Source organism: Gorilla gorilla, chromosome 3 (assembly GCF_029281585.2).
Source record: "Gorilla gorilla gorilla isolate KB3781 chromosome 3, NHGRI_mGorGor1-v2.1_pri, whole genome shotgun sequence".
NCBI lineage: Eukaryota > Metazoa > Chordata > Mammalia > Primates > Hominidae > Gorilla > Gorilla gorilla.
Window position 1 is genome coordinate 158,213,159 of NC_073227.2, and position 72,089 is coordinate 158,285,247.

At 37.8% G+C, this 72,089-nt stretch overlaps 1 protein-coding gene and 2 pseudogenes across 1 annotated transcript in view; 2 read left to right on the top strand and 1 right to left on the bottom strand.

The window, feature by feature from the left end:
- Nucleotides 1–17,159: 17,159 nt before the first annotated feature.
- On the bottom strand, nt 17,160–17,676 carry LOC101132166 (stathmin-like; annotated as a pseudogene).
- Nucleotides 17,677–39,839: 22,163 nt separating this feature from the next.
- On the top strand, nt 39,840–40,265 carry LOC101127352 (small ribosomal subunit protein uS12-like; annotated as a pseudogene).
- A 30,217-nt stretch (nt 40,266–70,482) lies between these two features.
- The window catches only part of LOC134758268 (endogenous retrovirus group 3 member 1 Env polyprotein), a 7,164-nt gene continuing 5,557 nt past the window's right edge, over nt 70,483–72,089 (top strand). Inside the window, exon 1 of the mRNA XM_063705138.1 lies at nt 70,483–70,828. The gene's annotated coding sequence lies outside the window, so the exon portion shown is untranslated. The remainder of the gene's footprint in view (nt 70,829–72,089) is intronic.

Below are 72,089 nucleotides of genomic sequence, written 5' to 3' on the forward strand. Positions count from 1 at the left end.
ACGTTTATAGAAAAGAGAATAAATGAGGCCAAAATATGTGTAAAAAAAAGACATGTAGATTGTATCAGGACACATAAAGATCTCATATTAATCTTACGTAAGGAAATAGGGTGAATATGTCAATTCTTTAGCAAAACAAAACAAAATTAACTTACAAAAATATCCCACGATGAAAACACACAAATACCACATTCACATTCTCTGCAGGACAGTCAAGCAAACAGAGTTGACCACTGCCTAAAAATGTTCCAGGTACACTAGATTTTATAATGTGTTTACTGACAGTGGAAAGGATATTAACAATAGGTAAAACTCATTCACTTGGAATTTAGAGTACATAAAGCATGTTAAGTTTGAGGAGTAAGGCAGGATGTCAAGAACCCCCATCACATAGGTGTTATATGAAAAGATCTGAGACAAAACCCACTTGCTGACAGCCAATTCTCCGTGGGTCTCATATTTCTTTACATTTTCTGAGACAGAGTACTGACTGCCTTTGTTCAAAACTGTCATTTTAAGAGTGTTTGTATAGCAAAAAACCCTGGAAATTAAAGGGAGTGTCTTCCTCTAGATCAAAGAGCAGGCATGCTTATTGTCTAGTATAAGATAATGACTTCCTTTGACAAAAGGATAGGCATGCCTATTCTCCCTTGTAAAAATTCTGGGTTCCCTAAGGTTAGGGTTCCTCTCTGTAATGCAGCCACCTGGGTTCATTTACATGTCTCTGTGGGACTTTGGACGAGTGAAATGTGCAAATATGCTGCTCTGCTGCTTACTGTGCCAGGAGAAGTAAAGTCCTTTATCTCTGACCCAGGATTCTCATCTCTTCCCCCTGACCTATGAAATTGTGCTAGGCTAACTTGTTAGCTTACAAATAGTGTAAAACCTCAGACGTTTCATAGTTCTTTACAATATTCATTAGAAGGATGAAATTACAGAGAATGCTTTTGGGAAAAAGGAAGATGAGGGCCTTTCGGGCCAAATAAGGGGATTCAATACAATTCAGGGGATTGATAGCAAATATATGATATTCTACAAAAGTATTCATCTACAATGGGTTATAAGTATTAGAGGGACAGAAAGATAGAGAAAGAGCAAAAGAGGAGGGAGAGACAGAAGTTAGGAACCAGGAGAGGGAGGGAGGGGCCCTTTCCCACATTTTTTTTTTTTTTTTTTTTTTTTTTCAGACAGAATCTCGCTCTGTCGCCAAGGCTGGAGTGCAGTGGCGCGCTCTCTGCTCACTGCAAGCTCTGCGCCCCAGGTTCACGCCATTTTTTTTTTTTTTTTTCCCAGACAGAGTCTCGCTCTGTCACCCAGGGTGGAGTGCAGTGGCGCGCTCTCTGCTCACTGCAAGCTCCATCCCGCGGGTTCACGCCATTTTCCTCCCTCAGCCTCCCGAGTAGCTGGGACTACAGGCACCCGCCACCACATCCGGCTAATTTTTTGCATTTTTAGTAGAGACGGGGTTTCACCGTGTTAGCAAGGATGGTCTCAATCTCCTGACCTCGTGATCCGCCCACCTCCACCTCCCAAAGTGCTGGCATGACAGGCGTGAGCCACTGCGCCTGGCCCCCACTGATTTTTAAAAGCACTGCTCTAGAAAATTATTCTAAATCTGAAAATTTATGTAGATTGTTGTAACAAAAAGATGCTCTTAGTTTGAGAAACTTAACACTATGGTACTGTTCTGGTTAATAAATGTTCTGATATACATAATGTATGTGGTTTATAACTGTGTTTGCTTAAAATGTTTTGACTGTACAAAGTGCTAGATCTGCAAATTTCAGCTCTAGGCTTTTCATTATTTCTCATTAACAAGATTGACTCAGATACCCTCTCCGACAAAATTTGACTTATCATTTTAATATTTGCTAACAAAGTCATTCAATCTCTTTGCATTTCCTTTTATAATACACATATATTATTTGTAGCAAAGTCATATTATGTGTATAATTCTATGATCTTTATTCCCCCTCTCTATAGGAAGAACCCAAATCCAGAGATTTACTTCAAGTTTGAAATAATTTTAAGTCAATGATGAAGAAATTCTGATTTACTTAAGTAACCAAAATATATTGAAAACTTGTTAAGGTAAGCAATATTACTATTATTTTGCAGACCTTTTGAGACTTTATTGATGAAAGGCTTGAAAATATCTTAAATGAGACATTTTAGTTCTTACAGTGTCAAAGGCCACATTTTTAAATTCTCAGGAAATTCTCTGAAAAAAAGTAAGAGATGATTGAGAAGAATAACGAACATATTCATGTGCTAAGTTTCATACTGAGTCTTTTCAAATTCTGTGGCTTACTTGAGCTTTCTTATTTTTTAAAGTATTCTTTGGTTAACACTCATTAACCATACCCTGCTGATAGCAAGAAATAAATTTAATAGGCAGCTGGGCGAGAGGGAATGTAGCAGAGCTAAAATTGCCCTAGACTAGTGATGCAAAGATTTATCTTTCTCCAAATCCACTGCTTATGAAATACATGTTACCAAATAAGATGTATATTAAAAAACTCTTTAAGTACTTTTGCATGTATTATTGAATACCAAAGGTGCACTCCAATAAGTATTGACCAGCTAACAAAATAGTTAAAAGCAATATAAATATATGCATGTGTATGTGCAAGAGAGAGAGAAAAAATATGTACATATGATAATATGTGTATATATAACTATACATCTACCTATACATACACATACACACATATAAAACACACATACATTTGTAACATTAATCTGCTGAACTCAACATTCAATCCATTGGGATCATTCTTTATCTTTGTAAAGAATTATATGATATGATGTTGCCAGAGTGGAAATGAGATGAGTCATTATCAAAAATTTCACTAATAAGATTTCATGAAGAGTTGTGATCATACTACAAAGAACCCAAGTTCTCTCTGCTTCTCAATTAGTGTTTAGACAGGCTTTTCAGCTGGCTGTCATCTTGCCCATGGCCAAAATATTACATAGGACTATCTCAATTAAAATATAATCCCGCTGAGTGTAGGTGTTATTGAAAACATAGACAATCTCCGTCCTATATGAAGGTTGTATTCTAAAATTTTCTTTTAATTCAGCCATTTGGAACTCAAATGATTTTTTCTATGTAAGTTGGATTGTGTAGTGTTCTCTATTTTTCCAGGAAGGCCACAAAAGGCAATTCTGTCCATAAAATGTCTAAATATGATGGCTAATTCTATTTTAATTGCACTTAATTATTGTTCTGTAACAGGTGTATTCAAAATAACATGTCTTCCCCTTCTGAAGGATGGGGCTCTCTATCTCCTATCAAAGTGTTGTTTAATCAGAAGGCTGGCTCTCTGGCAAAGAGTGTGAGTTGGCTTAGAGGTTTTCTGTATTCCAACAGATTGCCTATATTTTTGTAGAAATGGATAATTGTTTTTTGTAGTTGGAAAGATAAATCTCTAGCTTAAACACCGGCATTTATGCTCCCATTATGTCCTACACACTGTGGTAGGTACTGAAGAAAAAACATAGAGGTCAAAGACACTGGCTAGGCTTTAAGGGCATTAGAGAAGCAGGGAACTCAGTACTCACACTTATCTATTGCACAAAATACTCAGCATATAATAATAAATGAGGCTGAAGAAAATGTGAGCTGAGGATATTTCATATGGGTTCTTGCAAAATTTTTCAGACTAAAAATTTTACCCATTCATAGGTTTTATTAAGATGTCACTGAAAGCCCTGGACATACACTTTGAAAAGTTTAATTAAGAAGTTGTAGGTTTGAAAATTTGGAAGGGAGAATAACTATTAGAGGACCGGTTAGTTTATTGCAATGGTTCAATCTCTCTCCTTAAAGTTGGAGAACAATGATCAAATATCTCCAGTATAAAAATAAAATCCTATATAGACACAAAACTACTTAATGAAATTCATATATAATAGTTTCATTAGACATGGGTATTACTAATAAGACATCAATACTTACAGGAATTCCTGCATCGAAGTTATGCAAGAAAGCTCAAGTATTTCACTTTAGATAACTTTATACCCTTTATACTAGGCATCTAACAGCAAATAACTATCATTTGAGAAAATATCTCCTTTTCCTAGTCTGTCACAATGAAGTGTAATCAGTCTGTATGGAAATATGCACCATACAGGTAAAAATACTTTGAAAAATATGTGATTTCCTCTTTCTGTTATACAGAAAACATAGTAATTGCATAAAATATTATAGATATGTCAGCTTTGGAAGTCTGAAAATAGTGTTCCTGACTAATAAAAAATCAAGTTGCTAAGAAAATTAAAGTAAGACAGTGAAACCAATAGATGCTTAAAGAAATCATGATATTAAGCATATTGAGGCCAGCCTAATCAGCCTAATCTTTTGGATCACTGAGATCTCACTTTGCTGGATGCTTATAAGAAAATATTCAGCTCCATGAAGAAATGTGATAATTAAATAATTTAGTGGCAACTTCTATGTTATCACACTGGCATTTTTCTTTTCCATACTTATTCAAGCATGGTGGTTTATGACAATTTTCTTTTTCTAACACAAGAAGAAAAAATGATTGGTTTTTTATTCCTCCTACACATATATCACACACACACATACAGTTACAAAATGTAGTTCAAAAAGTCAAATATAGTTAAAAATTGAAGTTAAATTGAAAACTGTTAAATTGTTCAAAGGAAATTTTTTTTTTTTTTGAGACAGAGTCTCACTCTGTCACCCAGACTGGAGTGCAATGGCACGATCTCGGCTCACTGCAACCTCTGCCTCCTGGGTTCAAGTGATTCCCTGCCTCAGCCTCCCGAGTAGCTGGGATTACAGGCATCAGCCACCAGGCCCACCAAATTTTTGTATTTTTAGTAGAGACGGGTTTCACTATCTTTGCCAGACTGGTCTTGAACTCCTGACCTCGTGATCTGACCGTCTCAGCCTCCCAAAGTATTGGGATTACAGGAGTGAGCCACAGTGCCTGGCCGGAAATTTTTTTGACATAGAAAAAACACGAAATGTGATCAGCTTACTAGGTGCCACTTTCTTTGCAAGTTGAAAGCTATGTAATATTGGACACTGAATCTTTATAAAATATAATATTGAGATATCTGATCTCTGATTTTCTTTCCAGGCCCATAACGAGACAGTCAAGCCATTAGTCACTGCCAGAAATCTGCACACATTCCTACATTCAGCCACTTGACCTACTATACAAAATGAATGGTCAGTGATATAATTTGACTGTGTCCCCACACAAATCTCATCTTGAATTGTAGCTCCCATAATTCCCACATGTTGTGGGAGAGACCCAGTGGTAGGTAATTGATTCATGGAGGCAGGTCTTTCTCATGATAGTGAATAAATATCTGATAAATAATAGTGAATAGTATATGATGGTTTTATAAAGGGGAGTTCCACTGCGCACACTGTCTTGCCTGCCACCCTGCCACATAAGACATGACTTTCTCTTTCTTTGTCTTCCACCATGATTGTGAGGCCTTCCCAGCCATGTGGAACTGTGAGTCCATTAAACCTCTTTTTTTTTTTTTATTTATTACCCAGTCTCAGGTAAGTCTTTATTAGCAGCATGAGAACTAACTAATAGTTAGGCCTACTCCTCACAATTCTACTTATTGAGAAGCTATTTTTCTCACTGCCTTTTAAAACCACCCCTGTATGTGACTGTAATGTAGCTACAATCCATTCTTAGCTTCTTCTTTCATGTCAGTATGTCCCAATCATAAAGTAGAAATTGGGCATTTTCCTTCTCTGCTAGCTACTAGTATCATCCCCTATAGGTGACAACCAGGGAAGAGGTTCTGGTGCTACTATAGTGGGTAACCTGGGAGTCTGGGCTGCCTGCTCCTCAGCTTATCCATGCTTACTATTCTCTGCTCAGTCTCAGATGTACAATTTCCATTTTTGGATGAACTGCTATTTCAGCCCATTCAACTTTATGACTTGGAACAGCTGACATAACTCAGATCATAGGGACAGTTCTTTGATGCATACTCACTTGGTGGCCTATCATCAAATGTTTCATGTCTGTGAAAGCCCTGTAACATGCCAAGAGTTACTTCTAAAACGATACACGAATCTCTGTTGAGGATGGGTTGGCTTTTTTCCAGAATTCCAGGGGACTTTGTTGTAATTTTTTCACAGAGGTGACACAAATATATCATACCATATAGTTTGCAGTCACTGACACCATAGGGCTTGATGAATCACTGTGGTAGAACAGTTTGCCCCTCAGCCTAGACCTGCTGCAGAGGTATCAACAAATCTGCAGCCTTCTTTGTCACCCAGTATATTGGCCTGGAGCAGTATTGCTAAATCCAGGATATGTTGCCTCAAGAGCTCAATGAGGTCTACCAAGAGCTGTACTTTATTTATTATGGGTAGGAACTGACAGGCCATGAACCTTAAAAAGTTGACTAAAGTGTCAGGTCACTGAATCTTCAGAGTGTTTATTTTTCACCCTCCAGAGCATATGTGTGAGACACCAAAGCTCTAATGGTGTAGATTTAGCTACCTCTTGCTCATCCTGTCCAAGTAGGGTGATGTCATTGTTTTAATGGATCAGTGTGATATCCTGTGGAATATTCAGGTAGTACAAATATCTTCATAATATATTAAGGAAGAGGGTAGGAAAATTAGTATAGTACCAATGCAGAACTGTCAATGAATATTGTAATTCATCTGAGGTAAATGGAAACTGTCCGTCATCCTCTTGCCTAATCAAAATAGCTGCATTCCACATACCTAAGATCTTGTTAATCTACTCTAGCGACAATTTCACATCTCTTACAACAATGTGGTTGGAGCTACCACTGGTTGAATTTGCAGTGATCTCTCAGCCATTTTCTAAAATCCTTTCACTTTTTTTAGGAACCAAACTAGTGAATTAAATTAATTACAAAATAAGAAACCACATCCTTCCTTATTTTAGGTTTTTACAGGTAGAATATCTGCCATGTCCCCCTCTCCCCAGTATGTAACACTACTTTTGCTGTTCTGTTTTGAAGTCATTTTGTAAGGTTTCTACTTGGCTTTGCACAAAGGCCTCTCCCAAAGACCAAGTACTCAGTGTGAAATTTATCCCAACTGCCAATTATGTCCATTCCAATATCACAGTCAGGGACTGAGGAAATGACCACTAACAGGGTAATGGACCAAGGTAGCCAAGTGTGAGCTGAACGTCAACTAGGACTCCATTTACTACCTGGCTCCCACAGACCTCCTTTCTGAAAGTGGGACCATGATGACACTTTGACTCTTTAGTTACAAGTGCCAACTCAAACCTGGTGTTCAATAATTCTCAAAATGTGTATTACTTTCCTCAAAATGCCTGTGTAAATGGCCATAGGTTCCTCTGGGTGATGGTTTGGAGAAACCATTACCATATACATTCCTTGCAAGGTCACAGGCTTATTCATATTAGGAGCCTAGTGACCAGTTCAGTCAAATAGATTTCAAGTTTAAAAATTAGCTTAGGACTGGGACTTGAGAAAAAAAAAAAATCACAGAATTTTCAGAGGACACTTTTGGTATCTAGTTCCTCCCATGGTTGTCTTTTACTGACTGTAGATGTTAAATAACACAGTTTGGCTGCCATTCTGTTTTGTTCCTCAGAACACCATATTCTGTGAATCACTTCCATAGTTCCTTGTGGAGCAGTGCTTTTGTTCACCCCTCAAGCATTGCTTTAAGTAAATGTAGTTTCATGCCCTATTTTCTGGTTAAGTGATGTCATCTGGCTTCTATTATTTCAGAGCCCAATCATCTCAACGGACACTAAGGAACTCAGTTCTATTAGCAGTTACCTCTCCAACTCTTAAGTCTCTGTCTGCAGAAGAAATAAAATTCACATGGCGTTAGTGCTCCTTTTAACAGCTCATTTCTCATATATCCTCTGGTCCCTCATGCCCAGCTGATCTTCACATAATCTATGCATTACAAAATGTCCACCTTGCACAGCTACTTTATTCCTGGCTCCACTAAGCCAGGGAAACTCAATCATTTTCATATCACTCAGCACTGGCTGTTACTTTTTTTAGGCTTCTGAAAGCCCTAACAGTGAGTACATTCCACCTCCCAGTGTTTTGCCAGAGTTTATATTCTGTGTCCCAAGAAAGTGCCCCAAAGTGAATGAATTACTTCCTATCTTACTTATATTTGATTTTATTGGTAAAATTTCAGTCTTGAGGGTAGTTTGCTGACTCGTGTACATGGGAGCTCTTTGGGTATAAAACCTTCTTCCATCTCTATCACTTAGTTACTGACCAATTATCAGAAGAGGAGCTCCTTAAGAAGCTCCTCTCTCTGCCTTTCTGAGAGGAAAAATCTTTTTCAACATCTTTAGCATAGATGTAAGCTATGAAGGCTCAGGAGAGTAATACAGGGACAGCATCCTTGAGATAAAATAGAGATATTTTCATCTCATATTTCAGGGTCCCACATTCCTTCTAAGACCCTCACCTCGCATAATAGATCTTCTTTAAGGGCTGAGCATTTAAAGGTCTGCAAAGCTCTGCAGACTTCAGTTAGCTGCTCTGCTTTATTTGCTCTTCCATTGCAAGAAATGAAATTTTCTTTTTAGAATTAATAAGTGAGGATTCCCTTTTCCTTGAGTTTTTTTGAAGAGCTTCAGTATTACTGGTAATAGTTCTTCCAGGATACAAAATCAATGAACAAAAATCAGTTGCATTTCTATACACCAGTAATGACCAAGCTGAAAACCAAATCAAGAACTAAATACCACTTCCAACAGCTACCCAAAAAAGTGCGTAGGAGGCTGAGTGCGGTGGCTCACGTCTGTAATCCCAGCACTTTGGGAAGCCGAGGTGGGTGGACCTGAGGTCAGGAGTTTGAGACCAGCTTGACAAACATGGTGAAACCTTGTCTCTACCGAACATTCAAAAATTAGCCAGGCATGGTGGTGCACACCTGTAGTCACAGCTACTCAGGAGGCTGAGGCAGAAGAATCGCTTGAACCCAGGAGGCAGAGGTTGCAGTGAGCCAAGATTGTGCCACTACACTCCAGCCTGGGCGACAGAGTGAGACTCCATGCCAAAAAAAAAAAAAAAAAGTGCCTAGGAATACATTTAAGAAGATGAAAGATCTCTACATGAATAACTACAAAACACTGATAAAAGAAAATATAGATACAAAAAAAAAATGGAAGAACATCCCATGCTCATGGATTAGGAAAATCAATGTTATTAAAACAACATGACTCCCCCGAATAATCTAGAGTTTCAATGCAGTTCCTATCAAAATGCCAACTTCATTTCTCACAGAATTAGAAAAAAAAATCCTAAAATTCCTGGGGAATCAAAAAAGAACCCAAATAGCCAAAGCAATCCTAGGCAAAAGAAAAAAGCTAGAGGCATCACATTACCAGACTTCAAATTATACTACAAGGATATAGTAACCAAAATATTATGGTACTGGTATAAAAATAGACAGCTAGATCAATGGAATAGAATAGAGAACCTAGATATAAAGCCACATACTTACAACCAACTTGTCTTCAACAGAGTAGAGAAAAACATACGCTGGAGAAAGACACTCTGTTCCATAAATGGTGCTAGGGAAACTGGATAGCCATATGCAGAAGAATGAAACTGGATCCCTATGTCTCATCATGTAAAAAAATTAACTCAAGAAGGATTAAAGGCTTAAATATAACAGTTGAAACTATGAGAATTCTATAAGAAAACCTAGGGAAAAACTCTTTTCGATATTGGCCTTGGAAAAGAATTTATGACTAAGACCTCAAAAGCAATTGCAACAGAAACAAAAATAGACAAATGGAATTTAATTAAACCAAAAGGCTTTCACACAGCAAATGAAATAATCAACATGGCAAACAGACAACCTATAGAATTGGAGAAAATATTTTCAAACTATGCATCCTACAAAATGGATTCATTTATCTAGACTAGTATCTAGAGTCTATGAAATACTCAACAGGAAAAAAACACAAAATACCATTAAAAAGTAGGCAAAGCACATAAGCAGACGTTTTCAAAGGAAGACATACAAATGTCCAAGAAACATATGAATGTTCAACGTCTCTAAACATCAGAGAAATGCAAATTAAACCCATAATGAGATACCATATTACACTCATCAGAATGACTATTATTAAAAAGTTAAAAAAATAAAAACAAAAGTTGGTGAAAATGCAGAGAAAAGAGAACACGTTATACACTGGTGGTGGGAATGTAAATTAGTACAATCTTTATGGAAAACAGTACAGAGGTTCTCAAAGAACTAAAAAACGGAACTATCATTTGATCTAGCCACCCCACTACTGGGTATCTACTCAAAGAAAAAGAAATCATTATTTTACAAAGACACCATACTCATATGTTTAAAGCAGCACTCTTCACAACAGCAACAATATGGAATCAGTCTGTGTCCCTGAACAGATGACTGGAGAAAGAAAATGTGATGTATATGGAATAGTACTCAACCATAATAAACAATAAAATCATGCCTTTTTCAGCAATGTGGATGAAACTGGAGTTAATTATCTTAAGCAAAATAATTCAGAAACAGAAAAGCAAATACCACATGTTCTCATTTATAAGTGGGAGCTACATAATGTATATACATGGACTTAGAGAGTGGAATAATAGGCACTGGAGACTCAGAAAGGTGAGAGGGTGGGAGGAGATTGGGAGGAGGGTGACGGATGAGAAATTACCTAACAAATACAATGTACTCCATTTGTATGACAGTTACATGGAAAGCCCAGATTTCACCACTATGTAACATATACATGTAACAAAACTTGTGCCCTGAATCTTTTTGTTTGTTTTTAAGCTACCAAAAAGCCACTCTGACTCTTGTATCTAGCCTTTAATCACTAGTCCTCAGCTTCTCATTATCTCTCTGCAGGCCATCAAGACAACTTGACAGAAATCAGCCAACTTTGCTATTTTTGTAGGCTTTGTTCCTCTATGTCTTTCACATGCCTGAGGTTTTATTTATTTATTTTTTTACCTTCAAGAGCCTTCCTGCCACTGGGACAGTTTTTAAAGTTATTGGAGAAATATTTGTTAAGTGTACTACCAACTTTTTCTAGGTACTAAATGTGCCTCACAGACCATTCAAATAACCTCCATTTTGCCGAACAAGTAGTCTCTCTTGCACATTTCTTATGTTAATCTCACTACATCATACCAAGAAGATCTTACATTCTAGTTTGCCTGAGACAATCCTGATTTAACCTGTGGTCCTGGCGTTATTGTTAACACTGCCCTCTTTCCTTCTAAAGATTGTCTACATTGCATGATAAATTACTGATCATCCTAATTAGAATACACTCCCACTTCTCACATTTTACCCATAGCAAAGATTTATAATTCTTGACATTGGCGGTAATGTTATACTTTATAGGCCATTCTATGTCAGAGATACAGCTTATGTATATTATCACATTTAATACAATAAATTATTATTTCCCACTTCTAAAATGAGGAAATTGAGTATGAAAGGATTTAAATAATTTTCTAGATATTACCTAGCTGATAAAGGGAAGGAAACACAATGTAAAACCAAATCAGTCTGATTCCATAGGCTCTATATTATGACCCTTTGTATTCATTTCTGTTGCCACATTATTATAATAACTAACTGAAAATAGTTCCATTTCTGCCACCAATTTTTCTGGGCATTAGTTTCTCCCATGTAAATGTATATAGGTTGGCTACATAATTTACAATGTTTTCTTTAAATCTATAATTTTATTATCTAAATTAAGAAGCTGGCTTTATTACGAATGTTATCAAACTGCTTTTGAATTTTGTGAAACAGGGTAGAAATGTAACTGATTTAAAAATATAGTTGTACAAACATTCTTTAAAAGCAGCTGGCAAGGGACGGGCGCGGTAGCTCACGCCTGTAATCCCAGCACTTTGGAAGGCGGAGGCGGGCAGATCACAAGGTCAGGAGATTGAGATCATCCTGGCTAACACGGTGAAACCCCGTCTCTACTAAAAATACAAAAAATTAGCCATGAGTGGTGGCGGGAGACTGTAGTTCCAGCTACTCGGGCGGCTGAGGCAGGAAAATGGCGTGAACCTGGAAGGCAGAGCTTGCAGTGAGCCGAGATCGCGCCACTGCACTCCAGCCTGGGCGACAGAGTGAGACTCCATCTCAAAAAAAAAAAAAAAAGAAAAGAAAAAGAAAAAGAAAAAAAGAAAAGAAAAGTAAAAGAAAATACCCTAGCAATGAGCCGAGATCGTACCACTGCACTTCAGCCTGGGCGACAGGGCGAGGCTCCGTCTCAAAAAAAAAAAAAAAAAAACAGCTGGCAGAAAACTTCCTGCGAAGTTCAACTATTCTTTAAAAAATCAGAATGTTTCTGTAAGGGCAACATGGATAACATAATATTGTTTAGTGATACCGAATATTGAAGCACAGCCATTCATTTTCTTTAATTTTACTTCACATAGTTTCAACAATCAAAAGGATCTATAAAGCCTAGTGAGAGAAATAGCAGTCACATGCCCTCATCCCATTCTCTTAGCTCTTTTGTTAGGCATTTTTCTTCACATCTATAAAATATGTGCTTACCTTGCTACTGACAGATGACAGCATGCTGGCAGCCCTGGCAGCCCTCGCTCGCTCTCGGTGCCTCCTCGGCCTCAGCGCCCATTCTGGCCGCGCTTAAAAGGAGCCCTTCAGCCCGCTGCTGCACCATGGGATGCCTTCTCTGGGCTGGCCGAGGCCGGAGCCGGCTCCCTCGGCTTGCGGGGAGGTGTGGAAGGAGAGGCACGGGCGGGAACCGGGGCTGCGCGCCGCGCTTGCAGGCCAGCTAGAGTTCCGGGTGGGCGTGGGCTTGGCGGCCCCGCACTCTGAGCGGCCGGCCGGCCCCGCCTGCCCGGGGCAGTGAGGGGCTTAGCACCCGGGCCAGCAGCTGCGGAGTGTGCGCTGGGTCCCCCAGCAGTGCCGGCCCGCCGGCGCTGCGCTGGAATGCTCACTGGGCCTTAGCCGCCTCCCGGCGGGGCAGGGTCTCGGGACCTGCAGCCTGCCATGCCCAAGCCTGCCCCCACCGCCCTGGGCTCCTGCGTGTCCCCAGCGTCCCCGACGAGCACCGCCCCGGTTCAGTGGCGCCTGGTCCCACTGACTGTCCAAGGGCTGAGGAGTGCAGGCGCACAGCGCCGGACTGGCAGGCAGCTCCACCACCGGCCCGGTGCGGGATCCACTGGGTGAAGCCAGCTGGGCTCCTGAGTCTAGTGGGGACTTGGAGAACATTTATGTCTAGCTAAGGGATTGTGAATACGCCAATCAGCACTCTGTATCTAGCTTAAGGTTTGTAAATGCACCAATCAGCACTCTGTATCTAGCTCAGGGTTTGTAAATACACCAATCAGCCCTCTGTATCTAGCTAATCTACTAGGGACCTGGAGAACTTTTGTGTCTAGTTCAGGGATTGTAAACGCACCAATCAGCACCCTGTCAAAACGGACCAATCAGCTCTCTGTAAAACAGACCAATCGGCTCTCTGTAAACTGGACCAATCAGCAGGATGTGGGTTGGGCCAGATAACAGAATAAAAGCAGGCTGCCTGAGCGAGCAGTGGCAACCAGATTGTGTCTGCTTTCACGGTTGTTTTTTTTTTGTTCTTTGCAATGGCTGTTGCTGCTGATCATTCTTTGGGTCCACATTGCTTTTATGAGCTGTAATACTCATTGCGGAGGTCTGCTGCTTCACTATTGAGTCACTGAGACCACGAAGCCACCAGAAGGAAGAAATTCCGAACACATCCGAACGTCAGAAGGAAGAAATTCTGAAGACATCTCTGACCACATCTGAACGTCAGAAGGAATAAACTCCGGACATGCCGCGTTTAAGAACTGTTGACACTCACTGTGAGGGTATGTGGCTTTTTTTTCAAGTCAGTGAGACCAAGAACCCACCAATTCCGGACACACTACTTGATTTTTTTAAAGACGGTATCTATTGGCTTCCTACTACGAAAATTGAAGACTAAGCTCCCATCTGTTTCCCATGTTTTAAACCATATTTTCCTGTATTTCACACTTCTCAAGTCATTCTCAAAATATAATTTTGTTGTTTTATTAGTATTCAGGTTTTCATTATGAGTATATGTAGAGGGGTGAAGGCTAGTCACAGTTTAGTTTTGGTTTGTATCTACATAGAATTTAACTTCTGGCAAGACTTTAGTTTTGTTTCTTTTTTTTTTTTTTCTTTTTGCTCTTGTTGCCTGGGCTGGAGTGTGATGGCGCAATCCTGGCTCCCTGCCACCTCCGCTCCCTGGGTTCAAATGATTCTCCTGCCTCAGCCTCCCAAGTAGCTGGGATTACAAGTGTGCACCACCACGTCCAGCTAATCTTGTATTTTCAGTAGAGACAGCGTTTCATCATGTTGGTCAGGCTGGTCTCAAACTCATGACCTCAGCCTTGGTCTCCCAAAGTGCCTGGATTACAGGACTGAGCCACCACACCTGGCCAGAGCTTTAGTTTTCAGACCAATTTTCTCTTGTCTTATTTACTTAACTGTCTGGGAACATACCATTAATTTACTCCAAAATTCCTGCTGTTAGTGTCAATCTCCTCAGCACATTCAAGCACGTCAAATGTTTTACTGACTTAGTATATCACAGACATATTTTCTCATGAGCACTAAAAGTCACCAGCCTGGGCTGATTGCTCTTGAGGCTTGTGACTCAGCTGTCCTACTGGGAGGAACTTTCCCTTTCATCCTGGAGATTCGCTTCTCTTTGCCCATTGAATCTTCCTTCTAGGCCACATAGGTTTTTTTTTTTTTCTTGGTTTACTTCGTTTTAGTGGTATATTAGGATTCTGCAGAGAAACAATCTATAGGATATAAAGAGATTTATTCTAAGGAATTGATTCATATGGTTATGGAAGCTGAGAAGTCCCATAATCTACCACATAGAAGCTGATGAGGGCTTCTCTCAAACTAACGGTCGCTACTTTTTCATTAATTTATATGTTTAGGGCGTTTAAAAGAAGATGGGAAATTTCTGGGCATGGGTTCAACTTACGGAGGCCAGTCGTGTAAGTCAGTCTGGGTCTAAAGGCTTGAGAATCAAGGAAACAAAATGGTGTATATCCTGGTCCCAGGGCAAGAGAATAATTACATGCCAGCTAAAGGAGTGGGACAGACAAAGAGGTAAATCCTCCTTTCTTCCATGTTTTATTCTATTCATGCCTCGATTGAATGATGTCTACTCACATTGAAAAAGGCCACCTGTGTTACTGAGTCTAATGATCCAAATGTTAATTTCATATGAAAACATCCTTATAGACTTTCTCAGAAATAACGTTCAACCATGTATCTGGGCATCCGTGATCCAGTTCAGTTGATGCAAAACTTAAACATCACTGGTGGAGTACATCAGCTAGCAACTTACTGAGAAAAGAGGAATGGAGATAATTTTTGAGACTATGCATGTGTGAAGAAAATGTTTTTCTACCTTCATATTTGATTGATACTTGATAAAATATACAATTTTATTTTGGGAACAAGTCCCACCCAGGACTTTGAAAGTGCTTTTGCTTTGTTTTTGTTTTTGTTTTTTTCAACTGGTTGCCTGTACCACTACGGAGATCTCTGATGCGGTTGTGAGTCCTGATCCTTTTCATGTAACCTATATCTATATCTTCTCCCACTCTCAAAACCTTTAGGATACTCTCTTTGCCAAACTTCAGTTTTCTAAAATTTCAATGTGATATGCTTTAATACAAAGGTGCCAGAAACCGGGTAGTTTCTTTTCACCTGGGAAACATGCTCTACTGTGCTGGGAAAATCCCTTGAATGATTTCTTTGATATTTTATACCTCTCCTTTTCTCTATTTTTTATTTTTGGAAATATTTTTAGGTGATGGCATATTGATCCTCTAATTTTCTTTACCTGTCTCATTATTTCTCATGAATTCTTCTATTTTCTAACTTTTCAAGCTGCTTTCTAGATTTTTATCTTCTAATGTTTCAAATGCATATTTTCTAAAAATTTCTGAACACATGCATACAATTATTAGTACATTAATAATAAATTATACATTAATAATAAATTACTTGAATTTTTAATTACTAAAGTGTCTCTTTTCTCCAATTTCCTTTTTACTTTTTTCTGTTGTGTATTTTGGTATCCATCTCTCTCATTAGGGCTTCTCTCAAACTTAACAATCCCTACTTTTTCATTAATTTATATGTTTAGGGCACTTAAGATGGGAAATTTCTGGGCATGGGTTCAACTTATGGATCTATGGGCTGGTCAAAGCCTCAAGGAAGATTCTTTTGTCATCTATTATGAGGATTAAATTTGTCTGTAAAATTCGGAGGACCAAGAGAATCACAAATCTAGTTTAAAAACGTTCCTGTAATTCTCCATTTTTTTATTATTTATTTATTTATTTATTTATTTTGAGATGAAGTATTGCTGTATCACCTAGGCTGGAGTACAGTGGTATGATCTCGTCTCACTGTAACCTCTGTCTCCAAGGTTCAAGAAATTTTCCTGCCTTAGCTTTCCGAGTAGCTGGGACTACAGGCATCTGCCAGCACACCAGGCTAATTTTTGTATTTTTAGTAGGGGCAGGATTTCACCATGTTGGCTAGGCTGGTCTTGAACTTGACCTCAAGTGATTCTCCCGCCTCAGCTTTCCAAAGTCCTGGGATTACAGGTGTGAGCCACCACACCAGGCCTATCTTTTTATTTTTTTGAAGTCACTACCACCAATAGTACTGTGTAGTTTTATTAACCATTTAAATATCTTGTAAGGTACTTAACTATTTAAGCATCTGGTAAGATTGGGACACAATTGGGATTGAAAAGTGAACATATATTATTCAGCAATTAAGAGTTCTAAAGAAGCCACTACATACTCTTAACAATATGTTTTCACAGAGAAAAACAGTACTTGCCATTAGCCCAGCACACCAAGTGTACCGAAATAAAAAAGAGGCAACAAGAAAAATATCTACATTAGAAAGAACCACACTTTCAGTTTCTCCCCTTTATCACCTAAACCAACATATTACTCTATGGGTTTATCTATACAGCTGCCCATTAGCTTCTAGAGTATTGTCAGAAGGGAAAGAATAAATGACACTGGCCAGTAGTTTTTGGATATTTAGGAAAGAGGTGAAAGTCAGTTCTCAGAACAAATTAGTCAGCTTCAGTCTCATCAGCAGGACCTCTGGATTCTTTGTTCTTCTGCACTTGTTCAATGTGCTTATCCTTCTCTGGCAAACACTCCAGTTTGACAGCCATTTGTGCCTCTCTATTCTCTTCATTAGCTTTCATTTTGTGGGTGAGGTTCTTTTTGCCATTTTGCTGAAGTTAGTATTCTCTTCTATTGCTTTCTGAATGACTTATTTCTCCATCCTTTGCAAGCTGCTTCAAGATCTCAGCTTAGTAGGACTTGTGCCTTTTTTCTGCAGCTTCTCATATCTTCTGAGTTTCTTCTAAGGAAATTATCCTTCTTCTGTGGAAAGGGGAAAGGGAATTACAGAATTGATTCCTTTGACTGAGGGCTGAGAATTAGTTCAAAAGCCTGGCCTGAAGCACTCTTCTCCAGTTCTTTCACCTGGATATCAAAAGAAGCCGGGTAAATAGATGACAAGGGACAGGCAATGTGTTCTATAGGATCCACTGGGGTAATGAAAGGCCATGAGCCCACCATCCTTATCGTACCTCTGCTGGTGGGACAAGTCCTGGTAACAGGCTGAGTAGCTGAGAACCTCTTCCTCCTGTCATCCCTGACCCAAGCCTGTGCAACCCAAGCTGTCCGCACCCCACACCCCACAAAGAGCGTGGCCCGTCATCTGTCACCCACAAGGGTGATCACGGGGATCTAATTCTCTCTTTTAAATGGTAAATGTCCCTTTAAATGAAGGACAGAAAGAAAGGGAATTTTTCTTGTTTTCTCTTTTCAGAATTTAAATGATGTTCAAATCCTGAGGTGTTTCTGAAATCAAATAGTAGTATCTCTTAGATAAGTGTACTCAACATACAAATGAAAATATAAGAAAATACCCTACAATGGCCAGGCGCGGTGGCTCACGCCTATAATCCCGGCACTTTGGGAGGCCGAGGCTGGCGGATCACGAGGTCAGGAGATCAAGACCACCGTGAGACCACGGTGAAACCCCGTCTCTACTAAAAATACAAAAAAATTAGCCGGGCGCCGTGGTGGGCGCCTGTAGTCCCAGCTACTCGGGAGACTGAGGCAGGAGAATGGCATGAACCCGGGAGCCGGAGCTTGCATGAGCCGAGATCGCGCCACTGCAGTCCAGCCTGGGCAATAGAGTGAGACTCTGTCTCAAAAAGAAAAAGAAAAAAGAAAAAGAAAATACCCTAGAATTTGTAGATAAAGATATAAAGACGTATGATGCAGGGTATGCAATCATGTAGTTCATATTATACATTCATGTGGAACATACCAAGTCATATTTGACAGTGTTCAGGAGGTGTCAGGTTGAGCTCAAGACAATCATGGTTCTTCCAGGAATATTCTACCCATCATTCTGATCTGTAGAAAAAAGGCCGTTCTATGTCTTTAGTCTGATTCTGGGGAAGGATTATATCGTTCTTTTACAATATATTAATTTATATATAAACCCTATTCTGTATGGGAAACCATTGTTAATAATGTAGAAAGACTTCACTAAGAATTGGACAACCAATTATTTGCTTCTTTATTTTATAGTAAGGATATAATATGGAGACCTCTCTATATATACTCTTCTCTTTATTCTGTAGAATTAAGACCAAAGATGAATCCTTACATGAACAGATTCCCATCAATATAATCATTTTAAAATTGTTAGAGAATATTGCATTTTTAATTTGATTCTCTCATCGCCTTATAGAAAATCCACAGGTGCTATCATGGGATATATGGCGGGTGGTAGAAAGAAGATTAATTTTTAAAGGTGTTTCAATATAAGGATGAGTGGTTTACAATGTGTATAAATCTTTATAAAGAATTCTCCTTTGAGCCAGTTGTGGAATATGGCAGTGACCACTTCTATGTAGGTATCAAATATCATAAAATCAAATCTCATAAAAATCAGCAAGCCAAAAGTAGACTGATCTCTAAATCACAAGGAAATTGCATGCAATGAAGTGGTGGGAGCAATCTGTATACTAAGGAACATTTGCTTCATCAATCAGATGTGAATGTGCCATTCTAATACATGTTTTCTGATTCTAATAGCTTTAGTGGAGTACACCTGAGACATAAAAGTTTATACTTTTACCATAATACGGACAGTGGGGTTTCAGAAAGCGTTAGTGTGTATAACAGCCTGTCATGACTACTACATTTGGCAAAGAAAATCTTTCTCTAAATTTTTCCTACTGAGAAAACAAGAATTTGGCTTTCATTATGTTCAGTTACTCAGAGGAGAACTTATTATTCATCAAAAGACATACTCTTTAGTCTTCCTTTAAACTGGGCAGAGAGACTTTACTACATATAGAAAATAACCCAGCTTGGGCCGGGTGCGGTGGCTCATGCCTATAATCCCAGAAGTTTGGGTGCCCAAGGCAGGAGAATCACTTGAGGTCAGGTGTTTGAGACCAGCCTGGCCAACATGGTGAAACCCCATCTCACTAAAAATACAAAAATTAGCCAGTAGCAGTAGCATGTGCCTGTATTCCTAGCTACTCTGGAGGCTGGGGTGGGAGAATCCCTTGAGTCTGGGAGGCAGAGGTTGTAGTGAGTGAGCTGAGATACTGCCACTGCACTCCAGCCTGGGTGATGGGAGTGAAATCGTATCTAAAAAAAGAAAAAGAAAAAGAAAAGAGAAGAACCCAGCTTATTTTTCTGATCGGCTAATGTTTCTCAGCAAGGGGAATATCTAAGTAGTAGACAGAAAAGAGGAACACTCTAAATTCAGTCCCCAGATATCCCTGGTTAAACTGAGACTCTCCACTTGAAAACTTTGGACTGATTTCTACAACTGCATTTTTGGCTAGCCATCCTCGATACATTTTACCTCTTAATATGAGAAATTAAACTGTATTTCTACTACATGTCTCATACTAATGTACATATCATTTTAAAATCCACCTTTGTGGTTCAGGGAGAAGTCTATTGAAACCCATAACTACATGTAAAACACCAACATTAGCAACAACAAAACATGAAAAGAAAACGTTATTTTCTCTTCAGTCATTATCCACAAATCTTGTCAGCAGTGTACCTGAAAAAATAAGTGAAAATGCTCCTTATTTTGATTCATATTGCAGTGGTTCAGGCAATACTACTTAACTAAACTGAAAAATTGTATACTTGGTTTATTAGTGCTGATTTTGATACTTTCAGACAGGCTATAAAATATTATGCACTTTGGCAACAACCTTTCCTGATAGAGGAGTAGAGTGACAAGGTATCTATAAACAAATAAAAGACTGCATAAATAAGCCAATGCAGTCTACTGTCATGTAAATTGTCTGCAAGAGTTAAGCTTAGAGGAAAAAAAAGTTTTTGTCCAGTTTCTGTGATCCTTTGCATCATATGTTTGCTACTAATATTTTTTCTTAAATTTATAAAAGACAATTTTAGCAATGGGAACAGTAGTTGGAATAGGTTATTTTCTGTTTACTTTGATACTTAAAGGCCATCAGAAGAATGGACTTTTTCCTTTAATTCCCTTCCTGCCTTCTTTTTTACGTATAGTAAATTTCCAGAAGAAAATAAAAGGATTCAATTTATTTATCCTATGTGAAAATACATTTTGGAATCTATAATAGACTTTACTGAGAAATACTCTAATTATGCTCATCAATTTTACCTAGACAAAGCTGTACTTGTTAAAATATAAATAAGTTTATTTCAGTTACTTTTTTACCACTTAACCATTATCATCATCAGAAAGCATGTATTAAAAATATATTTCCACTTAACCTAATTGTGGTTGCTATACATAAAATTGGATTAGATATAATTACTGGCTATGATTAGATTGTACAGAAAAATCAGAAGTTTTGCACTGCAGTTTTCCAGTGACTTAGCAATATAGGCAGATAATTTAGACCAAATTACTCATCCTCACATATTTCAGCCAAATTTAAGTGATAACAATTATTGTTACTATTATTATTTTCAGAGACAGGGTCCCACTCTGTCACCCAGACTGGAATGCAACAGAAAGATCACAGGTCACAGTAACTTTGAACTCCTGGGTCCAAGCAATCCTTCCACCTTAGCCTCCCATGTAGACAGAAACACATGCACTCACAACCAGGCCAGAGCAGTGTTTTAGTTTTTAGCAGAGACAGGATCTCACTATGTTGCCCCGGCTGGTCTCAAACTCTTGGGCTCAAGTGATCCTCCTGCCTCAGCCCCCCAAAACACTGGGACTACAGGTGTGAGCCATTGCACATGGCCATTCTTTTTAAATCTTAAAATCTGATATAGTTTGGATATTTATCTCCATCCATATCTCATGTTGAAATGTAATCCCCGATGCTGGAGGTGAGGCCTGGTGGGGGGTATCTGGATCATGGGGGCAGATCCTTCATGAATGGCTTGAGCCATACCCTTGGTGATAAGTGAGCTTTTGGTCTGAGTTCACATGAGATCTGGTCATTTTAAAGTGTGTGGCTCCTCCTCACCAACTCTTGCTTGCTCCTGTTTTTGTCATGTGAAGTGTCTGCTCCTGCTTTGCCTTTTGTTGTGAGTAAAATATTCCTGAGGCCTCACCAGAGGCAGATGCCAGCACTATGCTTCCTGTACAGCCTGTGGAATCATGAGCCACTTAAATGTCTTTTCGTATAAATTACCCAGTCTCAGATATTTCCTTATAGCAACACGAGAATGCCTAATAAAGAAAGTTGGTACCAGGTGCTGGGTATTGTTATAAATATACCTGAAAATGTGGAAACAACTTTGAAACTGGGTAACAGGCAGAGGGTTGGAAGAATTTGGAGGGCTCAGAGGAAGACAGGAAGATGAGAGAAAGTTTGAAATTTCATAGAGACTGGTTGAATGGTTGTGACCAAAATGCTGATAGTGATACGAATAGTGAAGTTGAGGCTGCCAAGGTCTCATATGAGTATGCAGAACTTATAAGGAGCTGGAGCAAAGCTCACACGTCATTCCTTATCAAAGAGCTTGGCTGTATTCTGCCCATGCCCTAGGCATCTCTGGGAGTTTAAACTGAAGAGTGACAGTCTAAGGTATCTGGTAGAGGAACTATCTAACTAGCAAAGTATTCAAGATGGGGTCTGGCTGCTTCTAACAACCTATGCTCAGTTGCAGGAGCAAAGAAATAACGAAGCTGGAATTTATATTTAAACAGGAAGTAGAGCATAAAAGTTGGGAAAATCTGCATCCTGGTTATATGACAGAAAAAGAAAAAGCTTTTTCAGGAGATGAATACAAGCAGGCTGTGGAACAAGCACTTGCTAGAGTTATTTCTATAACTAAAAGGGAACCAAGTGCTAACATTTAAGACACTGGGGAAAATACCTCAAAGGCACTTTAGAGATCTAAGAGGCAATCCTTCCTATCACAGGCTCTGAGGCCTAGGAGGACAGAATGGTTTTGTAAGCCAGGCCCATGGCCTCATGTCCTGTGCAGTCTTGAGACACTGCTCCCTGCAACCCTGCCATTCCAGTTCCAGCCATGGCTCAAAGGGCCCCAGGTGCAGCACAGGCTGCCACTCCAGAAAGCACAAGCCATAAGCTTTGGCAGTTTCCAAATTGTGTTAAGCCTACAGGCAAATAGAATGCAAGAGTGAAGGCTTGGCAACCTCCATCTAGATTTCAGAGGATCTATGAGAAAGCCTGGGTACCCAGGCAGAAGCCTGTCACAGGAGTGGCCCTCACAGAGAACCTCTTCTAGGTCATTGTGGAGGGAAAGTAAGGGGTTGGAGGCCCCACACGGAATGCCCACTGGGGAACTGCCTAGTGGAGCTGTGAGAAGGGGGCCACCATCCTACAGACCCAAGAATGGTAGATCACTAGCAACTTGAACCCTAGGCCTGGAAAACCTGCAGGCATTCAACAATCTCAGAGCAGATATGGGAGTTTTACCCTGTAAAGACACAGGGAGCAGAGCTGCCCAAGGCGTTGGGACTCTACCCCTCACACCAGTGTGTCCTGGATGTGGAACATGTAGTTAAAATAGATTGCTTTGGAACTTTAAGATTTAATGACTGCCCTACTGGGTTTCAAACTTGCATGGGGCCTGTAGTTCCTTTCTTTTGGATGATTTCTCCCTTTTGGAATGGGAATGTTTACCCAATGTATATACCCCCATCGTATATTAGAAGTAACTAACATTTATTTATTTATTTATTTATTTATTTTACAGGCTCATAGGTGTGAGTGAGGGACTTGCCTTGTCTCTGATGAGACCTTGAACTTTAGACTTTTGAGTTAATATTGGAATAAGTTAAGATTTTGGAGGATTATTGGGAAGACATGATTGTATTTTTCAATGTGAGAAGAACATGAGATCTGGTGGGACCAGGAATGTAATTGTATAGTTTGGATATTTGTCCCCACCCCAATATCATGTTAAAATGTAATCCCCATTGTTGGAGGTAGGGCCTGGTGAGAGGTGTTTAGATTATGGGATGAATCCCTCATAAATGGCTTGAGACATCCCCTTTGTGATAAGCAAGCTCTCACTCTGAATTCCCATGAGATCTGGTCGTTTAAAAGTGTGTGGCATCTCCTCCCCACTCTCTCTCTCTCTTGCTCCTGTTTTTGCTGTGTGAGGTGTCTGCTCCTGCTTTGCCTTCTCCCATGAGTAAAAGCTCCCTGAGGCCTCCCCAGAATGAGATGTTGGCACCGTGCTTCCTGTACAGCCTGCAGAACTGTGAGCCAATTAAACCACTTTTCTTATAAATTACCTGGTCTCAGATACTTCTTTATAGTAACACAAGAATGGCCTAATGCAATATCCTTACTTCACATTTAGAAAAATAATTCAGCCTTTAGTCTATAAATAATTTGAGTGTCGGAGTTCTTTTCCTCTCATTTATGTATTTTCATACATAGAAATGTTCTTATAAAAACAAGACTAATATTAGATTATGATGTGGGATGGAGAGTTTTTCAACTGAGATCTAATGTTCTACATTAGTTCCTTCATTTTGAGATGTCTTTGTAAATCCTCAGCCACCAACTTCACCTGCAGAATTTCATATCATTGATTGTTATGGTTAAGTAATAGTATAAGAAATTCTTTTCCCTGAAAACTACTGAACTTATGAAAAATAGTATGGAATGAGAAATACAAATAAAGCTCAAGGTGGGGAAAGATTTTTAAATGAACATGAGCTTCTAGAGAGGTTGCAATCTGATACAAATTCTGTGAACCCCCAGAGGGAAAGAGCAATGTGGAATTACCATTAGGTTTCTGAGAATGTGGAAACTATTTTACATGCCAGGATATGTGAAGCAAAGCCGAGTTCCCAAATGTGAAACTGTCTGGCAGGCAGAGTTTTATTTTTAAAAATTTTACAACTCTTGGTTAAAACTTCAGCCATTACCTGACACTAGATGGATTTTTTTTAATTCTATAGTAAAAGCATAGATTTGTATGCATTCAAAGTTTGATAGTATCCAGAAATTTAAAGAAAAACAAATGAATTGCTAGATAACTTAGAAAATCATGTTTGCTTTGGACACACAAGCAATAAAAACCATTTGGGTTTAAATTTAAGTATATTGCAGTGTTGCTGACTAAGGAATGGAATGGCATTCTGAGAATGGGAATGGGGTAGAAGAGGGGACAAATGCCTCAACAAAACAATAAAGTATCAGTGAACAACTGTGGCTGGAAATGTACCATCTCTTTGAATGAGTGTGCTAGTCTCCTTTTTTCTTTCCTAACAATCTGGTTTCTCCATTAAAAAAATGAAAGTACTTTCAAATGAACTGAAACATTACTCTCACGAAAACATAATCTTCAGATTTTTCCATCATCTACCAAAAATGAATGTGGAACAGTGTTTTAAGATAATATCCTGCTCATATGATCAGTTCATTTTTATGTTTAAAAAAATTATGTTAATTGCAATGATACTTTTGGTAATGTTTAAGTCATTCTTATTTTCCCATAGTTGTATTCAATTTTTATTCATCATTTCTATTTTTTCTACATTAATATTTTAAATTTTAAATATACTAGTTACTAGAAATATAATTAATATTTCCTAAAATAATTATCAGGTATGGAAACTAGATCTATGCTATTAAATAGCAGAAGATTGCATTGAGAAGGAAGAAAACAAGAAGCATATAATTTTAGATATGGCAGAGTTTTGATCTTGAATCTATCTTTATGTTTATGATTTTATTTTAATGTCTGTATTTGGTTTTTAGAATTCAAAGAATCACAGCTAATAAAGCTGGCATAATCAAGCATTTATGCAATTGATAGCATCATACTCCCAGAAATCACACATCACATCATCAAGAAACAGAAAGTTGCATTTTCCCCAAGTTATGGAAACTGTATGAAACAAACATAGAAAAATCTTCCCGTAGCTGCTGTATGTGGTTTCCAAGAGACTTGAAATTCTATTTCACCTTTGGAATTTTACCTGGGTACCTTTGTATTCATATGTTCAGTTCTCTCAAATGTTGATAATACTTTTAATTTTTTTTTTTGCATGACCTTTTTGGTGTATTTTAGTGTTTTCTCTTCATGTCTTCATTTACTTTCAGCTCTGAAGGTTTTTAATTTATTTTTTATTAAATTATCATTTAGGAAGTTGAGCTTCATTTTAGAATCAGCCTCTGCTCTGTAGACTTTGTCCTTGTAATTCACACTGTCTGGAATTTTTTTTTTTTTTTTTTGAGACAGAGTCTCGCTGTCACCCAGGCTGGAGTTCAGTGGTGCAGTCTTGGCTCACTGCAACCCCTACCTCTCAGGGTCAAGCAATTATTGTGCCTCAGCCTCCCAAGTAGCTGGGATTACAGGCATGTGCCACCATGCCTGGCTAATTTTTGTTGTTTTTAGTAAAGACGGGGTTTTGCCACATCTTAAACTTTTGGCCTCAAGTGATCCACCTGCCTAGGCCTCCCAAAGTGGGATTTAATACTTCTTTATCAACTGGCATTTGAATATATTCCTGACCATGACCACCACCCTAGTAACCTTGCTATACCTACCAGTGTTCTCCAGGTCTTGCCTTTAGGCTTTCCTTATGCCATCCTTGTTCTGACATTCAGAAATGAGACTTTCAAGTTTCACTCCAATGATATCATTAGCTAATCTCTTATCTCCAGATTAAATTTGCCATTAGATTTTCAAAAATACTTCCACAACATTCTTAAGAACTATCCATCACGAAAGATAACATTGCTTTTAAAATATTTTTCCTCTATTGTTGACCAATATAACTCAATTTAGAGGCTGTATGTGAATGTTAATATTCATGATTTTGGCATATGGGAATTCTACTTAGAGTTTACACAAAATTAATCAGAAATTTTAAGAGCCTCAGCAAATAATATACTGTAATTGAGACTTATAGGCCTTCCAAGCTTGTGAGTAAGCAGGCCATGTTAACCTTTATCTCCAAATTGTAATGTTCTAAATGTTCCACTGCAGAGTCTTGGGAAGCCTAGTACATTACAATAAGTTTTCCCTAAATATTTGAAGAAGCCAGGATGCGATTCCATTGTCCACAGAGCTGGCCAGTTTATGGATCATGTTTGCTGGTCCTCCATCAGGATTACATAGTTCAGGGCTGTCCAGCCCTCCAAGATGCTGCCTTCCAATAGCATTTCATGTCTTTAACTCTATGTCACCACTGCAGTTACTATTGCTGTTGGAATTCCATCTCATCACGCTTCTGAACTGAGAGGAAAGTGTCATTATCTGTGATGGGAGATGGGAAAAGATCTCATTAAAAAGCACTTCAAGCTTCAGAAATTTATAGTGAGTGCTACAGGTTTTGCCCTCTCAGCTACGGTGAACTAAGATGATATTCATAGACTGGGCTTCAACAAACTCTCTCTCAGAGATAAAATCTGTCATAGAGATTTCATCATAATTACCATCTAACTGGTCATCATTATCAGAGATCTCACTGCCATTATTACTGCTACCAATTCAGATAAAATAGGAAATCCTCTAAAATTACAATTGAGGATATAACATATGCCAGGAGTTTGCAATAAGGAGCCCACTCCAGTTTCTGCCTGTCCTTCGCTGCTCCACAGTGCATTCAAAGGGTTGTTTGTTAATTTTTTTCCAGTGTTTACAATTATTATTCATGGGAGGATAGGTCAATGGAAGATATGCTGTCATTTCTGAAAGAGGATATCATGTCGTGTTTTGAATTCTCCTTTCCATTACCCTGTCAGGCACAGCCAATGGTTGTGCCATTTTCTAGTTTATTGTGGAAAAATTTCTTTAGACTTAATACTTTTATACAGATAGGAGACTTGTTTCCAAAAAATTTTATATAAAGTAGCCTCAACCTTTTTTTTTACTTTAACAATTCATTGTTATTTCTATTCAATATGTTCTTAACATGTCATTAATTTTCAAAGCTAGTTGTATTCTTCCGCTATTAAGAACTGTCCAAATGTTTGTTTTTCTTACATAATTCTTGATACATAGAGCATAAAAAAGACATACAAACAAGGGTTTGAAATGACTACTTAGAACTACAAACCTAGAGTGTTTTATATCATCTATTTCAAACTCCGTAAAATAATGTCTGTATTTCATATCATTTCCTTTTGGATATGAATGGTATAAAAAATAAATAGGTAAATACCAGCAGTGCGATCTTAATTTTTCCATTTTTCAGGTTTCTCTTTCAAATATTAAATATTTTAGACTATGTCCATTATTTCTTCCTGTTTAAAATTCTGTAAGTTTATCTTTTTGTTTCTCTCCTTTTTATTTGCTTCTCTCCTGTCAAATTTTCCAGCCAATTTTTAATGCCACACTTCCTTTTTGCTTGTCTTTTTGAACTAATTCCCTCTTTATAGCTTATAAAAAGAACATAATATATACTTAAGTCATTGGGTTTTGTAGGAATTTTTAAAATTCCATTGTCTGTCCATGGGTGTGTATCACACAGATCTCCCTTCAAGAAGGCCTACGATTTCAGGAAGACTCACAACCCCTACCAGCACACCTTCAAATTCTTCATGGGGCTCAATCTGAGGCTTCATTTCCTAGAGGCTGCTGCAAGACAATGACTGCGTGTATCAGGGGGTACTACAGATGGAACATTTCAGCCCAGTATGATACTCTTTTAATGACAGACCATTCCTAAGATCTCCCCATCAACTTTGTCAAAGCAGTTCTACAACACAAACTCTTCCGAGTTCATCCTCCTTTTTCCCTTCTCTTATTTCATAGGGGACATGTCTGCTTTATGTTTTAAAGTCTTTTTTCATCATTCATGAGTCCTCTCTCCTTAACCTTCACAGGCATTTACCATAATAATTCTTATTTATGTCTAATCATATCTTGAGATCTTCTAAGATGACACGAGCAAAGTTGGTTTTGAGAGTGGTTCAAGAAAATAGTAAAAAAGATACAGTTTAGAACTGGTTCACTTGCATCCTGGCTGGCAAGAAGAATCCAATCCTGAGTAAGCTATGAGACACAAGTAGTTTTGTGCAAAAGTGGTGACCCAATTGCTAAATATTTCACTGGTGGTAACTTAGAGAAATGTCTATTGGAGGCAAACACCTTGCTGGTGTAATAATGTAGTCGTTTGTATAATAGGAGGAGGGGAATTGGGGAAATACTATAGGGACAGTGAACTTGACTGTTCCTTAAGTCGTATTAATACCGAACAGAGGGAAAATGTTAAAGTGATAACATAAACGTAGGTATCCACAGTATGGACAGTAAAAATTAAGTTGCTTCATTTTGCATCCCCTGTCACAAAGACAGAAGCACAATGCCTGGAGAGTTTCTTAAGTTTCCAAAGGCAACACATATAGAAATAACTGGAAATACTTTTTTGGCCCATATACCAGGAGACTCAGAAGGCTATTGGGCTTGAATGGGGTTCAAAACAGGAAAGGCTCTGCAGCAGCTGCTGGCTACGGTACAAGCAGCCCTCAGCTTGTATCACAGCATGGCAAACTCTGGAGTTAGAGATTTCAGTGGTGACAAGATACAAGTGTAGTATTTATAGCAATACACATGAGAGAATCACAATGTAGTCTCTTGAGACTTGGGTGCAAGGCCATGTCATCTGCACTAGAAAATTATATGCTTTTCAAGAAACACCTCCTAGAATGGTATTGAACCCTGATAGAAAGAGAACACAGTTGGGCAACAATTGAACATGATTCATAAATGCCCATCATGACCTATGACTCTCCCAGTTATAAATTCCACAAGGCCAGTAGTAGTTCATTGTAAGGTGAAAATGGGACACCAGTTATAGCTCCAAGTAGGATGAGAGGGCATGAGTAGGTAGATAAACAGGTAGTCAGAATCCCCATGCTACCTGCCCTGACTATATCTGTACCTATCCCCTACCTTGTAGCTGACAACCTGAAGGAGGAGGAAAAAGCTGATATGGTTTGGCTCTGTGTCCCCACCCAAATCTCCTCTCCAGTTATAATTCCCACATGTCGAGGGAGGGACCTGGTGGGAAGTGATTGGACCATAGGGAGGTTTCCCCCATGCTATTCTCATGACAGTGAGTGAGTTCTCACAAGATCTCATAGTTTAAAAGTGTGACACTTCCCCTTTGCTTGCTTGCTCTTCTCTCTCACCTGCCATCACGTAAGAGGTGCCTTGCTTCCCCTTCACCTTCTGCCACGATTGTAAGTTTCTGGAGGCCTCCCAGCCATGCAGAACTTTGAGTCAATTAAACCTCTTTGCTTTATAAACTACCCAGTCTGGGGTAGTATCTTTATAGCAGTGTGAAAATGGACTAATACAAAAGCCCTTCTTGGTTTATTGATGGGTCGTCTTGATGTGTGGAGACAAGCAAAAATGGATGGTGATTACATTGCAGCTATATTCAGGGAGGGAGTTGAAAGACTGAAGAGAAGGAAAAATTCTGAGAAGCAAATCTGTAAATGAGGCTCCCATCACATTTTTTGTGGAGGCAGAAGTAGCCTTAAATGAGACTATATCCAGATTCACGTACAGTGCCAATGATCTCATCAGCTGGTCAGGGTCCTGGAAGTAAAAAAATCCTCTAAGATCAGATATGAGAAAGCCTGACACAGACACAAGAGTCAGTAGATATATGAGAGTTAGCACAAAAGTGAAAAGATATTTGAATCACACATTAACATCTACCAGAATGCAACCCTCATGGAAAAGTTACTGAAAAAGCAAAGAAGAAAAATTCCTTATCCAGTAGATATTAACCAAATTTTGCCAATGTCCAACCTTGGAACTGACCCAGTGGGCGCTTGAATGGAGTAGACATGTGGCAGAGGGTACACATAACCCAACCACATGTTCGCCTATGTACCAAGGCTGATTTAGTCATGGCACCTCTGAATATTCTAACTGACAGAGACTAATGTAGAGCCCTCACATGGCATCATTTCTCAAGGAAATCAACTTACTGCTTGGTGCCAATTTGACTACATTAGACCCCTTCTGTCTTGGAAAGACCAGTAATCCATCCTTACTGGGTACAGGTTTTCTATTCTCCAGAGTATGGACCCTCAGCCAGTATCACTAACTGAGGGCTAATGGAACACTTGATCTGTGAGTGTGTAGAAAACCTTAGAACAGTGGCTTTCTGCTTGGGCTTCTTAGCTCTTTCTTGCCAGCTTCAAATTTCAGCAAATGCTAACAATAAAAGTAACAACAACAGCATACAGCTCATTTTTCTTGCCAGTCTTCTTTCCAGGACCTTGCACCTCAAATCCTGGCTGCCCTGGCAGCCCTGAACTCAAATTTTTGTCTCCAGAAACTTGGTACTTACTGTTTGGCTAGCTTCTCTGCTCCTTGTCTGCAGCCCTTTGCATTTTTTTTTTCTTCTTACACAGAGGTAAGCATTGACAAATGCCCTAAGAAGAAAAATGGCTTCCAGAATGATAACTCTTTCCTTGTGGTTCCCTTCTCTCTCGAATCTTGGCCTCCTAGTACTGGCTATCTCAGCAGCTTCCAGATTCTTTCATACTGAATTTGTCTGGTACTTTAGCCATATGTTCTGTTTTCTTCAGTAGAGGGGCTGCAACCTTATATTGCCACAAGATAAATCTTTCTAGCTGAAAGTAGGATATGTACTTTAAATAAAACCCTAAGGGCCAAATGTCAACAGTTACCACTCTACAAATTATTCATTTAGAAATTACATTTGTAATTTTTATAGTATCCCAATATCTATATCCAATTATTATCAAATATTTCTATGAACCAATTACTTTTTACTTCCATGAATGGAAAATCAGTATCACTTGAAATAAATGCAAAGTAACGAGAATAAATATGATAACACTTTTAAGCCACAATAGGTGACAGAAAATACGTTTGAAATTCTTAGTGAGTAAATATTGTATCATTATGATCTAACAATCCTCAAAAGTAGTGTTAATTAAGAAAAATTGTAGCACAAAGAGGTTAAAAAACATATCTTGCTTACCTGAGGTCTCCAAGCTAGTTGAGCCAAGAATTAAACCATGATAGTCTGGCTTTCAAGAACAAAGACTTCACAGCTATATTTCATTACAGCAGTAAAAATATTTCAATGGTATTAAGCTTCAGTTAAATTCTATTTCCTGCTGAGAGATAATGAAAAGTGTTAGGAAAATGTTAAAATATACTAGCAACAAACTGATATTTTCTCCATAATGCATTAACGAGGACTAAAAGAACATCAAAAAAGAAATAGTTGTATGACTCAATGATACTTAGTGCTAAGCCTCTCTAACAGCAAACATCATCTTACACCTTGGGAAACACTGTTTAACCAATAACTTTTACTAACTTATATTACTTGATTTGTCCAAACAAATCAAGAGACTGCTATGCTGAGTACAAAAAAAAAAACAGTATTGTTAAAATTCTATCAGATTCCCTCTAATACAATTTCTATTATAAGATTTCAGATAAATTTATCATCTACTAAACACTGTAGAATATTAACTTTCTCCTTTAAACATCTTCATAGTTATTTGATCAAAAGGAACAAATTTTCATCTTTGTGGTTTGCCAACACAGGGAAAATAAACAAAATTTTCAAGAATGTTGCTAAATGATGGTAGCAAAATGATGTAAAAACAAAAAGAAGAAAGAAAAAAATTTTGCACCACTCTATGCTTGTTAAAATGATCAAAATCCAGAACACTGACAACACCAAATGCTGGTGAGGATGTGGAGCAACAGGAACTTCCATTCATTGCTGATGGGAAGGCAAAAATGGCAAACTACTTTGGAAGACTGTTGGGTGAGTTCTTACAAAATTGAACATATTCTTACCATTGATCCAGCAATCAATCCCCTTGAAATTTATCCAAAGATAATGACACACACAAACCTGCACGCCTGTTTGTAGCAGCTTTAGTTATAATTTGCCAAAGCTTGGAAGCAACCAAGATGCCCTTTAGGTGAATAGATAAACTGGGTGCATCTAGACAATAGAATATCATGAGGCACTAAAAAGAAATGGATTATTAAGCCATGACAAGACATGGAGGAATCTTAAATGGATATTTCTAAGTGACCAAACTCAATCTGAAAAGACTACATAGTGTCTGCTTCCAACTATACGACATTTTGAAAAGGGCAAAATTTTAGAGTCATTAAAAAGATCAGCGATTTCTAGGGGTTGGAGGGGTGGGGGTGTAATAAATAGGTCGAACATGAAGAATTTTTAGGACAGTGAAACTAGTCTGCATAATGCTATTACGCTGGATACCTATCATTTTACATTTGTCCTAACCCACAGAATATACAACACCAAAAGTGAGACCTAGTGTGAAATACGGACTCCAGATGATAATGATATGCCAATGTAGATTCACCAATTGTAATAAATGTACCACTCTAATGGCAGATGTTGATAATGGGGAGGCTATGCTTGTGTAAAGTGTGGGGGTAAGAGAAATTTGAGAAATCTCTGTGTCTTCCTCTCAGTTTTGCTGTGAACCTAAAACTGCTCTCTAAGTGAAATCTATTAATAAAATATTGTTTTATATTACAGTTGAATTATCTAGGATGACTACAGTAATTGAATTAAATAATTTATCAGATTTTCCCTTAATATGTTTTTTCAAAGCCCTTATCCTTTCCAAAATATACACTGCTGTAAGATCATATAGGATGATTGCTACTAAATACTGGTTAAGAACACCAATTAAATAATATCACTTTATGAAAAATATTAGCTGGCATATCATTAGCTTTTAATTCATTTTCAGTGACTGCAGTGATTGGAAATCACCTGGCTTGAAATATATTTCCTTAGAATCTATTATTTTCTCAACTTCTGTTAACTATTCCAAATGAGGCTTTACTCAGATATATCAAATAACTATTATTCATGCCTGTTTCTCTTTCATGTAGAAACACTATTTTTATTCAGATGCATTCAGAAAGGTTTGAGAGAATTAAAATATCAATGTAATTTTTGATAAAATTCTTCTTCAGTATCATATGCTTTAAAACCTTGGGGCTGATATTTTGGATCATTCAATCATTATAAAAAGAAAATGTCTGACATATAACCAATACACAAAGCTAGACCTGCTGTCAAGGAAAACCATAGTAGCATTCTTCCTGTCAGAAAAAGCCTGACTGCACACCTGTGGTCCCAACTTCTCAGGAATCTGAGGTGGGAAGATTGCTTGAGTCCTGGAGGTCAAGGTTTTAGTGAGCCATGATTGCTCCACTGCACTCTAACCTGGGTGACAGAACGAGACCCTCTCTCAGAAAACAAACACGAAATCAAAAAGCCTGAATTCATTTTCAATTCGAGTAAATATATGTCAATTTGCATCCCACGAGGATAATTTCAATTCTGAATTCTAATTCTAAGATACATAAATAGTTAGATAATAGCTGGATAGATGATATATAGATGCTTGGATAGATACAGGGCTTTGTCGGGAGTTTTATGACTAATACTTTGCTGCTTTCTTCCTTAGAAACAGTGCATTATTTGACATAATGATGAACAAATAAAGGTCATCAAATGAAAATTATTGCTGCGAAAGTCAGAGGGTAATTATGAAAGGGACACGAGAAAAGAGACCCTGCATGACCGCCTCACCCATACAAAAGGATACATAATGACATTCAAAATCTAACAATTGTTATCCTTACAATTATCTGTGCCCATTTACCATGTGAGAAGTCTTCCTGACCCTCCCCACCAAGGGTACTTATAACCCCAATTTGATGATCATTACTATAAAAATATTTTGTATGATTTGTTTATACTTAAACTCTTTTGAGTGGTTTATATAATTAATTGTTTGGAAGAAAATATTAAATACCACATTGTATGATCAGATTTCTTTTTCACTCAAAGTTCAATTACCCCAAAGATGTCATTAAAATTTAGTACAACAGGGAAGACACTTAAAGTACTTACGTGAGCTCCCTCTTCCTCAGCACACAGAGGCCTTAATTTCCGTTGTCTTCTTCAGTTTCAAATACGTCTTTGGTATAGGTTCTATGATATATCAAATATACTCAGATCTGTTTATGGATTAATAGAACAAGGTATGATCTGCCGTCACTCCAACTTTAATAAATGATTAATTTTATTCCATATAATAAGGCAGAGAAGAGGTAGGCATAATTTAAATGTGTTTTAAATATCACTGCACATGGCCAGCAGTATATTTTTCAAATGCACAGCAAATAACTCTTTCATACTTCTTCTTTTAAAATTCCATAGAGAAAATATTTCCCTTAGGGTATTTATGATATAAAATGTCTTTCTGAAGAAGCCATTCAGTTTGACTCACAATAGGAAAAACACATTTCAGATCAACGATCTACTTGAAATAGGATTTGTGAATTGTTTCTGAAGTCTGACTAGATCTTTGGGAAACGTTACACATAATGAGATTGAATGGTAATGAACAAAAATGAGAGATAGAAAACTTATAAAAAGGCATAAGCAGCTGAGTCCTAGTTATTTGATGTTATAGCTAGGAGCACAATTTTTAACTATGGTCAAAACTTTCCATGCAATAGAGAATAATAATAGCAATGTTTACAAGCTCCTCCTAATGAAGTGGAATTTTAAAGAAATTCTTTCTAGCTCTTGTTTTAACAAGGAAATTTTAGAGATATTTAAGAAGTAGAAGTTAAAATAATTCCCCTAAACAGGTTTCAGGTGTATTGAACACTATTTCAATGTTGCTGACTAGTTTCAGTGTGGCTTTGAATAATTCATGTCCAAATCATTGTTTTTTTCAGACTTGGTAAAGAAGCCTGTCCTATTCCATTGCTGACTCACCTATTCCTTTTTCCTTACCACCTGACAAGTATGTTTCTAATTGAAATGCACAGTAAAGTTTGCCTGTCCAGAAAAATAAATGGAGAAAAATAGTTTATAGTTAATCTTATTTCTGTAAGATTTGACTGCTTAAAATCAAAATTAAATCCTCTTGAAGTTTGAATAAAGAAAACAGAATACAATCCAATTTGTCAAGCACCATATATTGTAGACTTATTTACAGCAAGAAATAGGTTACTATTTTCTGAAATAAATGCTTTTTATAATAGCCCAGTTTGTTTTATATCACAGATGGATGGGTGAAAGAGCAATGCATTCTATATAGAATGCTAATAAAACCATATTGAGCATGCTAAAATATTAACAAAAACTCATATACCTCTTCATTATTTACAATGTAAACATTGAAAAGTTGGAAAAAAATTTGTAAAAACTCATCGCCATGTGGTACAGGCTTTGGCGTTTTCGATATTATTCATAGCTTAATGAACTGCTTCTAGTACTACACAGCTTTTTTCTGTTAACTGGATTCTCTATTACATCCATAATCATCTTCACTCCCAAAACAGCGTCTTTCTTAACATGCCTATTACTCTTGATGGCACCATCAGCCTCCCAGTCACTGGGTCTCAAATTTGGTGTGATTTTTAACTGCTTTTTCTTTTTTTTTTTTTTGCCACTCACATAATAAGAAATCAGTGCTATATATTCCACTTCTATGATTTTCTTACTGATATCCCTTCTTTTCCATTTTCACTGCTATCAGTCCAGTTTAGACTTTTATTAACTTTCACCTAGCAAATTACGGCCAAGTAAAATCAGGCCTGCCACCTGTCTTATAAATAATGTTTTATTGGTACACAGCCATGCTTGTCCATTTGCATATCATCTATGGTGCTTTTACTCTTCAACAATACAGTTGAGTAGTTGTAACAAAGACCATATGCCCACAAAGCCCAAAATGTTTACTATCTAGCCTCTCACAGAAAACATTTGTCATCCTCTGGCCTAAAATATTCTTATAAGAATTCCTACTGGTCTCGTTATCTCCGGACTCTTCTAAAGTTAATCCTCACATCAAGCTGTCTGTTGGATCTTTTTGAAACATCAATATTCATGAAAGTCATGCTCAAATCCCTCAAAGCCTCATGCTTACTCACACACTAACACACATAATTCTGAGCCTAGTAAAAGCCCTACCTGTGCCCATATAAACTGATAGGGACTTTGTTTCCTGGGTATATATGGCCTTGAACTTCCCAGTTCAACTTGTAATATCCATCTTTGTGCTGTAGAAATATTGATAATGGTAATTATAAGCCCATCTGAAATAATACCTACTCCTGGAATCTTTCGCCAGTACATCCAGCCATATGCAAACCTGCATACTTTCCTCAGAAGATTTTCCTTTTGCTGTAGCCGTTTGTCATCCACTCTCACTGCACTGCAAGATTATTGAAGAATAAAACTTTGCCCTACTTCATCTGCTGTTAGTTCTGATTTGGTTCCTTGCATTTGTTTATTTATTTAACAGACATCTGTTTTATAACATACATCCTCAGCACTATGCTAATAAAGAAGGATGCAAAGAAAACATAGTTGCCGCCCTCAGAGTTTACTTAAGACTTTTAAAAGCAAACAATGTAGTATAATGACATTAGTGTAAAGGTATACCCAAAAGGAAGCTAAGACTTCTACTTAAGTCAGACTGGAAGATAAGGAAAGGAGCCTCAGTGCAGTTGGCAACTTAGTGGTCCTGGATAGGATCTAGCCCAACTGCAACATGATTGAGGAACATTTTAAGCAAAGAGAAAGGTGCAGTGGCTCACGCCTGTAATCCCAGAACTTTAGGAGGCCAAGTGGGGCAGATCACCTGAGGTCAGGTGTTCAAGGCCAGCCTGTCCAACAAGGAGAAACCCTGTCTGTGCTAAAAATACAAAAATTAACTGGGCATGGTGGGAACTGCCTGTAGTCCCAGCTACTTGGGAGGCTGAGACATGAGAATCGCTTGAACCTGGGAGGCAGAGGTTGCAGTGAGCATTTGAATTACTGCACTCCAGCCTGGGAGACAGAGTGAGACTGTCTCAATTTAAAAAAAAAAAAAAAAAGGGAATGGAGATAGGATTTGTTAACTAAATATAAGGATCCAGTAACTATGAGAATTTTTTAAAACATGTAGATTATAAAAAAGAAACTCAAATAGTTCACCATTTCTCACAGAACCATTAGAAGTTCTATGAGGCCATGTGTGTTCCGCTTCATTTTGCGTCTCATCTGTTATCATGCTTCCCCAGTCTAATTTTCTTCCAGCAAGTCAGTCCTTTGAACTGCTCTCACTGTGCTTTATCTGGCCTGACAGGCTTTACACTTGCAATGCCCCACCTGGAACTCTTCCTTTTCTACCTTATAAACCAGTTAACTCAATGCTCATACTTCAATCTCCTCAAGTTTCCCTTCCTCTGAAAAGTCTTTCCTGATTTCCCTGATTAAGCTAAACATTCCATTAAATGTGTTTCTGGAATTAAATACCTCTCTTTATAAGCTCTTAATATAGCTGGATTTTCATGGTTTTGGTTTTTTGTTTTATTTTGTTTGTTTTTTGATTGTTTAATATCTCTCTCATCACCTAGAGCAAAATCTCCAGGAATGCATGAAGTGTTACCACTGTATCCTCGGTGCAGAAAACAATTGTTCTCTGCATGTCATAGAACACATAAAAAACTGTATAATGTTTACTTAATAGAATAATTAATTACCTGTAATTAATAAATATAGGAGGACAAAGTGAAAAATATTTTAAGATTTATGACTTGGCACTGAGCACATGGTTGTATGTTTATTATGTAGGAAACACAACAGCCTAGGGCAATATGAGGGATATGATACTTTTGTTTTTTGACATGGCATTTTTTTACATGCAAGATGAATTAGAATGTTAGTCTGGAGGTTGGAAGACAAAGCCTGAGTTAGCAATAGGCATTTTGAATCTCTCATTGTAGTTAGCAAGATAACCCAAGCAGAATATATCTAATTAAATAGGAAGTTTAAGAAGGGCACCCTGAGAAATAACTGTGTAATGGAAAGGCAGTTTAGTAAGCAAGGTCTATGAAAGACTTTTTTTTTTTTTTTTTGGCAGAGTCTCGCTTTGTCACCCAGGCTGGAGTGCAGTGGTACAATCTCGGCTCACTGCAACCTCCGCCTCCCAGGTTCAAGAGACTGTCCAGCCTCAGCCTTCCAAGTAGCTGGGACTACAGGCACAGGCCACCATGCCTGGCTGATTTTTGTATTTTTAGTAAAGGTGGGGTTTCACCATGTTGGCCAGGCTGGTCTTGAACTCCTGACCTCAAGTGATCCACCTGCCTCGGCCTCCCAAAGTGCTGGGATTACAGGCGTGAGCTACCACACCCGGCCTATAAGAGAGATTTGATGGCACAGAGTAGTGGAAGGAAAACCAAGAAAGAGTATTTAGAAACCAGTAGGGGAACAAGTTTTGAAAAGGAGGAAACTTTACTGATGGACACTGGAGTGCTTCAAATCTAACCAAACTCACCGATGAGTTACATATTTCAAAGAACATATAGATGGAGAAAAACAAGGTTGCATTCATGAGTAGTCCATATTTCTTCCATGTCTTTAAGACTCTAGAACTTTTCCTCCAGGGAAAGTTCCTTCAGTGTAGGAATGGGAGTGTCATATAGATTTGAGAGTTGGCTAAGACACAGTGAATTTGGACTAGGAAGATCCAAGCTTTTTACCTTCTACCTGTGTGACTCAGACTATTTCTATTTTTCTGGTTCTTCATCTGTACATTGGAGATAGTAATACATATTTTCCAGAGTTACTTGGTTTAAGGAAAATATAAATAAAGAGATTTATTTCATTTTTTCTCTATATTATATTTTTGTAGAAGCAGTCTATTTTAATGCTAGTCTGAAGATTACAAAAGGTAAAAATATTGGCCTAACTTTTTCCTTAAATAACTTCCCGAAAACTATTCAAAGTACTTTTTAACAGAAAATGCAATAGTAGTGCATTCCACAAAAATTGCAGAGCCTTAGCAAAATCTATGTGACAAAGTAAGAGAACTCAGAAAATTGTTTTATAAATCTCTCCACCTGCAATAATACAAACAAATATTATAAACAGAATCCACGTTCAAGTTAAATTCGAGATATTTAATTACCCATAGACATCCTATAATGGGTGAACAATTGTCATCATGTAGCCCTATGTAAGTCACTCTTAATATTGTTCATAAACAGGTTGGCAATATAAAATAAAATAAGACCCAAATTCAAGAGTGGATGATAATTCTATTAGCATTAAAGTGTTTCTACGGTAAAGTGTTTTATCCACTTCAGAATCATCCGAAACACAATGTGCTCTTAATGAATAAATAATTTCTAGAAAGTTTAAAAGTCTCTCTTTCACTCAGGCCCTTGGCACTGGCAGGATGGGCAAGTGTCATGTACTTCGTACTGCTAGGAAGCTCCATAGTCACTGAAAAGACCAGAAGTGGCGTGATAAACACCAAGAAAGCCCATTTAGGCACAGCCCCGAAGGCCAACCCTTTTGGAGGTGCTTCTCCTGCAAAAGGAATGATGCTGGAAAAAGTAGGAGTTGAAGCCAAACAGCCAAATTCTGCCACTAGGAAGTGTGTCAGGGTCCAGTGCATCAAGAATGGTAAGAAAATCAGAGCCTTTGTACCCAATGTTGGTGAGGAAAACGATGAAGCTCTGGTTTCTGGATTTGGTCAAAAAAGTCATGCTGTTGGTGACATTCCTGGAGTCTGCTTTAAGGTTGTCAAAGTAGCCAATGTCTCTCTTTTGGCCCTATACAAAGGCAAGAAGGAAAGACCAAGATCATAAATTTTAATGGTGAAAACACCATAGTGATAAATTTTCATTTGAAAAAAAAAAAGTATAAAAAAATCGTTCTGCTCCAAATAAGTTTTTTGTCAACACAGCATTTAGGGAGTCAGTTCTTACTCAGTTGGTATGATGTGCTATCCAAGGACTTATTTAAAGAGCTTAATCAAATGGTCATTGTCGAAATGATATGGAGTATGAGATAAATATGTTATCAGAAGATCTATCTTGTCTTTTTCTTAAAACTAAATTTTCCATTAGAATGTTATATGTTCCCATATTTTATTTTATTCTAGTATTTAGTTAGTTGCATACATAACATTATCTGAAATCCTTTCTTCATATATGGTATATAATAATTATTTACAAACATATGTTAAACTGGTTAAGGTCAGGTATAAAAATTTGTCAAAAGCTTGAAATTGTTCTTTTCACACTGTATTTCTATCACAATAAGTGAAATGATAAGGTTTTTTAATTAAACATTAAATTATCTAGAAAAAAGGTATAATAAAAATATTTAAACTGTCTTAAATTTTAGTTCCAAGCTTTGATAAAATTCAAGTAATTCCTAAATACCTTTTTGCTATTCTAATTCAAAGCCCAATGTTATACCTACTAATAAAAATATAAATTTGAGTTTTAGTAATTTTAATATGTATTTATATATCAAATAAAAATACAAGTTTTATTTTAATCGAGATATTGTTTTATTCAAGTTATATCTTTAATCTCTATAAACTCTATAGGAGAAAATACAAAAAAATATTTTTCACCAATATCAGAAACAGTCTATAAAAGATAATTTACTTTTTGAAGGTAGTAAACCTGGGGTATCTTTTCATGAAATAATAGAGTGACGATTTCTCTATGTAATATGATTAATATTATTAGCCAAAATAGATGAGTCAGAACTTTATCCTATTGTCACTGTTTTATTGTTCACACTAACTAGAATATTCATTTCTATCTTATCAGTGGATCATTTGCAAGAAATGAAAATACTTTAAAGAAGTCTATATAATTTAATATATTCACTTGATATTTTTTACCTATTAAATATGTGAAAAAGGAAATGTACTAAGATCATAAAATTAAGGAAAGATAAGAATGGAATTATTAAAAATGGTTATAGTCATTTTGATTTGAGAGCATGTGGCTAAAATAATCTAAATTTCAGTGTTTTGAGGAATCATACATTGATTAAGCTTTTGGAAAGTTTACCTTAGGGGAGTTTAATGGAAAGACATAATGGGGAAAGAGTCATGTTTAAAATCAAACATTCCTTTGATTAGAGGGTGAATGTTGTCAAAAGTAATGAAAGCTGGCCAGATTTTATGTATGAGGCACTTTCCATCCACACAAACCAAAAAGAAGAGGCAAATATATATATATATATATATAAAATATATATATATAAAATATATATATATATAAAATATATATATATCACATAGATGATATATATGTGATATATATATGATATTCAATTCAATATATTCTATGTATGTATGATATTCAAAATTACTTTATTTGGATTTGAAATTAAGGTCATTTTAGTGTTCCATGCTGCAAGTGCTAAATAACTGCATAGCAACAGAATAGTCTGGAATTTTTCAATATTTCCAATACAGACATTAGCAAAATATCAGATGTCATCATCTTTAAACAAGACATGAAATAAACAAGTTAAGGACCTTCAACATGATGGCTAATAGCTATATGTGAGTTCTAAACCAAACAAACAGGTTCCTAAGGATCCTAAAGAGACTTACGTCACAATCTGACAAATTATTGTTATATTGAAAAACATTAAGAACACATTTTCTCCAAAATAAAGTTTCCATTTAGGCACAATCAGCAGGGCTTAATTAGAAAACATGAATAATTGAACATGCTGCTGATGTCTTTGAGCAACAAACCTAAGAGTCACATAGAAGCAAATTTTTATTAGACAAAAGGGCATGTTGTACTGAATCATTCTCCAATGTTTTCCTGTATCTGATGGCAACATTTTCAGTGATAATTCAAATGAATACCCTCTGAGCAAATACTATAAATATGTCTTCAGTTAAAATAGGAAAAAAATCAAATAAATAAAACAAACAAAACTCTTGCAATCTCTACACAAAGCCACGTTTCTAGAAATATAATAGAGAAAGAGGGAGAGGGAAAAGGTATAGATTAGAAATACCTTAGTATATTGCAGTCTTCATAGAATTAATCAGTCTGGCAATGGTTTTAAAAGCCAAGCTTACAAATACTCTCTACTGAAGCACAGTTTGAATTTATGTACTGGTTTCTCACTGTATGTAAGTCCCTCCCTAGTCGTGTGCTAAGAGAGCATATGCTAAATGCTTACCTAAAATCCTCAGTGGCTATTCCAGGTTCAGTGTGTTTACTTGAGGTTATTAAAAATATATCTGTTAGTAAGCAGTGTTTAAATTACCTAAAACAGTTTGGGCACACAAACAAAATCCAAATAGCTAAAAACAAAACAAAATTAAACACAAAAGCAAAAGTGTTGAAATAAAAAGCCAACTCTGTAAAATACTTAAAGAGGTTTATTCTGAGCCAAAGATGAGTACTCATGGCCTGGGGTACAGTCTCAAGAGGTCCTGAGAACATGTGCCCAAGGTGGCCAGGCTAAAACTTGGTTTTGTGTATTTTTAGGGAGACAGAAGTTGTAGGTAAAGGTATAAAACATATAAGGTATTCATTGGTTTGGCTTAGAAAGGTGAGGCATCTTGAAGCAGAGAGGTGGTAGAGGGAGCGCTTACAGGTCTTAGGTGGATTTCAAAGATTTTCTGATTGTCTTGAAAGAGTTAAGCTTTGCCTAAAGTTGAAGTCACCAGAAAGAAATGCTTGAGTTAATGGGAGTTGTGGAAGCCAAGTTTCTTGTTATGTAGATGAAGCCTCTAAGTAGTAGCCTTCAGAGAGAGTAGATGGTAAATGTCTCTTTTCAGACCTTAAAACCTGTCAGATTTTTAAGGTCTGAATCCAGAAAAGACTTAAAAAGGAAAGGAGATTCTCCACAGAATGCAAATTGCCCCAACAAGAGACATCTTGTCAGGCCCCTTTTAAAATATGTCAATTAAATACATTTTGGGGTAAAATGCCTTGACTTCCTTCAGGGTCATGTGATACTATACCAGTGTCAAGTTGGAATTTGGTACTTCATTGCTATAGAGTCTGTTTTGTCAGTTTTATGTTCTCTATTTTAATGTTAATCCTGGTCAGTTGTGCAGAAACCCCAAAGGGTGGGGGCTTAATGAGGCTTGTCTGACTCCCATTTCCTGCTATGGCCTGAACTAGTTTTTCAGTTTTTGGGGGATCCCCTTTGGCAAGAGAAAGGAGTCCCTTCAGTCAGTTGGGGGATTATCATTTTATTTTTGGTTTATCTAGTTACTGATTTTCCTGGAGCCATGCCCAACACTACTATTTCTATGTCTTTCGTTTTTGTTATCTTTGGTATTATGGTCCATGTATCATTTTCTTGGACTCCCTGTTAGTTCAGGATAACTAACCAAAGGGGTCTCCCCTCTTTCTGTTTTATTATTTTATCTACTGTAAAGAGGAATTGCAACATTGTCTGTAAAAGCTGCAGCTCCTGCTCCTGCTCTTGCTGACTTTGCAAAGTCTTCCTTGCCCTCTATATAACCTTCCATTATATTGCTCTCTGCTTTTCTCAATTTGCTTCTCTGTCCATATATTGCGCTATGCCTCAGGACTTCCAGACCTGAAGGAGACATCAGAGTACACCTTAAAAACCCTGAACTAAGTGAGATTGTGACCGCCCAATGGGTTCACCTTGCCCACTGCCTAGACAAAGCTGATTTATCAAGACAGGGGAATTGCAATAGAGAAAGAGTAAATCACTCAGAGCCGGTTGTGCAGGAGACCAGAGTTTTATTATTACTCAAATCAGTCTCCCTGAGCATTCGGGGATCAGAGTTTTTAGGGACAACTTGGTAGGTAGGGGGATGCCAGTGAGCCAAAAGTGCTGATTGGTTAGGTAGGAGATGAAATCATGGGAAGTTGAAGCTGTCCTCTTGTGTTGAGTCAGTTCCTAAGTGGGGGCTGCAAGATCAGATGATCTAGTTTATCCATCTAGATGGTTCCAGCTGATCCATCAAGTGCAGAGTCTGCAAAATATCTCAAGCACTGATCTTAGGAGCAGTTTAGAGAGGGCCAGATTCTTGTAGCCTCCAGATGCATGACTCCTAAACTGTAATTTCTAACCTTGTGGCTATTTTGTTAGTCCTACAAAGGCAGTCTGCCCTCCAGGTAAGAAGGAGGTTTGTTCTGGGAAAGGGCTGTTATCAGCTTTGTTTTAAACTATAAACTAAGTTCCTCCCAAAGTTAGTGCAGCCTACGCCCAGGAAGGAACAAGGACAGCTTTAAAGATTAGAACCAAGATGGAGTCAGTAAGGTTAGATCTCTTTCACTGTCTCAGTCATAATTTTGCAAAGGAAGTTTCAAGATCACTGAGCAGTTTTTTCTTACTGGCAATGGCAGCCATGACCTGTGCCCATTGCAGTGATACCAATACAAGCTGACTAATTCCTCCATGTTTGCTTTCTTGGGTCTTCCAGTCCTTCCACTTGCTTCTCTCAGCTCTCTCAAAACAGACAACTCAATGTTTCCATTTGAAATAACTTTCCAGGAGCTTCTGTTTAGAAGACAGTTCCTCAGTTAAGCCTCAGAGGTCTACTCTGTTTCTCTACAACATAGTCTCCAAATTCCAGGATTCCAGCAAACGCATTTCCACAGAGTTACTGCCCAGAAAAGACCTTGAGACATATTTTAATTGTCATCCAGGATATTCAAACCACACACAATAAATTCCTCACTCAACTGCCATTTACTTGTCGCTGTCCTTAAACATTTTATGAATAAAATTTTTCTTTTATTTATTTATTTATTTATTTTTGAAACAGAGTTTCTTTCTTGTTGCCCAGGCTGGAGTGCAATGGCACAACCTTGGCTCACTGCAACCTCCGCCTCCGGGGTTCAAGCGATTCTCCTGCCTCAGCCTCCCAAGTAGCTGGGATTGCAGGCATGCACCACCACACCCCATTAATTTTATATTTTTAGTAGAGACGGGGTTTCCCCATGTTGGTCAGCCTGGTCTCGAAATCCTGACCTCAGGTGATCCACCCACCTCAGCCCCCCAAAGTTCTGGGATTACAGGCATGAGCCACGGCGCCCAGCCTGTATAAAATTTTTAAAGGGATGACCCAAAATACCTCAATTTGAAGAGGCAGTATAGTGCAATAGTTCAAAATTCATATTCTGTGACCAGACTGCCCGAGATTCCAGTCTTAAGGCCACTGCCTCCCTACCGAAAAGACCTTCAGTGTTTCATTTTATCTCTCTGTGCCTCCATGTTTTCACCTGTAATTGGGGTAATATTTATCTTGAGCTTTTTGGAAATAAATGTGCTAATTATGTAGAGTGCTTAGAAAAATGTTGCCATTAAAACTGCCTTTGCAAATATTGTAACTGAGGCAATTATTACAGTGAAAGAGATCTGACCTAACTGACTCCATCTTGCTTCTAACCTCCAAGCTGCCCTTGTTCATTCCTGAGCGTAGGCTGAAGTAATTTTGGGAGGAACTTAGTATATGGTTTAGCTTTTAAAACAAAGATGTTAACACCCCTTTCCCAAAACAAACCCCATTCCTGCCTAGGGTCTAGATTGCCTTTGCAGGACTAACAAATGAGTCACGAGATCAGAAATTATGGTTGAGGAGTCATGCAGCTGGAGGGTGCAAGATTCTATACCTCCCCAAATTGCTTCTGGGGATACCATCACTATTTTAAAACATAAGATGAGATCCTGAGATATTTTGCAGACCCTGCACTTGATGGATAAACTGGTGTGGACCCCACCAAAAAACTGACTTAGTGCAAGGACAACTTCGACTCCCTGTGATTTCATCTCTGACCTGACCAATCAAAACTCCCAATTCACTGGCCTTCCCCCTACCAACCAAATTATCCTTAAAAACTCCGATCTCCAAATGCTCAGAGAGACTGATTTGAGTAGTAATAAAACTCCGGTCTCCCACACAGCCTGTTCTGCATAAATTACTCTTTCTCAATTGCAATTCCCCCATCTTGATAAATCAGTAATAAGCAACATATCAATTGTTAGCTATCAATGTTATTATTATTACTATTATTACTAGTATTGTAACTAAACATAGGCTCAACTGCTTGCTGCTTGCAAAGCCAATAACAGGGATGAGTTAGTGAAAGGAAATTGACTTTATTCCAGAGCTAGCAGTGAGGAAATGGTCAAGGCTAATACCTTAAGGAAACCATTTCAAACTTTAGGCTGGGACAAGGGGCTTACAAAGGGAACTTGGAATGGGAGGCATGTGGAAATAGTCCTGAATACAAGGTCTGTGTGTTCTGTTCTGGTGGCTTTCTTGAGTTGTGCTCCACCTGAAGTGCAGACTGGCATTATCTCAACCATGGCCAGGTTGTTGACTAACCACTTTGAGGTAATCTCTGGAATTTTGCAGTTGGGTCTCCCTGCCTGGTCTGTCTCATGATTAGCCCCTGGAACTTCTAAGTAAGCACACAGTTAAGTGTGCACGGTCTAAGTTTAACAAGCATACAGTTACATAAATGTGCATGGTGTAAGGGGGTTGTATGATGGAAAAAAGGAGGAAATAAAGGGTTTTCAGGTACTTTTCAAGGCTACATTCTCAGATTAAGAAGGGAAACAAGCTCTAAAATGCATTTCTAGGCTGGTATACACAGTTACAGTATTAGTGAGAGAAAGCCAGATGTTTATCTTTTATTTTCTACTAATTCAATGAACAATTTTACAAAATTATAAACTTTTTGCAGCTTATTTTACTTTTAAGGAAAGAATTGCCAGTTAATATACAAGACCTTTCCTAACACTAAAAATATGAATTTCAAACTGAAGCAAAGCTGTTCTTAAAATATTTAAAATGAAGAGTATTTAAGGCTACTTTATTTTTACATTACATATTATTATAAGACAACCTCTTAGACACTATAGAATAATACATTAAAATTTTTATTACCTATATATTTTATAATGTGATTTCATTTTAAAACAAAATTATGTTAATAGGTTTTTCCCACATTATTTTTTTCTGACATTATAATTGATAAATGCATTTTTTTACCTTGAATCACTATTACAATTATTCCTAGGAAGAAAATAATGTCAAAATGTGTTGTTTCTTTCTCTATAATGATATTCTGTGGGAATAGATGCATCTGAGATTTTTTCTCATTTCAATTCATTTCGCATGTAATATTACATAGCCTGGAGTATAAACAAAAGCTAAAAATAAAAACACATATTTCTTAGCTTGTAACAGCTATGATACATTTCCTGTAAAGCAGAAATAACCTAACCAAAATAGCAGTTTCAGAAAACACCTCTTCAAAGAGAAATTGTTTAGAAAAGGTATGATCTTAAAAGAAGAGCTGAGATGTTAGTTAAGTTTTTACCTAAAAAATCAAACGCCTATAAAAGATCAATATTTCTAATAATCATTAATCTTTGGCTTACAAGTACCTGGGGCGGGAAGCTTGTTACTTAACAAGGCATCCCATTCGTTTGCATTTCTGAAACACTCAAATTGAGTCACAAGTTGCCTCCATGTCATTTCCCTTCAGAAGTCCCACCTCTACCCTCTATCTTGTAAGAAATAAATGCACTATCTTAAGATATTTCTTATGACATGATTCTTAGCTTGTAACTATCCTAATTGTTCTTCCCTAGTCATTCTTCTTTGCCAGTTTTCCTCTGAAAATCTCAGGCAATTTCACAGTCATTTCTTGTTTCCTTTCTAACATGAAATACACAAATGTAAACTTCATGAAGCACATAGTTGAAAATCAGAGGACTGCATTTTTTTTTCCTTTTGTACAACAACTTTTATTCTGCTTCTTCAACAAACATCTTAGAACATAGTAGCAACAAAAACATACATTTAGTCCAAAAATTAGAATGACCTATTTCAGGTCAATTAAATTTAAATGGCTGCCATCAATCCCTTTGCTTTCCATTTTATCATCAAACATTATGTTACTGATTTTAATGTCTAGTTAGCTACTTATCTATTTTTATTTGTTGCCAAAATTAATTTCTTGGGTTTCTATTGTGCGGTAAATCTATTCTATAAAGAGCTGAGAAAGTGTTATGCCTTAATTGTAAAATTAGGAGATAAAAAATCAACTTGTTTAAACATATTGCCAAACTCACCAATGAGTATGAAACATGAAATAAAGTTCTCTCATCCAATTTGTGAGAAATCAAACACATATATTCTCAAAGATAATTAGAAACAAACTTCTCTCCACAGTTTACCTCTGAATGAATAGGCACATACCTGGTGTTTTTATTAATTCCACCCCAACCCCCACATATAGATGAAAATTCTACCATGCTGCCCCAGCTGTAAAGGAGTCACCTGCAATCCTGAGTGAGACATTCTTTGTGACGACTTCTTCCAAATATCTATTCCTGTAGATTGTATAACTACAATTGTATAACTACAATATTTGGAAGAAGTCATCACAAAGAATGTCTCACTCAGGATTGCAGGTGACTCCTTTACAGGTGGGGCAGCATGGTAGAATTTTCATCTATATGTGGGGGTTGGGGTGGAAATTGAAGAATGATGATAAATAAGAATAAAAGAAAAATGGAAACATACTTTTCTGGAATTTAAAATAACTCATGGTCTAGCCAAGTTTGTTTTTACAAATATTAAATGAAATTCCAAAAATCTATAAATACAAAATTGCTGTTAGCAATACAGCCGGTAGGGAGGTGGGGAAACAGGGCATGCTCTGTTTGAATAAAGTTAATATAAGTGAATAATAAATTATGGGAAGAGAAATAGGCGCTCTAGTAATTTTGCTTCTTGAAGAACATGTTTTATGCATTTATGAAAATTCTCCCATAAATTAAGTAATGCATTAAAGAATGCAAGAAAAGGTAAACATTTTATTCAAACCAGTTGTGTTTCGTTTCCCAGTTTTATTATATACCATGGAAAAGTGATTTTAAATTCCTAACTAAACCCTGACTTGCATCAGAAAATAATCTTCAATTCCACTTTTAAATTTACTTTTAAAAAGGACAATGTGTATTTTACTGAAATCTTGTATTAATAAGATAACTTTGCTTTTTATATAACACTTTGGCCAGAAATCCTGAGTTTTACTCTATGTACTTGCTTACGTTTATCTGATGCATCTTAACAATAAATCTGTGACAATTTAGGCAATGCTGGTAAAGAATATCTTTAGTTAAACCAAACCAAAGCCCGGCTAAAGGTTGTAACATCACGTGCTGGCAGTTCCAAGTGAATTAGGCAAACTTTAGTTTTACTAACTCAAAGATTATTAGGTATGTACTTGAGGTAACTGTCACATGCAACTTGAAGATAATCCCAAGATTTAGTCTGGGACTTTTGTTACTGGAAAGATGTCCCCATCCAGACCGTAAAAGAAGGTTCTTGGATCTTTCCCAAGAAAGAATTCAAGGCAGGTCCATAGAATAAAGTGAAGGCAAGTTTGTTAGAAAAGTAAAGCAATAAAAGAATCGCTACCCCATGGACAGAGCAGCCCCATGGGCTGCTGATTGCCCATTTTTATGGTTATTTCTTGATTACACGCTAAACAAGGGGTGGATTATTCATGCCTCCCTTTTTTGATCATATAGGGTAACTTCCTAACATTGCCATGGCATTTGTAAACTGTCAGGTGCTGGTGGGAGTGTAGCAGTGAGGATGACCAGAGGTCACTCTCATCACCATCTTTGTTTTGCTGGGTTTTGGCCGGCTTCTTCCTCTGCAGCATGTTTTATCAGCAAGGTCTTTATTACCTGTATCTTTTGCTGACCTCCTATCTCATCCTGTAACTTAGAATGTCTTAACCTCCTGGCAATGCAGCCCAGCAGGTCTTAGCCTCATTTTACCCAGCTCCTATTCAAGATGGAGTTGCTCTGGTTCAAACAGATCTGACACTTTCATGAGACCTGGGAGAGAAACTGATTCTAGTTAATGTCTAAACACTTAGAAAGGGATACATAATTTAACTGCACAGCTCAGAATTAGAGTCTAAAGCTCTTATTCTTACTCTAGGAAGGCACAAATGACTCAACAAATAAATCAATATTTTAAAACTTACACTGAATTTGGGTATTAAATTGATAATTTTTACTAGTTATTGGCCATATAGTATCAATCTGGCTGAGTTTGATGACACTAAATTTGGTAATTTCAAAGGGAGTGCAATATGGCTTTTGCTATTGTTATTTATTTATTTTTTGAGACAGGGTTTCATTCTTGTTGCCCAGGCTGGAGTGCAATGGCACGATCTCGGCTCACCGCAACCTCTGCCTCCCGAGGTCAAGCAATTCTCCTGCCTCAGCCTCCCAAGTAGCTGGGATTACAGGCATCTGCCACCATGCCCAGCTAATTTTGTGTTTTTAGTAGAGACGAGGTTTCTCCATGTTGTTCAGGCTGGTCTCAAACTCCTGACCTCAAGTGATCTGCCTGCCTCGGCCTCCCAAAGTGCTGGGATTACAGGCGTGAGCCACCGCGCCAGGCCTGCTATTGTTATTTAATGATGATTTGCTTTTTGAAAGGATCATTGAAGGTTGTCCTCATGTTCTATAAATACTACCCAGGGATATGTCTCACCAATTATTGATACTCTCTGAGCATCTTGCGAATGTGCAGTTTGAAATTTTTATACTTATCTGTGCATTAAGTCAGTAGAATTTTGTACAGGCTATTCTCTAACTCCTTGAGATATGGCCATTAATGTGTAACAAATATGTAGTGGTAAGACTACCACTAATTACCCACTCTAGGGAATTTATCTAAAGAAAATAATTCAACAGAGGAAAATTTCATTTACAAACATTAATTGCAGTATTATTTATAATTGCAAACCATTACAAATATCCTAAATGTCCAACAGATAAATATTTTTATATCTATACAGATGAATGTTTTGTAGGCATAAGCTTGTATTTATGAAGATAATTTGATGATAAATATGAAGATATTTATAAAATCATGTGAATTGATAAAAGCACAATGTGGTCTTATAAGAAATATACAAACATTTTAAATTTGTTAGAAGGACAAATGGACTTAGTCTGGATAGGTTTTCTAACTGTAAATTGATTTTTTTCTTTAAAAATGCTCTGTACCAATGTTATACAGTTGCATAAAATAAAGTCAGTCTAATCATCTGGTTTACGATACTACAGAAATAGCAGAATACTACCTCTATCAGATAACTGCCCATGTTTTTTGAGCATGTCTAGTTAAAATGATAGGATCATATTTGAGTTTATTCTCTCCTGGGTAAGCATTGCACAGTAAAGACAAAGAGATGAGATCTATGGCAATTTACACAGGTAAAAGAATCTAAGATACATGAATGATGACATTCTATTCAAAACTGAGTCAGAAGTGCTTGGGTAAGATAATATTGACTGCTATTATTGAGCCTGCATGTGTCCTTTACTGTGCCTTATATTTATGATGTCACTTAATTGCCACAATTATGTTATGTGATTGCTATTATTATGAACTCTATATTATCGATGAGGAAACCAATTTGTAAAGAAATTGACTTGCCTGAATTGCAGAGCAAGTAAATGTCCTAACCATATTTAAAGCCAGTTCTGTTTAGCCCCAGACCCTTTGACTTTAGCCACTATACAGTAGTGGTTATAGCATGAGCTTTGATTTCAGGTTCAAGTTAATCTTGATGAGCATAGGCATGCTTTTTCATTCCTGCCAACCTCAGATTTCTCTTGGTAAAATGATATAATTGGAACACTTTTTTCCAAAGAAGTGTTCTGAGGCTTAGCAATATAAAACTTGTCATTTCATCCATTCATTCAGCCAAAATTCATCAAACAGCAACTTTGTACCAAGCCTTCAACTGTAGCTAGGAGATACTATGATGACTCAAAGAAGAGATAAAGACTTAGTCAAAATACTTATGCAAATTAATGCATAATTGCCAAGTGTGTGAAGTATTATGAAAGAAAAATAAGTGGGGGGGATGTCTTTAATACTTCAGGGATTGGATAAGTCTTCCCTGAGGAAGTGCTACATCATCTGAGATCTGAAAGATAAGTAGAAATTTCTTTTTTTGTTGTTGTTGTTTTTCTTGAGACAGAGTTTCGCTCTTGTTGCCCAGGCTGGAGTGCAATTGTGTGATCTTGGCTCACTGCAACCTCCACCTCTTGGGTTCAAGAAATTCTCCTGCCTCAGCCTCCCGAGTAGCTGAGATTACAGGAGTGTGCCACCACGCCCAGCTAATTTTTGTATTTTTAGTAGAGATGGGGTTTCACCATTTTGATCAGGCTGGTCTCGAACTTCCGACCTCAGGTGATCCGCCTGCCTCAGCCTCCGAAAGCTGGGATTACAGGCATGAGCCACCATGCGCGGCCGATAAGTAGAATTTTTTTTTTTTTTGAGATGGAGTTTTGCTCTGTCACCCAGACTGGAGGGCAGTGGTGCAATCTCGGCTCACTGCAACCCCTGTCTCCTGGGTTCAAGCGATTCTCCCGCCTCAGCCACCCGAGTAGCTGAGATTAGAGGCGCTCACCACCATCCCTGGCTAATTTTTGTATTTTTTTTTTTAATAGAGACAGGGTTTCACCATGTTGGCCAGGCTGGTCTCGAACTCTTGACCTTGTGATCCGCCCGCCTCAGCCTCCCAAAGTGCTGGGAGTACAGGCGTGAGTCACCACGCCCGGCTGAAAATTCTTAAACAGACAGCATGTGAGCTTCTCTGGCAGAGCACGGCATGCGTAAAGACCCTGAAGCAGGAGGATATGTGTTTGTGGAATCAAAATTAGGCAAGTAAATGACCTTTTGTTTCTAAAGCGAAAGAGCAGCATAAAATGATGCCAGAGAGAGGAGCATGGGCCACATAATGAAGAACCCTTTCGACCATTTAAATGGTGTTGATTTTTTTTTCTTTCCTTAGAGGAATGTAAGTCATTTAAGGTTTTTGACTAAAGCAAGAACCTAATCAGATTTGAGTTTGAAAAGAATGGAGAAACAGTGAGGGATGATAGAAGTGGGGAGATAAATTAGCAAATGCCGTGTGGGGGCGGGGCGGTGGATACAGGTAGACTAGACTAAAGCCAGACTCTGAGGATTTCCAACATTTAATCATTGAAGCCAGCTGAGCAACTTCATAATGAAACCACCTTTGCAAAAGTTATATCTGCGAGAAAATTTTAACAACAAGCTAACCTAACCCACCCCCCATCTTGCCTTTCCCTAAATTATTCCTGGGCTATTGGATCAAGCTAACTTTAAAAGACATTTAGGCTACAGTTTAAATGATAATTGTCTTTCCCAAAACTCAGCAGCTTTTGTAAAGCTAACAGGAGGCCTCCAGGCTACGGGGAGAGGAGTGTGAGTCCTGCTAAGATGCGGACATTATTCCGGAGGTTGTAAGACTCGCAACTTTCCCCAATTCCTCTTGCAAAATAACACCAGTATTGTAGACTGGCCTCTTAAGATAGCTTGTCAGGTTTCTTTGCATGTCTGACAGACATGGCTCCACCTGGACCCAATGACTCCACCTGAACCGACAACCCCACTCCTGTGGCCCCACCCAGAAGCAATTCAGCCAGCAAGAGTTTCAACCCCCCTATGATTTCATCTCTGCCCCAAACAATCAGCAGCAAGCACCTGTTAACTGGCCACCCCTACCCCTTCCCCCAAGCTGCCTTTGAAAAGCCCCTAACCTAAGAGCTTTGAAGGAGATGATTCGAGTACGAACTCCATCTCCCACATGGCATGGCTGGCCTCCTCTCTATTAAACTCTTTCTCTACTACAATGCCATGGTCTTTCTTTATGCAGTGGGCAGGAAGGAACTCTTGGGCAGTTACAACAAAGAGCAGCTAGAGAGACAAGGGAAAACCAAGGCTGGACAGTGTAAGAGAAACCAAGGGCTTCAATTCTGAAGGTGTAATGAATTATAATGGAAAATAACTTTGTTTTTATTGTCCCCACGGATTTATGTTCTGGTTCTGCTTCTGATCTGATTTTGTCTGTTCCACTTTTACGTTTTCCTTTTCAAGTAACAATTATTACCATTAAACTTTGGAGTAATTTCCAAGGTTATACTTTTTATAATTTTAATTTATTTTATTTTATTTTGTTTTTGAGACAGGATCTCACCTGATCACCCATGCTGGAGTGCAGTGGAGCAATCATAGCTCACTGGAGCCTTGAATTCCTGGGATCAAGTGATCCTTCTGCCTCAGCCTCCCGAGTAGTTGGGACTACAGGGATGTGCCACCACACTTGGTTAATTATTTTATTTTTAGTGAAGGTGAGGTATTGCTATGTTGCCCAGGCTTGTCTTGAACTCCTGGCCTCAAACAATCCTTTTGCCTCAGCCTCCCAAATCACTCGGATTACAGGCATGAGCCACCACATCTGGCTTCCTTTTTTATAATGTACAACCCTTACTAGAAATGATGAAAACAGAAGACATTTAGTATCAACATGGAAAACAAAATCAAATCCATTTCTACTGAGTTTGGATTTTTCCTGTGTTTTGACAGTTAGAAAAAGTCTAAGGTTATTATTTTCAAGGATGACCAGATGTTTACTCCTTATAAATGTGACTTTAAAACTCAGTATGTGAAATAAGAAAATTGACGTGTACCTCTGGAATTTTAGGTGAAGTTTAGCAAACTGAACAAAGTTGAATTAGCTCACTTATTTTTTGAATTGCCTCCCAGATAATTGTATAGCTTATAAATAAAAGATGTAGTCCTATTTTCAGATGCACTCGAACCAGAGCAACTTCATCTTGAGTGAGGGTTAGGAAAAAAATGAGTCAGGGACTTGCTGGGCTGGATTCTCAGAAAGATAGGCATTCCTAATGAGAGAGGAGAGAGGAAGGAACCAGTTAAGCAGATAGTTAGGACAAGACCCCTGATAGAAGTCTTTCCAACAAAAGAGCAGCCTGGAAGCAATCAAGCTGCAAGCACAGATAAGGAAGCAAGGTCCAATGCCTTTGTCTCTTGTGCAACCAGTGAAATCCGCCTATACATGGTGAGCACTTTCCTCTCCTTTTTGGGCATACTCAGATAAGGGAACTTGTACAGTGGGGCTTGCCTAAGACAGACCTGCAGCCATATAGATAAGAAAAATTACACAGAACCAGACACACCTGCAGTGGAATATTCCGTCTCCTTACACATACACAGTAAGGGAAATAAAACAACATGGGGTAACTCAGGCTAAGGACCTACATGTGCACTAGAGGGATGGAATGGAGCTAACAAGAATTCATCCCTTATGCAAATAAGACATCCAGCCCTAACTGGTTTTTTGTGCCTCATGTAAATGAAACCTTCTGCCCCTATAACTTGTTTATAAAAGCCTTTGCATTCAACTGTGAAATGGCAACTCTTTTGGGCCCCTTCTCCACTGTGGAGAGCTTTCCTCTTTAGCTTATTGAACTTTGCTCCAACCTCACCCTTGGTGGCTATGCTCCTTAATTTTCTTAGTCATGAGACAAAGAACTCCGGTAATACTTCAGACAACGAGACTCCTCCAGTGACCGTAGACTGCTTCACTAGCCTCTAGATGTTTACAGTTAAGGGAACAGATTGATAACATTTACTAAACAGACTTAGGAGTGTCCTGATGTCACTATATCTTCAGAACAGAAGCATTCCTAATTTTGCTTTAAAGATAATAATATTGAGGCTGGGCACGGTGGCTCACACCTGTAATCCCAGAACTTTGGGAGGCCAAGGTGGGCGGATCACAAGGTCAGGAGATTGAGACCATCCTGGCTAACATGGTGAAACCCTGTCTCTACTAAAAAATACAAAAAATTATCCGGGCGTGGTGGCAGGCACCTGTAGTCCCAGCTACTCAGGAGGCTGAGGCAGGAGAATGGTGTGAACCTGGGAGGCAGAGCTTGCATTGAGCTGAGATTGCGCCACTGCACTCCAGCCTGGGCAAACTAGCAAGACTCCATCTCAAAAAACAATAAATAAATAAAAAAGTAAAAATAAATAAAAAGTAAAGATAATAATATTGATTCCTGCAAAATACAGTAATTAAGAAAATCCTTTACCATAAACCCTTATAGCAGAGCATATTTCCCCATGGTCTTTTAAAATTTTTATCCTGTATATAAACAAGCATTGTACCTAGGGTGGACATGTTGCTGCTCTTACATTTGGGAACGACCTACTTTGTCTATGGAGTAGCTGTTCTTTCACCACTTCACTGTCTTAATAAATTTGCTTTTGCTTTGCACTGTTGACTTGCCCTGAATTCTTTCTTGCATGAGTTCCAAGAACCCACTCTTGCAGTCTGGATCAGGACTCTTTTCCTGTAACGTCTTTCTGGTGACCACGAAAGGATGGCACTGAAAAAAAAAAACCTCAACCCAAGGGAAATAGACTGCAGCACTGATTGGTAGACTTTGGGTAAATATTGAGATACCCAAATAAAAGATGGGATTGGGTTAGAGGCCCAATTTAGGAGAGTTAGAGTCTCTCCTAAGACAGAGAAGATTAAAGGCCTCTCTTAACAAAAGACAAGGATGTTTGACCGAACTTGGGTTCAAAGCCCAACTTAGGAAGGTTAGAGTAATTCCTAAGATTTAGGGGGTTAGAGGCCCCTCTCAGTAAAGTCCCTCTTGTCTAAGAATGGGTTTGGCACTATGGGATGCTAACTGCTATTCTCTTTGGGTTATTCTGCCTTGCAGTTTTTGCTGACGGGTATGGGTGACAGAATTAGGCATGTACAGGATGGTGAGACATGGGGAACTCTTTCCTTCCTAAAAATGAAAACTGGAGAGCTAATGGAACTACTGCAAAAGATCCCTTTGCTACTGACAAGTGGCCGCCTAAACTTTTTAGTTTTTCTGCAATGGGCATGTCTTTCTCTGGCCTCCTTGAGCACTTTGCCCTCCTGACCCTGCCACATGCAAAGCTTTTCTCTCTCTCTTTCTCTTTTCTATCTTTTCTGTTACTGAGGGCGACCATCTTGCCCAGAGACTGCATGTTGAAACTCATGGTCAGAGGTTGCATTAACGATGATCGGGCCCAACCGGGGGCAAGTTTGAGCCTTGCCTGTTTGATATTGGGTGCTAAACAGAGTGGTTAATGTCTATGTTTTGTCACATGTAGTTTGCTCTGGACAGAATGGAAACAGATAATTTTCCTTTGTATTGTGGCTTGGCCCCCAGGGCTCTGGTGCAGTGAGCCAGGTCACTAGGGCTGCTCAGGGAAAGGCAACCCAGAAACTTGTCATACTGGCAAAAGAATTTCTTACCAGTCAAACTTCTGGCCTCTCTCTCCCTCTGAACAAATGGTAAAAATCACTGTTTATCTCTGTAAAGTTTTGATTAGTGGGAAAAAGGATTCATGAGGCTAATCTTAAGCTGTGGTGGGTCTGGTGAACTTTGTTTGTCTTTGTATTGTTCTGTCATAATGAAGGGTACCGTAGGATAGAATGCAGGCCTAGGACTCCTATAAGCCTGCTGTTCAAGATGGCCCAGCAAACTGGTCAGTCCTGTCCTTGGGAGCTTGACCTTGTAACCATGTGGCCATGCTTTCTCTTTTCACAATGGTGGCCCGGGGTCAGGGTTCAATTCCTGGCTTAGGGAATGATCCTTTATCTTCTGCCTGTCTTTGGATTTATATGTATTATGTGTGTGACGTTTATATATGAAAGAGCTTTAATTAATTGGCTTAAAAATAATAAGAGCTTAAATCAAATATTTTAAAAGAAAAATAAAAATTGTAATGCCTTTTAGTTCACATGAGTTTAATAATCTTTGGGAAATAAAAACAGCTTTAAAGATTATTAAAAATAAAGACATTTGGTCTAAATTAGGTAGGTCAGATGTTAAGTTTGTTAAATGCCTTAACGTCATAAACTGCTTCTTTGACTTAAAAAAAAGTTGTTCAACTTATTTTGGAGGGTTAGATTCTAGATAAGGCCTGGGGACATGTGGTGTTAGCCATGCCCCCTAGCTATGCTGTAAAAAGTCAGATCTTATCTGGTGTCGTAAGCTCCACACCTAGTATATAATTAAAATTGATTACTTAGCAAGGTTTTCACCAAACATAAAAGTCACTAAGCATTAATAGTGTAACAGTATTTGAGACTACTGAAGAAACAGTTTTACATGCAAGGTGTGTGAGGAAAGTGAAATGTGTTTGTGATAAAAGATTATAAAATGTCATGAGAATGTAGATTTCTTGCCTAAATTAAAGGGTTAACAGATTATGTTAAGTTAGATAGAATAAAGCTGAAGGTTTGAAAAAATTGTGGAAGGTTTGTGAAAAATTAATCTCATGAAAGAAATTCTGTGTGTGAACATATTGGCTAATGTTAAAGGGGTATTCAGTTTTTCCTTAAATTGAGCATCGGAATAAAACACAACAGGTTTTTCTTAGAGCACTGATTTGCTCTTTAACAAAAATTTGTAAAGAGTTATAAAAGGTTTATTGGAATATTACCTTATGGTCATACTGATTAAAACTGAATAGATTTATCTATGATGTTTTATTAAGAATTGGGTTTAACATCAACAGTACACTAATGCAAAGGTGAAATTTGGCTTATTTGGTATAAAAGTAATACAGGAAACATTGTCAAATATAAAATTGGCTTTCTTTGGGCTGTATTTGTATAAATATGTTATTGGTATTTGTTCCAAAATTATAAAGACTTCTATAATTCTAATATGGCTTAGCATATGTTATTAATAGTTATATAAGTGTTAGGTAAAATTTTGTATGACACAGAAGTAACCAAATTTCCTTACCAACTGTGGCTTTAATTGTGGCTGTCTTACAACTTTTTGCCATCCACAGACAATTATCTTGTGTTGGTCCTCTTCAAATGTGGTTTACAATAAGCTACCAGGATTTGATAGATGTTCTTAAATGCAAATTTCTGATAACTTTGGAGATTGTGACATTAGAATACAGAAAAAAACTTTCAGCGGTCTCATGAAGACCTGAAATGTTCATGACTATCAAGTAGAACAGGAATTAATTACATGGACTGAACTAATAGGAGACTGAAGTAATCTTTTTGACTTTTTTCTTAAAACAGTGCTGATCCCTTGTTTTGTTTTTCTGAGTTGAGGAAACTTTTTAGTTATTTACAGCTTGTAACAATTGAGTAAAGTATACTCCTGTGAACAAAGTTTGGAGCATATTTATTTCTCTCTACCTGATTTCTCCAGAATTTGGAAACTATTTGTGAGCATTCTCGATTTATGGCATAGTTATTTGCATAAGAGCAATAATAAGTTTTTTTTTCTTTGCACAAGACACAATTGGAGAAATTGCTTATTATGCCAAAGTTTGAGGGGAATGGTATGCTTTCTTCTAAGGAATCAAACTTGACAAAGCCAATTAAAGCCTCTTGGGAAAACTAGCCTCATACCTTGTCTACCTAGTCCCTGTACAGAATTCCTGTACAGGGTTTCTGACCTGTAGTAAATAAAGAATGTCACTTTTTGACAGGCCCGGGAGCCCCAAGTTATCTTGGGACCTCAAGAGGAGAGGAGTTTACTCAACTCATGTGTATTTGAAGGTACAGGCCTATGGCAGGGCTTGGCTTTAAAAAAGTCTTATTTGAGATTCCTTCTATGGAACAGAGTTTCATCAAAGCCAATTCTTTAAAAAGCTTATGTGAAAAATAATTATTCTTGCTTCACTTTATACAAATAATCAGGCCAATTATAATAAAGCAAATTGGTCTTACCATGATTTGTCTTTAGTAAAAATGGGAGGCTGGAGAGAGAAATTATATTTCAAAAACTATGGTACACTTACTATTAGATTCTAGTCTCATTTGTTGTTTTTGTGTTTGTTTCTGAAATTTAGGCTAATCACTGGTTGGTTCACCGGAATATGCAATTTAATAACCTTGTTTATTCCAGTGAACCAACCAGTGATCTCTGACTGCAGCTCAGAAGAAACAAGAGAAATGGGTAATGTAAAAATCTAGATCAATATTCTAATTCTGAACACGTATTGGAATCAGCCAGCAACCCTACATCAGCTTGTTTCCAACAACTGCCCAGTTCTTAGAAAGCCTTCCTGTTTAGTTTACTTGGAATGATTTTACTTATTTTACTTTCACTGTGCTTGTACTCTTTGTATAGAAATGCAAGATAAGCTTACTCAGTGCTTTCTTAAATTGGACACTTATTAATCTTCCAGATATCACCTTTTGTTGGAACTAGAAGTTATGAACAACCCTCACCATACCAACACTTTCTGACTGTGCTCCTCTCTACCCTGAATGGAAGAGACCCAATAGTTAGGCAGGAATATCATTGCCCATATTCAGCCTTAAGAAGCTACAGAAGACAGATCTTCATCCATCTGCAATGCTTAGGATTAACAGCCCTCCTGTAAAGGGAGGAGGGAAATACGTCAGAGGCATTTGAACCAGAGCAACTCCATCCTGAGTGAGGGCTAGGAAAATGAGGCTGGGACTTGCTGGGCTGCATTCTCAGAAAGTTAGGTATTCCTAGCCTCTAGATGTTTACGGTTAAGGAAACAGATTGATAATATTTGCTAAACAGACCCAACTTAGGAGTGTTCTAATATCCCGATATCTTGAGATCAGAATATTCCTAATTTTGCTTTAAAGATAATAATATTGATCCTTGCAAAATAGAGTAATTAAGAAAATTAATACCTTACCACAAGCCCTGTGGCAGAACGTATCACCCCATGATTTTTTTATCCTGTATATAAACAAGTATCAGACCTAGGGTGGATGCCTTCCTCCTCTTACTTTCAGGAATGCCCTACTCTGTCTATGGAGTAGCTGTTCTTTCACTACTTTACTTTCTTAATAAACTTGGTTTTGCTTTGCACTGAGGACTCTCCCTGAATTTTTTATCATGTGAGATCCTAGAATCCTCTCTTGGGGTCTGGATCAGGACCCCTTTCTGGTAACACTATGATGACATGGATAAAGTTAAATCAAACTGATATTTATGATTTTCTTTTCTGGAAATTCAGTCCATAAAAGGTTTTATGTCACTTTCACTTTGTTCTATTGTTTGGTTTCTGAAGGTATTACTTTCTGAAAAGAAATCCCTAATCTCTTATGGATAGAGAATATAACTTATTCTTTTACCCTATGAATTAATAATTAATTAAATTAGAAACTATGAGTTTGAATATTAATTTCCTTGTTTTTAGAATTTCTTCACAAAATCAGAGTGTTCTCCTATTTTAATGCTCCAAAGGAAATTATGCTCCAAATCATAAATGAATTCAACCATTCTTTCGAAAACATCTTAATATCTGCACTCTATTTCTTCCATTTTGAATATATTCTCATAGCTAGTAGTCTTGCTGTGGACAAGGAATAGGTATTAGAATTTGTGAGCAAATAAAGATATGCTAGTAGTCTTGCTGTGGACAAGGAATAGGTATTAGAATTTGTGAGCAAATAAAGATATGCAGAACCATGGGTTCCTACTTTAAACTATCTTGAGCTTGTAGAATCTATATCATGTCATGTGATAAAGAATAAACTGTTAACGTAGAAAGGAAACAAGAAAAACCGAGGGAATTAACCTAATCAGTTATACATTTTAGTGCCTTGAGGAACTAAACTGTTTCATTCTTCATGAACCAAATGATATCTGCAAAAGTGTTGTTCTTTCTTGGTTCCCTTTTGGTCTTATGATATTTCTCCTCATTGGCTTTTCAAGTCTTGCAAAAATTGATGCTGTTATTGTTGTTCCAAAATAGTTGCTGGCACATGCTATGTGGCAGACATTAAACTCAAACTAACACATCCTTACTGATTAGTTTCTAGTTTATGGTTGCTGAGGACTGAGCATAGCTCTTCCAAAGCTTAATTTATAAAGCACTGAAAACTATAAGCGAGGGCATATTAAAATCTGTTCATATAAAAGTAAACTAACATTTATGCCATATATTATAGGTATAGAACCTGTATGATTAGAAATAGAACATCCAAACATCAACTGAATTATCCATTACTAATAAATAGTAAAATTGTGAGTAAAATATTAAAAATTCGTATGTGAACAAATAGGAAAGCAACAAAGAACAAAGTATTCTACTTTATTATTTAGAAAAAGATAATGAAAGGAGAGCAATACCTGTATCAATAGTTAAAATAATACTTAAGATAAATGTCTCAATTTTCTCTTTCACATCGTTCTTTTCCCTACATCCTTTAATTATGAATTTCTTAATTAAGAATTTTATTTTAGTAGGTAAGATATATTCTTTGATTTATTCATTTTTTTCAACAACTATTGCCTGAACATGTTCAATTTGTCAGATCCTCTACTAGGCTCTGAAAATGCAACAGTGAACAAAAATAAACATCCCTTATATGTACATGGTACTTTCAGTAAGGTTGTAAAGAAAGAACCAAATCAAATTATCTCTGAAATAAAGCCCACATTGTCCTTTTGCAAATACTGTAGGGGAAAGGTACATGTGGGGTTATAATGTTACCAAAGGGGTCAGGAAATGCTGACTCAACCACACTAAGGAGACTGACTACAGGAAAGAACGGACTCTACTGAGAGGGAAGTGGAAAGCATATCCAGCTGATGGAGTAGGGTCTGCAAAGAAGTGTGGTGGGCACAGGAAATCTAGATAATTTTACTCTGGATAGAGCAAAGGAGAAAATGAGGATAAAAATCAAGCTACAGAGGTTGTTAAACACAGACCATGGAGAGCTTCTCAGGCTAGGTTAAGAATATTGTTTTCATGCCAAGAGTCATTGCAGGGCATTGAAATATTATGAGCACCTGATAGAGGGTTTTTTTTTGTTTTTGTTTTTGTTTTCTGAGACAGAGTCTTACTCTGTGGCCCAGGCTGGAGTGCAGTGGTGCAATCTCAGCTCACTGTAACCACTGCCTCCGGGGTTCAAGCGATTCTCCTGCATCAGCCTCCAGAGTGGCTGGGATTATAGGCGCACACCACCACACATGGCTAATTATTTGTATTGTTAGTAGAGACTGAGTTTCACCCTGTCTTGAATGGGGTGAAGCTGGTCTTGAACTCCTGAACTCAAATGATCCACCTCCCAGACTGCTGGGATTACAGGCATGAGCCACTATGCCAGCCAACTGATTGAGTTTTGAAAGGAACACCATGACTGTACAGTGCAGAGTGGATGACAAAGAGGACAATTTAGTTATGAATAAGCCAGTTGGAGGTTAGTTTCACATGTTTTGCAGGTGAAATGTAATATTCACTTTAACCAGAGTAATCGGAAAGCTCTTCAAAAGATGTATTAGAAAGTGGTCATATATTCTATACAAAAGCTTTTGAGAAATATCAGTGATTTTAGGTTTGCACAATATTTTTTGTCTCTGTTAGTCAGTGTGATAAATAAGGCTGGAGATTTTGAGGCTACAAGTGAACACCTTACTTGGATTTTGTACATGTTAAGTTTATTTATCATCAGAGAAAGATAATTCTATTCTCAAGAGTGGGGTCAGAAAGCTACAGCCAAATCCAGACTCACTGCTGAGTAATTTTGTAAATATAGTTTATTGAATCACAGCCACACCCATTCATTAGTGCATCATCTTTTAATGTTTTTGCACAGTGGTGGAGTTGAATAGTTCCAACAGAGATTATATGGCCTGCAAAGCAGATAACATGTATTATCTGCTCCTTTACATAAAAAGTTTATTGACTCCTGCCCTAGAAAATGGAGATAATTTTATTTTTACTTTCTTTGTTACTTCCTTCGTTGATGTTTGTCACCAAAAAGGTAATCACTCCTAAGTAGCCACATTACTTAATGTATGTGTTCAAAAAATAAATTATTAAAGCTCTACAGCTTGTAGGCACTGGTAATATTTAGGATGATGCTCCTAGTTTAAGGTGACTCACATGCATGAACAATTGAATCCAGTCAGTGTGAAAGTGCTATGTGATATAGCCAATCCCCTTCCAAACCATCTTTACCTAAAGAATATTCCCCAAATACAAAACAAATAAACACACAGAATCCATGTTTATAGCTTATAATATTCTAGAAAATTACTGAAACATAACATAATTTTATTTATTTGCATTAGTAGCTTTCATGTTTCTACAGTATCTACCCTATAAAATAAACTCAGGCACAAACTGCCCATTGTCTCAGAGTGACAGAGCCAGAATTCTAACCCATCTTGTAATTAAGAAACTGGGTCCCCTTGAACCCAATAATTGATTTAATGTACACCAATTTGTGAACAATATTGTTCACTAATGAAAGATCATTCTACTAGGATTTACTACTAGAATAAAGGTTTAACTGTGTATGTAGCCTTGTGAGCTCATTGCCTCATTTAGTTCAACCAATCATAATTAGAAAAATTATTTAAATATCTAATGCATACAATAGAGCAATAGATATTTCTTTTCCCAGAAAAAAAGATTTTTTGAAGGCATAAAGCATTAAAACTGTTTTTGTGTCCTCCATAGCAAAGACTGCTCTTCTAATGTAAGGAATCTAGATGATTATGGAAGGAAAAGAAGTGCTGTCATTTCAATGAAAACTACTCCAGTAAGTCTCCTAAATAGTCAAAGGGATGAACCAAATTACTACTTACGTAGTTCCTTTCAGTTAAATCTTTATGAGCACCATGCTGCTTCCTTGATGTGTAAACATGTATCAAACACAAGGGAAAAGATACGTGTGAATAATATGGTTTGGAATAATGTCAGCATCACACTCCTCATATAAATAAAATACCTAATTGAACATGATCACATAAAGAAATAACCACTTATTTCTAGAAATAAGTGGAAGGAAATACACCAAAATATTAACTTATTTTCTTTTGTGGAATTAGTGCATTTTTGTTCCTATTTAATCTCTGTTTTCCAAATGTACTTTAATACAAATGTATTGCCTTTTTAATAGAAATATATTTTATGGAAAAAAGTAAAATATTAATAGATTCTTAAAAAGATTTGTGCACGTTAAATTTAATCTCCATTGATTATCCAAGATAAATTGATATTGTTGATTTATGAACTCTTCTGAAAAAATACTTTCAAGGCTAGTAGGTGCAGGGAATGCACCAAATGATGCAAAGAAATAACTGTTAAGAAAACCCAAATCTTTTGCATTTCAGTGCATTAAAAGGCATTCAATGATAATAGTTCTCCTGTATAAAATAGCATAGTTGTCTTAGCCCATTTTTGTGCTGCTGTAAAAGAATACCTGAGTCTGGGTAGCTTGAAATGGAAGAAATTTATTGGCTTACAATTCTGGAGGCTAGAAGTCCAAAACGGAGGGGCCAGCATTCGGAAGGGGCTTCTTGTTCATCAATCTGTATTGAGAAGGCAAAGAGAGGGCGAGAGAGAGCAGCAGTGGGCTAAACTCATCCTTTGATAAGGAACGCATTCCTGTGGTAATGAATCCACTCCTGCAATAACAACATTAATCCACTCATAAGGGCAGTGCCGCCATGACTCAAACTCTTCTCTTTAGGTCCCACCTCCCAACACTGCCATATTGGGAGTCAATTTTCCAAAACATGTACTTTGGGGGACACATTCAAACTGTAGCAATTGTGCTGAATACTTAATTTAATTTAACTTGAAATAAGTGATGATTAAGTTTTGCTCACCAGCCTGTTGGTGACAAATGGTATTGGGAAGCATATTCATGACCATAGAAACATGTTCATGAAAAAGCAGAAAGCCTACCCTCATTTATGTCTTAACTACTAAGGGATCTTTGAAAGAGCAGAGGTTTAGAGTAAGCTACATCTTTTTAATTTCTCTCTTGCTGTTCCCACAGTTGGAGTCTTAGCCCCTTCACCTTTAAGAATGGGATTGACATCTATTCTACTACCCACTAAGCATTAGTTATTATTTGTAACAGTAATAGGTAACCTTTGCTGAGTGTTTCCTATGCAAGAGGAACTTTGCATCTGTGAAAATTGTCTAATTAAAATGGTCCTATTAGAATCCTTGTGTGCAGAATATAGTATTCAGTATCAGAATGGTTTAATAACTGGGTTAAGGTCTTGCAAATGGTAGGGGAATAGCTGGAATCACATCCAGACAGTCTGGTATTTGAGTTCAAGCTGATAACAACTATGCATTCAGCCTCCTATTCTCATAGAAACTTGATTTAGCTTTTTCATTTCAACTGATATGCTAATACTAATACTCTGATTACATGAGCACCACCAGACTTTAATTAACTCCAGTTTCTTTCCTATCAAAAAATTTCTTTAGGCTTTCAGATGTAAAGAGATTCATAAATTCAGCAAAGCTTCACTTTTAGTTACAAGTATTTCTCCTTCACTTAGATAAAAAGAAATCCCACAGATGATTTTATAGCAGACTTCTGTTATTTGTCTGCTGATAATTCATTAAACAAAGCCAAAAAAGGAAGAAAAGCTTTTCTGTTTTTATTTTTTTGACTTGTTAATCCTTGCAAAGTTGATCCTGCTAGGAAGCTGCAGGGTACTTTAAACCAGGTCATTTTAACTAAACATAAATACAGCACAAATTGGATGTCCCCTCAGGCCTTTGAACTGACTTGAAGCTAAGACGTTACCCAGGCCTTTGGTTTTATCTATGCATGTCCTTGGAGGAGAGCCAAATTCTCAGCAGAAACACACATTTGCAGGAATAGGACCAGCTGCAGAAGGTTTTGAAGCTATAAGCACTAGCACTTTCTAAAAGCTGAAAAATATAAATGATCTCTGAACTTTAATTACTTGCCTTCTCCAAAGGCACATGTAGAAACCCCCATGTCCATGCCTAAACTGTTCACTGCTGTGGGGTATGATGGAAAGACAATTAGCTTTGGAGCTTGCCCAGTTTTGCAACACTGGCTTGCTATGCATTTCTGCAAATTGTTGAAGTTTTATGCTCAGTTTTATAATAACTTAATGGGGTTTTTTGTATGTTCCTGGAATATAGCAGAATATCAACAAATAGTTTTATGTTGAAGCTGACCACTTTACATTACCAGTATTCAGAAGTATGTCATTCAAGATATTCATTTTTTAGTAAGATTTCAAATATTCATCTCGTTCTAAAGCTATCTTGCCTTTTAGTGAATTCTCTTTTTCTTTTCCTTTCACAGCCTTCCACTGCAACTGTCTTTCTAATGACTGTATCATTTTGCACCACCACTATACAGAAGGCTCATCCTTTAGAGCAAGAAAAACGCTAATTTATAGAGCATTCATGAAATACTCCTTCAAACTTATTTAAGCTGAAATGATACAGTCTCAAGTACCAAATTTCTAAAAATGGCTTGAAAGGCTTTGGAATTAAATGGGAGAAAATGTTTTTTCCATGTCTCATTAAAAGAAATGTATTTAAACAGTTCAATTAGGAAAGACAAAATAAATTTATTCTTTTAAGTATGACAATGGAAAGAGGCATCTTACCAAGTAATGTCTTCCGAACTCAGGCATATTGGTTTAATTTTCAAGATTAACTAATCTTACAATTACTTATATTATGATCTGCAATTATATCCTGTAACATGAGCATTTTACCCAAGTTTAATGGCATTGTAGATCCATTTCCTTTCCTAAGAGATAAAGACACTGAAGGAGATTGTCAATGCCCTGTGTCCAGAAGTAGAAAGAGTACTGCGTTCTGCTTCAATGATATGAACACCACTCTCAAGCTTGCCTGTTTATAACACACAAAAAATAAGACAAGTGTCAACTTTAGAAGACTACAAAGAGAATAAATTTGAAGTAAACTACGGGATGCCTATTTTCTTTTTCTGGATTCTTGGAGTTAAGTGAGGTCCTGAGAAATGCCCATCTATATATTCTGAAGGCCTTTCAAATGATGCCAATAATTTACAGTCACTTAATAACTGAAGATACCTGAACCAATGTTGACTAAAAACTCTGGCTTCCAGCTTTACTGAGTGTTCTGGAAGTTAATAGAGGTCCCTAGTATATGCAAAAGACACCCACAATTGAAACTCTGGGACACAGAAAAGAAGACCTTCAAAGTCTCATGAATTATATGCCAACCCAAGGCCCTTGTAGCGGCAGGCTAGCTCTTACTTAGAGGGATAAATCAAAGCATTAATCGGTCTTGTCAGGAAAGCAGGTGTTTTGACTGCCTTTATGGTTCATTTTCATGCAAAAGGGTTGTGGGACACAGAAATCACAAGGGATTGCAAATAAATGACACTGACAGGATTGATCCCACCAGGCGAGGGGGCTAAAATCAGCCCGTCTTTTCATATTATGAAATATACCTTATAGCAGAGCCTCTTTAAGCTCTAGCTCCACAACAGCCTATTTGTGAGCTCAGGATTTTTTTCTTCTTTTTTTCCCCTTGTCTTTTCTTTTTATAATAAACTATTCCAGCAACCGTAGCAGGTTTAGAATGTTAAAGAACCATGGTGCACAAGATTTGACAAAAGGATTTTTGTTTTTAAAGGATTTTAAGGACAGGATATACAAACTCTGTAATCTGGTTCCAAGATGGAAGGGGAGGAAGAGGATGAGGAGAAGCAAATCCTTCATTTCACCCTCATCTCGAGATTCAGTGATAGCAAAAATATCATCAAAAAGTTCCAGGAACATAAACAACTACCAAGTGTTGGTTTATGTGAGGCTTTACACTTTAAAAGGTAACTAAATTTGGAGAAAAAAACTTTAAAAAAATCTCAAATAAATTTATGGTCAATTTGGCATTTTATAGAATGGCACTTTTGACTTATTATGTCATGATCTGCTAGGTTTCTTCAGTGAACGGTCATTGATATGGTAGAATAAAACTTGAAAAAATAACTAAAATGACTGTTGTGAATTCTCCAGATTTTGTGATTATTTTTCTGTATAGTAGTACACATGTAGATAAATTCCAAAATTACATGCCAACTAGTTAATAGCTAATTATTGAGCATTTACTATATTCTACAAATTATTCTAAGAACTCTATATGTGTAGTACTCATAACTTCCTGTGGCAAATAATATTTCCCTATAAGGAAACATAAGCATAGACAGGATAAGTAATTTGCTCTGTGTTATATAACAATTAGGCTGAAATTCAAGCACAGACTGACTCCAGAGTTCTTATGCTGAGCCCTAACATTCTTCTGCCTCTTCAGAACATCTTATTAGCTTCTTTGTTCTCAATATTAATGTTAATAGGCCAGGCATGGTGGCTCATGCCTGTAATCCCAGCACTTTGGGAGGCCGAAGTGAGCAGATCACCTGAGGTCAGGAGTTCGTGATCAGACTGGTGAACATGGTGAAACCCTGTCTGTGTTAAAAATACAAAAATTAGCCAGGTGTGGTGGTGGGTGCCTGTAATCCCAGGTACTCGGTAGGCTGAGGCAAGAGAATCAATTGAACCTGGGAGGTGGAGGTTGCTGTGAGCCAAGATCACACCACCGCACTCCAGCCTAGGTGACAGAACGGAACTGTCTAAAAAAAAAAAAAAAAAAAAAAAAAAGGCAATAGTTTGAACTGTTACACTAAATACATATTTTTGCAATACTGATTTTTTTAAGAAAGCAAGCTAAGTAAGAAGTACATTTCTTAAGCCAAATTAGGTTTAACCTCCCAGTTTCTAACACATGATAAGATCTTGCTGGAGAGTTTGTTTTACCTTTTCTAATATCTGTTTTAAGAAAACCTAATAATTTCATTATTTACCTGAATGTCTAGAAGCTATGGCTTAGGGGCAAGGAGTGGCCATGGGTGACAAAGAAGTTTAAAGGTAGTTTGAAGAAAACATTACCTCAACTTGCAACCTGATATAAACCTTCCTTAATCTCTGTTTTAAGGTAAGGGAGGAGACCACCCCTCATATTTTATGCCCAATTTCTGCCTCTAAAGAAAGAAGTAAAAACTAAAAGACAGAAATGAAATCCTCAAGCAGACAGCCCAGCACCACACCCTAGGCCTGGTAGTTAAAGATAGACCCCTGACCTAATCAGTTATGTTATCTATAGATTCCAGACATTGTATGGAAAAGCACTGTGAAAATCCCTGTCCTGTTCTGTTCCGATCTGATTACCAGTTCATGCAGCCCCCAGTCAGGTACCCTCTGCTTGCTCAATCGATCACGACCCTCTCACACGGACCCCTTTAGAGTTGTGAGCCCTTAAAAGGGACAGGAATTGCTCACTTGGGGCTCTCGGTTGTTGGAGACGTGAGATCCCAGCTGAATAAAGCCCTTCCTTCTTTAACTTGGTGTCTGAGGGGTTTTGTCTGCAGCTTGTCCTGCTACATTTCTTGGTTCCCTGACCAGGAAGCGAGGTGATTGATGGACGGTTGAGGCAGCCCCTTAGGTGGCTTAGGCCTGCCCTGTGGAGCATGCCTGTGGGGGACTCTGGCCAGCTTGAGCGACGAGGATCCTGAGAGCACTCCTGGATAGGCAATTGCCCCAGTGGAACGTCTCGCCAGAGCAGCACATGGCAGGCCCCCATGGAAGATCAATGCAGTGGCTGAACACCAAAAAGGAACTGGCACTTGGAGTCCAGACAACTGAAACTTGGTAAGACTAGTCTTTGGAAATTGCCCACTCCATTTGAGTGGAAGTGTGACCTGATCACCCACAGCATGCCTGTACTAGTACTTTGGTTTTTGTTTTTGACTTGACTTGGATTGCTTGATACTTTGGTTTTGGTTTTGACCTGGCTTGGATTTCTGGATACTCTTATTTTGGTTTTGATTCTGGTTTGGTGTAAACTGTAAAAGTGTGTGTGTGCCCTTTTAACCCATTCTTTGTTTTGTGGTGTGCGTGTGGTGTGAGTGTGGTGTTTTGCCTTGAGGAAACATGGGTCGGGCACAAAGTAAGCCCACCCCACTAGGAACTATGTTTAAAAATTTCAAAAAGGGATTTAAGAGAGACTATGGAGTCACTATGACACCAGGAAAACTTAGAAGTTTGTGTGAGATAGACTGGCCAGCATTAGAGGTGGGTTGGCCATCAGAAGGAAGCCTGGACAGGTCCCTTGTCTCGAAGGTATGGCACAGAGTAACCTGTAAGCCAGGGCACCCGGATCAGTTCCTATATATAGATTCTTGGTTACAGCTAGTTTTGGGCCCCCCAGAGTGGTTAAGAGGACAGGCAGCAGCAGTATTAGTAGCAAACGGATAGTTAGTTAAGGAAGGTTCTCACTCCACCTGCTGAGGGAAGTCAGCACCAAAAGTCGTGTCTGACTCAACACCAGAAGAATCATGGCAGGAATTGGTACTAGCAGTACCCCCTCCTTATCAAGAGGAAGGGCTCCCCACTCCTGAGCCCACAGCACCTACACCTCCACCAGATAACCACACCCCTAGACCAGCCAGAGTAGACAAAAGAGGAAGTGAAGCTGCGGGATAAATTCCTGCCTTGGCAGCTCGCTTATGCCCCAAGACTGGAATCCAGATGCCCCTGAGAGAGCAGCAATATACTGGGGTAGATGAGGATGGACACATGGTGGAAAGGCATGCTTTTGTATATCAACCTTTCACCTCTGCTGACCTCCTCAATTGGAAAAATAATACTCCATCTTACACTGAAAAGCCTCAAGCTTTAATTGACTTGCTCCAAACTATTATACGGACTCATAATCCTACTTGGGCTGATTGCCGTCAGCTGCTCATGTACCTCTTTAATACAGATGAAAGGTGAAGGGTGCTCCAGGCACAACTAAGTGGCTAGAGGAGCACGTCCCAGCCGATTACCAAAACCCTCAAGAATATATAAGAATTCAGCTGCCAGGAACAGACCCCCAACGGGACCCAAACAAAGGACCAGACATGGAGAG